General features: G+C 39.3%; 4 protein-coding genes and 1 long non-coding RNA gene across 8 annotated transcripts in view; 2 read left to right on the forward strand and 3 right to left on the reverse strand.

Moving 5' to 3' along the window:
- The first annotated feature begins 2,614 nt into the window (after positions 1-2,614).
- On the forward strand, positions 2,615-9,164 carry LOC139138167 (uncharacterized). Its single transcript, XM_070706417.1, has 4 exons — positions 2,615-2,981; positions 6,885-7,141; positions 7,741-7,908; positions 8,198-9,164. The coding sequence occupies exons 1-4, from the start codon at positions 2,960-2,962 to the stop codon at positions 8,336-8,338; spliced, it is 588 nt and encodes a 195-aa protein (XP_070562518.1). The 5' UTR covers positions 2,615-2,959; the 3' UTR covers positions 8,339-9,164.
- Positions 9,165-15,349: 6,185 nt separating this feature from the next.
- Positions 15,350-41,909, reverse strand: LOC139138168 (15-hydroxyprostaglandin dehydrogenase [NAD(+)]-like). Of its 2 annotated transcripts, XM_070706418.1 has the most exons (7): positions 41,706-41,909; positions 31,114-31,240; positions 26,587-26,693; positions 26,284-26,380; positions 24,311-24,387; positions 19,965-20,110; positions 15,350-19,591 (listed from the first exon to the last, which is right to left on the reverse strand). In XM_070706418.1, exons 1-7 carry the CDS (start codon positions 41,889-41,891, stop codon positions 19,465-19,467), a joined length of 867 nt encoding a protein of 288 aa, XP_070562519.1. In that variant the 5' UTR covers positions 41,892-41,909; the 3' UTR covers positions 15,350-19,464. The 2 variants fall into 2 exon arrangements, 1 of the variants encoding a protein (XP_070562519.1); XR_011553544.1 differs by lacking the exon at positions 15,350-19,591 and having other exon boundaries at positions 20,024-20,110; positions 21,315-24,387.
- Positions 41,910-49,729: 7,820 nt separating this feature from the next.
- On the reverse strand, positions 49,730-55,633 carry LOC139138169 (uncharacterized). Of its 2 annotated transcripts, XR_011553545.1 has the most exons (5): positions 55,162-55,633; positions 53,795-53,862; positions 53,080-53,240; positions 52,244-52,372; positions 49,730-51,556 (listed from the first exon to the last, which is right to left on the reverse strand). It is a non-coding gene; the product is annotated as an uncharacterized lncRNA (long non-coding RNA). The 2 variants fall into 2 exon arrangements; XR_011553546.1 differs by lacking the exon at positions 52,244-52,372.
- Positions 55,634-57,370: 1,737 nt separating this feature from the next.
- Positions 57,371-64,767, forward strand: LOC139138171 (uncharacterized). Of its 2 annotated transcripts, none has more exons than XM_070706422.1 (5): positions 57,371-57,471; positions 57,897-58,109; positions 60,704-60,954; positions 62,802-62,973; positions 63,405-64,767. In XM_070706422.1, the coding sequence occupies exons 2-4, from the start codon at positions 58,094-58,096 to the stop codon at positions 62,880-62,882; spliced, it is 348 nt and encodes a 115-aa protein (XP_070562523.1). In that variant the 5' UTR covers positions 57,371-57,471; positions 57,897-58,093; the 3' UTR covers positions 62,883-62,973; positions 63,405-64,767. The 2 variants fall into 2 exon arrangements, with proteins under 2 accessions (XP_070562523.1, XP_070562522.1); XM_070706421.1 differs by lacking the exon at positions 57,371-57,471 and adding an exon at positions 57,516-57,664.
- Positions 64,768-65,458: 691 nt separating this feature from the next.
- LOC139138170 (neuropilin and tolloid-like protein 2) overlaps positions 65,459-72,089 on the reverse strand; it is a 17,287-nt gene continuing 10,656 nt past the window's right edge. The window contains exons 2-5 of the mRNA XM_070706420.1: positions 71,861-72,015; positions 70,297-70,519; positions 69,034-69,174; positions 65,459-67,869 (exon numbers count right to left, since the gene is read on the reverse strand). Coding sequence (XP_070562521.1) covers positions 67,313-67,869; positions 69,034-69,174; positions 70,297-70,519; positions 71,861-72,015 — 1,076 coding nt within the window. The 3' untranslated portion in view covers positions 65,459-67,312. The remainder of the gene's footprint in view (positions 67,870-69,033; positions 69,175-70,296; positions 70,520-71,860; positions 72,016-72,089) is intronic.

The following is a 72,089-nucleotide window of genomic DNA, read 5'->3' on the forward strand; positions in this document are numbered from 1 at the left end:
CGAAAGGATTAAAATGCTTGCTCGGAATTGACATTTCCTAATTGCAAGGAATTAATATCCTTTTTTTGTCGGAGAAAAGAGAGTAGACAAACGCTTGAAATTAGAGAAACGTTTGGTTACTGTTAAAGCAGGTTGACGGTTCTACTATGGTGCATATGTTGAACTTCAAGACTTGCTTGAGATATGAGAGAAAACATTGCTGCCTTTTGTGTTCAAAGCCAAACACCCTATGACAGCTAAGGTGTCGTCAATGTTAAAGTATTACTTATGCATCTTTCCTCAAGAAATTATTCCTGAATATGTTGTCAAAGATGTGTAACTTTATTAAGGTAACAGAGCAGGTACTTAAATCGTGTGTTTCCGGAATCATTTCTCTGAAAATTGGTGTAGGTAGGTCAGAGAAACCTTTATTTTATTTTATTTTTGTCGGCAGAGGCCCATAACATCCGTCAAAATTTAGCAAATTTACTCAAAATTTTCTTGTCTTGGATTTTTTTTTTATTGGGAAATGCATATTTTTTAATTTGACTTTATATCACGTGTTGTCATCAACATAATTGTAGCGCTATTATTGATTTCTGTCACATAATGATTTGATATCTGATTTTTTCGTTTTAATGACATGCTTAATTATGAATTAGAATACGCAAACCACCTTAGAGAGGGAGAGGCGACTATATTCATACTCTTTAATATGTTATCAGAAAAACACTGTATATCTGCAACGTTATTGACATATTTTATGCGTTTTTTTCATTTACATAACATTGTAATTCCGTATAAGATAAATTTCCTTCCTTTTCTATCCTACTACTATGAGGTCACGTGACTTTTATAAATTATGAACTTGAAATTATATATCAATAATCAAAAGGGGTCAAAAAGCACGAAGAGGGTTGGCGTGAAGTCTGACGATGTCGTTCAACTTGTACTATTTGTTAAGGTAGCATGCGCTGCAAATCTAAAGACATACTGCACTCGCCAAACTTCAGTTCCGCGAGGAAACTTTTAATCTCTTTTAAAATCATTGATAAAAATGAAAGAGTCACCGAGCAGATTTTACTGTTAGAGAAACAAAATTGATAATCAATATGTTTAATATTCAAAGTGGTCGCTATCATTATGTAAACGCCGTGGCAAATTCAGGTAGCAACATCACAAAATCAAGGCGGTGAAAACGTATTTCACAAGCTTCAAAACAAGTCGATTCATTTATACGTAGGAAGCATTATCAGAAGAGAATTTTAAAAGAAAATGGGAGAATGAATATGCATGCTTTAGGATTAGATAAATTCATGGTGACTTCTTCCTATAGCGGATAAAGTTTCTTTTCTACTGGATTTGAAATCTTTCGAACATTGGCTCCCACGGACCGAGTATCAGAGTCAAGATTAATTTTAAATCAGGTGATACGAAGCGTATAAGTTGTGTAAATTGTGTCACACTGTGGCACAATTGTCTGGTCTTTATTTATTTCAGAAACATTTAATGGCACATATACTTTTCATTTATGTTTTAACTAAGCTTCTGTTCAAGTTCGAGAATCATTCAGCTTGGTATACCATCTGTTCTCTGTCCCTGCAACTATCTCAAATGTCTACCTATATGCTCTTCTGTGATCATCTCCAATACCCTTTTCGCATTTTGCGCTTTTTCTTCGCATGACAATATGCCTATACTGCCTATAACTGAATATTTTGAAGGGTGTGGAAACTATGACGTCACAAGATGGTATCAGCAATGATGATATAGCGAGGTCCACTGTGCCACCATTGAAACCATTTAAATCGGCTCCTTAACTTTGTAACTGTGGCTGCGTCAAGTGATGGTCAGTTACTCGTCACAAATATGACACTATCTGGAACGTGGAATGAAAGTCGTTTTTATTTAAATTCGTACAGTCATAGTGATACAAATTATGATTGGTCACCAGAAGACATTCTGTTACAACAAACTCGACGACTTAAATCTGATTCTTAAATCAGATCTTTAAGGAGATGTATAATGTAGACGAGAATGTTAATATCTCGACGAATACGTCTTTTATAATATACATGGTAGTATCCTATTGTTAAAGTGACATGGCGGACAACGATCTCTTGGCAAACATAACAAGCTGATATACCACCATAAGTAGATCATATCTATAATGTATGTGTACAATGAAGATCATATACAGTCGCAACTATTGAGGACTGCGATGAGAAAAACTATGAATTTTAACTGTCTCTATCATATAAAACATCTCCCAACTTTTAAAAAAGCCTATCAATTGTCGCATTTGGTAATTTTCATCCCATCCAGCTATATTGATTTTGTGGACGAGTAGGTATGTCAACATAAAGAATGCAATACCAGGAAATGGTACAAAGGTGTTTAGTTACTCTGTGTACAGCACTGATTCCATGTTTGCTTAATACCGATCGTTGACGGAAGCACGGCCCCTCCCAATGCATTATGGTATAGAAGTCCGATCGACACAATACGTCACAGAAATGACCTTCAGGCAATCAGGGGTCAAAGAACGAAATAATGAAGTCAAAATCCTACACCTGGTCAATGATTGATATACCTTCGTGACGCAATCACTGCAAAATTCATCAAAATTTAACGTATATACTGGAGTTTTTGTGATCGAAATACAAGCACAGCTGTGGATCAAATTATATATTTCAAGAGCGTACAGTTTCGATATTTGTGGACACTCAAAGTTCGATGACAGCTACATTATGAAAAAGGACATACTGGATCGATTGTTTGCACTTCTGTGTGTCATCACCTACTCATCGGGTTAATACTTAAACATTTTTCCCCGTCAGCAAGTTTTATCTATACCAGTATTTGGATATCAGTAAATTTGTCTGACATTCTTGTGCCAGATAAGAGACAGAACCATCTTCACTTGCCATTGTGCCGCGCTTCTGGTGTAAATTTATTCAAGGAATACACATTAATCCTAATGATGGCATCTGGAAATCCAGGTTAGTTTATTTACGAAACGACCGATCTTTTGACACAGTCGTCGGATAGGTTGGGTAGAAACCAGTCGACGAATATGAGAACGGTTTTCCTGCCATTACTTTATCGTTGTGTTGAATCTGACTCATGGAGCCGCACTATAACCCGCGCTTAAGATGATCGAGATCAGTTGATTTCAATGGCAACAGCAGATCCTTCTTCGCTCGGACGTCTAAACTAGCTAAATATGTTTAAAAATCTTGAAATGCTCTTCAGAATGAGATTGGGTCGTCTTTGATCTCACAATTTTTACGTCATCGTTTACTGTTTTGATATCGCAAGAGGTCATCAATGACGTACAATATTTCGGTGTTGTTGAAACTGCATAGCAGCCACCTTAACAGTCAAAGTGGAGATCATATTGAACCATTTTCATGTGACATTATGATTGAAATCTCTTAGACGTCAAGTGAAGTTGGTGCCGCCGATACTGTATTGCGTAATACGTGGTTGAATTATAGAGTACAACCTGTGTACATACACATGTATATACACAGAGATAGGTTGATATTCCAATAAGGGTCATTTGTGGATAATAATATGATCTGCCCTGAGATGGGATTCTATTCTGCTTGCTAATGAAACACTTACACTAAGTTATGTTTCTTCACGAGATATCGTTCAATCCGTACGTAACAGTACTCATCAGGCAATGAGGTAAACTGAGTCAGGTGTTCATGTATCCCAAAACAAATAAAAGTTAATCGGTTCCTCCGACCATGGAGATATGCCTTACCCACTCTAACCCATGATGACATTTCCTGATTCTTTGAGAGACTGTATTCAAATGTTCCGATCAAACCCGCGTGTCTTCTCGTGAATACAGATGGGCAATAATAAACTTGGTTTAACTCCTCTATGCAGATGTTTTGTGAAGTCAAATTACTTTTCATTGACGTTTGCAGTGAATCACAAATATCACAGTCGTAAGATTCCCGAATGCAGATTTTGTTGGACAGAGGGGTTTGATAGGGATGACGCGATTGTAATTGTCACAGCACTCCCTGCGACAAAAACAAAACACATAACTTTGCCTTGAGTCTGATTTCTATTTTTCGAGTACAAGTCTATATAAGAGGGCTTTGAACACTTCAAGATCAAAACTTTTACAAGATTTCAAGCCGCATCTAAAATACCCATCGACCCTTAAAATGTCATTAGATTGATCGCCACTCAGACCTTTTATAAATGGTATTCATTTTACCTTGTGATTTGTTTTTGTTCTAGATATCGGTTTATATGTTTTATCATAATTTATTAATGCCATCGTCTATGACGCCATAGTGACATTGACATGTTCACTTCCAATTATGAAGAAGTCGTCTGTAGCTCCTCCCGACCATTCCGAAATTACTAGATTGTCCATTCATTTGTTTTGACGACGACGACGACGACAATTATGATGATGACGATGATGACCATCATCATCATCATCATCATCATCATCCAAGAATCAACCATGATCGTTATCGTATGGTTAACTTGCTGTCATCTCCAATGTCAACCAACTCTGTTTTTGTAAAAATGACGAAGATTTTCACCGTAAAAACTTTCATTACAATTTCTGCAAGATGACATCACACAAACTCATATCTTCATTAGCAAATGGTCGAGCAACCAAATATATTCAATAAGGAAAATCCAGGAAGAGAAAACCCCACGCTTATTCAATATCTGGATATCGTTGGTCATGTCAAGATTATCCGTAAAAGGCTGCCTCAAACAAGTTATGTGCTACAAAACCGTGACTATAACATTCCATGGAATCGCACAAAACATGAAAACTGTAACTTTAAGTTTGCTTTTCCACAGCATGGGTTAGCATTTGTTTTTACTGGACGCAGGACGTGAAAGATTTGATTGGTTCTTCATCACAGCAGCGTTGTTTGGTGATCAGGTAGCATTGTTGAGGGGGGAGGGGCACAGGATTTCGGTTATCGTTTACCCAAATATCTGCCCATTTTACACCGAAAATTATTTACAAATACAGCACAAATACTGATATGTCATGCGCAGTAACAATGATAGAGACAATATTAAAGCCTTATCACTGCAAGCGTGACACTGTCCTGTTATACTGCTGAACTTCGGTCAAAACACGAATGAAAGAGTATTGCAAGTCACCGTCACGCGCATGTCATGCGCAGACAGCATGTCACAGTAGCAGTGGTACGCAGAATATTTAAGCAATAAAGCACTCCCCGCGACCGTATACCACGAGATTTGACCAGTTCATGACATATATGCACGAGCGATAGTGATTGCACATATGAAGTGAACTGGTCAAAGTCGAGTGGTATACCGTTGCTGGATGTGATTTACTGCTATTATATCATAACAGTATATTGAACCTCTGGCATGGAAGGTCAAAAAACCGGGTTTTTTCTCTAGCCGAGAGCTTGCGCATATATCAGCCGTGGTATCGCTACTTGCGCATATATCAGCCGTGGTATCGCGAATATACCATGGTTCTTTTCACGTCCCGACCAATTAAATCGCTGTATCAATATACTGGTATAATATAATACATCTTATATCAGCCAGGTATACTGCGATCTGATCGGTCGAGATGTGAAAATAACCGTGCTATATTTGCAATCTAGCTCGGTTGAAAGTGGCATGAGCTCTCATTGAACGAAAAATTCCCTTTTTGACGTTTCACGCCAGAATTTCAATCCAATATTAGATATAAGAACAATAAACCACCTCAGCGACTGGTATACCAATCGACTTTGACCAGTACACGATATATATGCACGAGTTATCGCTCGTGCACATGTATCGTGAACTGGTCAAAATTTTGTGGCATACCATCGCTGGGTGAGGTTTATTGCTCAAAGAACACGCAGCGACTGAAACACAGGTAATTTAACATTTGTAAACGTCTTTCAACACAATGCGGATATCAAACATGCTACAATATTAGACTACACATACAATGCCACGATTACGATGAGTCGGAATCACAGAACGTTAAATTGCGACATAGACTTGGTTCAAATCAGTGATTTGTAAATGTTTGAGTGGAGTAAACGCGATAATTTGTGTTCTGTTTTTCATGTAAAACGCGTGAGTGGGATGAACGCTATACGGGGGAGTTTCTCTTGGAATCACAGAAACTACCTCTCCACAGCGCAGACTCAAAGGTAACGCGTTCAGTCGCCAGGAAAACTTAGCCTAGACTGCCCAATTCCAAAATAGGTGTGTATTAAATTGGAGAGACACAAGAGAAACTATTACAAATGATTTTAATTTTCAAAAATTCACCGACTTGAACAAAGTCTAATTGCGACACACAATCTTATACTTTTGCCTGGGCACAGACAATGACTCCCATATAGATCACAACAAAGAATTCAGAGTTTACACCGCGAAATATATCTGCTATTACCTGGCTATGCCTACAGTGCTATCCAGGAAGGGTTGGGGGCTACAAAACCATGGAAAGATTTTGTGCGAAATTTAGCCATACTTTATATTTTCCTTCCTTCCGCAGTGTCTGATGATGCACCACGACCACAGCTAATAAATAGACACCCGGGCAATTTGAGACAATTATCTCAAAATGCGTATGTCGGATTGCAGGCTGTTTTGAAAGCGAGTGCAAATAAATATCTAATTCTCAATTTGCGTCTATCTATAGTAACAATTAAGTTATGCAATGTACAAATATGATAAATATGCATGTCAGATTTCTGTATAAACTAGCGAACAAACTACTGCGAATATTTTGATCTTTTGTGGAGCATTACCGGTTGGCATAATATCTGTAAATTCACATGGTATGCATTTTTATCTCCCTTTAATAACCATAATGAGATCAAGAGAAGTCTATCCAGTTAAATGTCAATAATTCTCCTCCCCAGGTTTCGAAGCGCCCTCTGTGCCACCCCCATCGTATGTACCACCCATGTTGTCGAATGAACCACCGCCGGAGTATCAAAACACCTACGACAATCAGCAGACACTTGGACAGGAAAACCAGACAATGCCGGAAAAATCCCCTCTACCAGACACCAGCCCCTATCCCATGCAGCCAGGATATCCTAATCAGCAATATACATACTACCAACCAGACCCCCAGGGATATCCCCCGTACAATCCAGCTGGGCACTATCCAGGGGTATGGACCGCTAATTATTTTGTATAGAAGCTTGATGCCGTCATGTGTGAAATGTTAGGTCGGTGTGCTAATGTACTGCAGATTTGTGCTGGATAATAGCAGTATTAGGAAAACGGTGTAATGAATATGATCTTACAGGATGTTATTTGTTTGAGGGAGGGGTCGTCAGAGCTGATCTCAAAGGTCGTATAATACCCATGTACAACCAATTTAAATAGTGTACCCAAGGTACTTGGTGATTGGTAAAACTTGAGACATGTTTGTAACAATAGACATCGTAAAAGTCCGATGTTGCAGCCATGTTGACGTAATGACATCTGGATACCATGCATGAATAACATTCTTTGTAGAAAAGAAAATCGCACATGCGCAGCTCCGACAACCACTCCCTTAAATTGGGAACGGGAGGCTTTGTATTCTTCTGATAAAAACAAAACACTTGTCCGAATAAGAGTCAAAGTCTTTGTAGTCGATGTCGTCTACCATAATGGCCATCACACTTTTCTCAGTTGTACATCCTCATATTTAAAATTACGTAACTCACGATTTTCAGTTTATTGTTTGTTTCACTCCCCCCCGGCTTTAATTTTTATCGTCAGATTCAACAGCCCTATTCACCACAGATGACCGTGATTCAGCGAGATCCAAACCAGCCTCCTCCCAAGGAGACAAGTGCCAAGGACATTGGAGCATTGGTATTTTCTATCTGCGCATGTCTCTTCTTCTTCTGGCCTCTTGGTATATTCGCCATTGTATTTTCAGGAATGGTGAGTTCAACGCTACGTAGCAAACTTAATTTTCAATTGTCTTTGTGAATAATTTCGAATCGATCGCTAGGCTCCAGTTCAGAAGTTTCCTTGTTCTTTTTGTCAAAATATACACACAGACGTAAAAGCAGTTCCCAATTTTGAGTGCAACAGCTTTGTGAAGATGAAATCAATAAATCACACTATTTATCGCCAATTTGTATTGTTATTATGGATCATGTCATTGACATACTTATTTGCATTGCTGTTGCTGTTGTTGTTGTTGATAATGATGGTGATTTCATTTCAGGCACTGTCCTATCGCGGAAGAATTGGTTCTGACGACCGCGCTGATCAGTACACAAAGTACTCGTTGATACTGTCATCTATCGCTACAGGCATTGGTATCGTTATAATCATCAGTCTTATCATAGTTGCATGCACCGCATGAAGACAGGCGTCATGAAAGAATATTTTTAAACTGAGTCCGTCATATCGTTTGACTTCTTGCATATAGGTGAAACACCTTCACCTCTCGCAACAACGGTCAGACCAGGGCCAGTATATATATATACATCAACTATTAATTTAGACCGATCAACTAGCAGAGCAGCAAAATATTGTACAGTAATTGTTATTTTCGACAAAATTATCAATGTTCGCTCACGGAAAGTTCCAGTCTCTTAGAACCATCACCACACCACTTGACTTCTAAGCACATTTTGTCGATGGAAGACAGATGAACTAAAATTTCACTTGAAGAAATGAGGCCTTTATACAGATATTTAATTCCCAACAAATTGCATGTAACACATCTAATGTAAGGAGCATTGAAGTATTGGAATAGCCAAACAGTCACAGCTTAATGCTGATAGCGACTCCCTGCTTGGCGACCTCGATAAGCGTTTGTGTTAGAGGTTGCTGTCTCCGAGAGTCTGTACGAGCAGCATTTTAGAATACCCCAGGTAGTGTTCTCATTTACTGTATGTAGCCTAATGGTTTGATTCATCCTCGTATTGTCATATTACAGTTTTACAGAAAATTGCTTCAAAATTACGTAATGATGTTACGTTATTACTTTTTGCATGTAAACTAGAAGCACACATTTGACCGAGATCACATTGTCGTACGCAGGTAAATTTTATCGCTTATCTACACACAGGCACGTTGCAGATTAGCAGCCTAACTATTCAAACAGAGAAGCCTCTTTGGAAATATACCTGTACCTTGTACTATTGCAGAAGTATATTAAAATTGACGTGTTTGTCCGAGATAAATTGGCAGTGTATTTGATATTCACCTTACCCGTCGTTCACGGTAATTACTCCCCTCGTATGAATCTACATGTACGATAATTGTAGTACAAGTTAGGGGTGGTCAATGAAGTATCTTGGTGCTGATGAGAGAATAAGACCCAAACAGGAGTCACTGTTCATTGAAGTAAAGGATTGCCCATTAGATCTTATGAAGGATTGTCAGAACACCATACTGCACCAATATTTCCACCTCCCAATATATTGAAATATTTCAAGGAGTGGCAAGAAAATAAAACATTACTTTAGAGTAATATTTCGCATCATTTTAAATTTCGAAGTCGTATGAATGATTTGAAAAGAAAAGTCCGGCAAATGTAATTCCCCACGCCGCAGCGCACTGACCATTCCTAAACTGAAGGCTGGCATGACACTGCCGAGGATTCGTCTGCCATGTTTTATGCTGTGTATCAATTGTACTGACTTTCTTGTGCAACCAGCAAGCTTCTAATCAACAAAATCTGTAAATGCAATGTGTAACAAACATTGCCATTCATCATGACTTAATTTATTTTTCCTACATATTCTTGCATCAAAATTCACAGTGCAAGAGACAATGAATGAATTTGTGTGCTATATAAACAACATCTCAATTTTGTATAAGAGGAAAATCAGACAAAGTCGTATACATGTTGGTATTCATAGTACACGCTGGTTTATCACTCTTCTGCAACGAAATAATCATAGGTTATACTTTACTTAGACATATTGCAATCCGTGAATATCCTGCATTTCAGCACATAGCGGTTTCAGATACTCTTGTCATGATCTTCCAAATCGGCGCAAAGAAAATTAATACTTCACGCTCTCGATACATTAGCGTCCATGGACGCGATAAGTCTCTCGCAAATCCTCTCGATTTGGACACTTACGATGCTGCAGCGTTTTCTTTGCGCCGATTTGGAAGATCAAGATACACTGATTGACAAAGACAGAATATAGCAAGCGACATCAACGTTTCGATGAGGATAATACGCAGGTCTACGATGGTACAGTTTGGACTGTGAAATGAGGAAGTGTTTGGTCGTCTCCATATTTGTCATTACAATCAAATTAAGTATACTTCCTGTCGTTGTGTGCTATCCGACAACAAATCTACTGCGTTTCTGATACGCAATTTGGTACCCGAGGTTGTAAGGTAGCGTGATCAAACCTCAGCGCCTCTCCGTCTTGAGGAAGAGGGCGCTATGGCGTATCAGGGTACAGTAAAGGCGGCGTTTATGTTATGGAAGATACCATAGCTTGAATAGACATTTTTACATTGTCATTTCATTGACAGACTCGTTCTGATATTCCGAATACTGCCTTCAAAGCGAAAATCATCAATATAACTAAAAATAATATCACCCAGTAAATGTTTGCCCAAGTGGATTTGCTTTAAGCTATCCGTTGCCAAAATATCAACTTCACATAGAAAGTTCAGCTGAAGTACTTTACACCACGTGCTTTGTTGATATTTTAATGTTTTCGAAAACGAAAGTATCTCTGAAATTAGACACTTTCATAAAAATACGGGAAACTAAGCAGGGCGTCAGTGAGTAATAATGAAGAATACTGCATCGAAGTCAGAGTGTTTTCTCCTGTAGCATTGGAAGATAATCCTTTTCCGTGAGAATTACTCGAAAAGACAGATAATAGGACTGGAATATACCATGGATAAAAACAGAAATGACTGGTTTAAATCTTAAGAAGTAGAAGGTACCAAAACAGATAAGGGAGGACATATTAAGACAGAATATTCTGTGCAACACTACTGAATTCTACCACAGACTCAAAGAAACAGATGTTTATATAAATATACAAATGAAGACCGATTCGATATTCTTATCATAAAAGACTATGATCTGACAAACGAAGGTGTCACAACCAAATGGGTTGACAAGAAATGGTACGAAATCAAGGGTCAATCAGGCCCAAAGGTGGATTGAAAACATTACTCCTCCCAGCAACAACACAACAATTTGATTCAACAATAATAGTGAGCATCATTGTAAATGTTTTAAATTAAGGTTAATTTTCAATCCTAGCCAATGCAAATGAAATGCTATCTTTCTTCACGCTTTAATATTTTTTACTTTACTTGTCAAATGGACAATAAATCTATGATTTCGACGATGAATTTCCAAGCCCTGTGAGACATGAAAGTAAAGGATAGGCCTTTAAGTTTCATTCGTTCAGTTATATTACAGCCCAGCGTCTCCCTTCGGGAAATAGCGATGCGAGAGGACGTCGAGATACAGAAACAGTGTAGAGGCTCAAAGTTTTCAAAGTTAACACCGATTATTACATATACCAACTGAACATGTTACCTCCTTCCAGGTGGTGTCCCTTCTCTAGAATGCTCGTGTTCTTACCGGCATCTACTACTATACAATCTATGCAGCGGTTATTTGCATACAGTTGAAATGCATACTCGTTATGAGTGTCTCTCCCTGATAATGACGTATGTTGTTGCCAAGACTCATATCAACGGCCAAGACCATAAACACCTGAACAAATATCTTGTTAGATTTCTCACATTCTGTATCGCTATCGTACATCGTTCACAATTCTGAACCTTATCATTGACCTTTATGCAGAATTGATGTCAAAGTGTATAACCCTTGTAAAGCCTGCCGCACACGAGAGAAATTATCTGAGCAGAATTTAATTCGAGGCTGTTTGCTCAGCTAGTTTACTCACATGTGCGGGCGATTTTTCGTGAGTTTTTTCTGCGCCAGCCGATGAGCAAAATGATCAACATGTTTGATATTTTTTGCCTCGCGAGGCAAATTCCTCACCGTGTGCGTCGGAAAAAGTGATTTTCCTAACGTCTTTTTGACTAAAGCGCGTGTGTGGAGATCACATGACAGTCCAAAATGACCATTCGCAGCCTGGCCCGTACCATTGAAAACGCAGTCTCTTGCGGTTCAATACACGGCGAATGTCGTCAAAATACATGGCAGACAAGGTAGATTGGCCTATCTTCAATGCCTACAGCGGCATTAGCCGTGTAAGAACCGCAGTTGGCTGAAGCTATGACGTCATTACGGATTTTTATGTTGAAATACCAACTTGAAAAGTTTGACCTTTTTTGTTGATAGCATTTTTAAATGTTGTTATTTCTTGTGGTGTGTTCTCACTCCTTTGGAAACAGCTTGTGCAAAGGGCGTATTTTCAAATACAGATTCTGCAGTGACTGCAAGGAGACCCAGACAGATAGAGTAAATACAGGATTGCCATGAAAGTGAATCTGATGCCAAGATTAGCCTAATTCTTGATTATCGAATTCAAACTTCGATTCTCAAATGGTTTCCTCGGTTTGTTTAATTCATACAGAACAGCAGCTAAAATTGATAAATGAAGTGTACACTTTAAAATTATTAAAAACCAGGCAAACTTTCATGCCGTCGAGATTTTTCAAAGTCAAATAGATACCATTTTCTGTCTTGTATGTTTTTGCAAAGATGCCACCAGTAAGAATTAGATATCAGAAACGTTTTATTAATTATATCTCAAAGAGGAAAAAATAACAAATCTTTCGATTTAACCATCATTCTTCAAATTTAACTATCAATGAGCGCGGTCCGTTGGGTTTACTAGTATAGTGTACACACCATTTTAAGCACTATATATTTCACTTCTGCTATTTTCTGGTATTTATCTGTGAGATGAGATTGTTTTCTTCAATTGAAAACGGTTATTTTTGATTTATTAGGAAATTGAAAAGCTTATAGTCCCCGGCAACCAATCAGCAACCAGTTAAAAATTAACTTCTATATGCCCTATTCTCAAGTTCGATGAACTTGTGATGGATGTTTTCAGGGTACTCGCCGAAGCACCCATACTGTTTGATTTATAGTTTAAGATCGAAACCGAGCTTGTATGTTCAATTTCTATCATACAAATGTCATCATTTGATTATTCAAGCATCGACATTAAGTCAATGTTTACGTCTTTCTGTCAGTGTGTACGTGATTGGGAATGACCTCTGCTTCCCCTTACTTTATTCTACAGTTACAGGTGTCTATTTATGTCCCCATGTTTTTTCGTGATGACGTCTTAATTTATCAGATTGTGAGAATCCTACTTGGATGTGGTATCTGTATATAAATGCGTAGACTGGATCCCTTGTTCATTACGTGTCCGGGTCTCCCACACAGATCAGATAAAAACACGCGCTTCCAATCATAAGTGTTGTATACAGTTTAGTTAAATGTTAATTATCTACATATCGTTAACCACAACGTTACGTACGATCATTGTTCGATGTTGAAGTACCGAACGCATAAGGTCTGATACACTATCCGCCATTTTAACCGCCTGATAACACGGTAACCATGGATACTGATAACCAAGGTGAGTTTTTTATTAATGTTTCTACAGACCTGCATTTTATGGAACAGAATGTATCGCTGAACCAAAAATCTAAGTGTTCCATGAGTGTTCAAAGTGCGCTGTTGCACGGTGCACCAAAGTATTTTACCAAGCATTAAAATTAAAGTTAAACATGGCTAAATGAATTTACTTCACTCTAGCTCCGATAAATAAATTATTTTACTTTTTTGTTGTGTGTTTGGTAAGCCACGGCCTTGAGTCGAACTTCTCTGACAAAATCGTTATGTACAACGTATATATATGAGAAAAAGGCCAAGCATATTTTGTTATGTGCTGATAATGTTTACGATTAAAATCCTTTGTCGTATAAACGCAATAAGACGACAGGTACACAACTTGACGACTAATCCATACAGTTACCCGTTGATTAGCGCTATGTATACGAAAAAGAGTTGCTTGTTCTATTGAAAGGCCTTTTCTGGTCGTCTGCTATCCATGTTTTTTCTCATTTTACGTTCATCGTGAAGTATTTTCACGAGTCGTTATCAACTGTCGGTCCAAGTCTGAGATACTGTTAATTGAGTTCAAAATAAGTTTGCTGTGTCGATTTTATCCACATAAACCTAAAAGAGAAAACTCTCAATGAGGTTTAAGCAGAGAACTCAGTACATAGAAATTACAGGAAAAGAAATGATTACGCAAGAACTAATTTGATTATGTGCGATTAAGTGCTACTCATCAACCATAAAGTAAATACTATTTGTTTTAAATTCCTATCTTCCATGTTTTCTATATCTTCCGATCGCATGTCTGTCGTTTGACTGTTTTTCGAAAAAAAAAGATAAATTATTCAAACAGAGAGGCAAAAACCCAAATCAACATAACTGTGTATGTGGCGAGCGGAAGGACAAAATTGCAAAGCAACTTGTCTGAAATCATTAGTCATTTAAGTAGAAAGAGGAGACAGAAAAAATTCAATAAAATCAAATCAAAATATGAACTCAATGCGTTCAGAAAGGCATCCTTCTCCCTCAAGTCTTACAAGGATTGAAAACTTCGTGATATTATCATTTTAAAAATAATTAGTTTTGTTCATGGTCTTATAGGTGAAATATTAAGTATTTGTCCATGAAGAAAGATAGCATTTTAATTACGTAATATAGGTTTGGAGGTTGTTACAGCATCTTGTGCAAAGAAGGTTAGGAAATGTTTCGACCGGTCTTATGGTTATTAGAGGATTCGTCTGGCTCTTCGCTTATTGGTCAGAAACCATTCGTCTGGCTCTTCGCTTATTGGTCAGAAACAATCATAGAAAGACAGGATGTACATGTATATGTATAAACGCAGTAAACGGTAGGATTCAATCAGAAATAATTTAAACTTGCAACTCTTATTTCTCCCCAGACTTTCCGTCTACTTCTGTAGCCAACAACGAACCAGCAATATCCACAGCGACTCAACCGCCTGATTACCAGTGTGATGGCAACTATGATCCCAGTGCAGTAGGTGGTCAATACGTGTCAGAAAACGGCCACCGATACCAGTGGAAATCCCTCTTGGTACTGCAGATCCGGCCGTCCTAGATGTCAACTGTCATCAATAATATGCATATTATTTGATCGACAAATTGAGTATTCTGGGTCCGCTTCTCAGCAACTAACTTTGGAGCAAACCATTACGAGAATCCGACATTATCAAATGATAACTTTTGATCAATTCGTCAGCATTTCCCCTGGCCTCTTTTGACCAATATATCATGGTGCTGATTCAGTGAACTTCATTGTTATCGTTATAGGATATACATAGATAAAAACTCAAGCATTCATACAGTCAACTTTTTAAAGCCAGTATTAATTTTATTTTTGCAAAAAAAAATATCTTTTTATCTACAATGTTATCTACAAAACGTGTGTGCGACGTTCAAAAAAGTAAACGTAATTTGTATGAGACTGTCCAGCCATCCTGTTTTTTGCTGTAGTTTCCACATAGAAAAAAATTAATTAAAGACTACAAAGATGGTTTCTTATTTCCTTACTTTTACAGATTTTTTGTAATTTGGGCACGCATATGACCGCATGTCAAAAAACTCAGCAGCTGAACAGCGCCACCAACTGCCGAGTACTCGACTGCTTGCCTGTGAGGGACAGCATTTCCTGACACTAACTCCTCACCTCTGTTTAAACATGAGTAGGAGTATAAAACAGTGTTATTATGCATTTGTAACAACTTGATTTAAGGTTAAACAAGCATGGCAGCATATCAGAAAACTCAAACTCAGGAACACAACTTTCCTTGCGGACTATCTTCATGGGATAATCGAGCACTCCACGTGAGAGTGAACTCATTTCTACAATTTTTTCATAAACACTAAAAAGAAATTTAGACGGGGAAAAAAAAACAAAACAAAACAATAAAAAGTGCTGTCTACACTTTGGATTGACATGAGATCAATGAAGTCATTGACCTTTCAATTTCAAAGGAGTAAAGAGCTTTACGCACGCTATATAGAGTACCGTCGGTTGTATGAAAACATTGCAGGTACCCTTTACTTGTTTTTCAAGTATAAAGTACCGTAGTGTTTAATCAACTGCGTTTCACTATTCATGTTTTTATCTCAAGTACAAAACTTTGCATGGTGACACCCAATTTTTATTTTTGATTTTGAAAGAGTGTGGTTGAAATATTCCTTGAGCAAAGCTTGCGCGAATGTTTAAGCCTTTCATTGAGGTGCATACTACCTTAACGTTTACCTACCACTAGAGCAGCACTTTGAATTGAAAATTGAAAAGAACAGTAAATCTTGGGTAATTTGTAATTTTTTTAGTACAAAAAATTGCACTGTGACCCCCAATTTTATTCTTGATTTTGACAGATAATGGTTGAAATATTCCTTGAGGGAAACGAGCAAAAGTTGAAGTCTTTCATTGAGGCGCATACTACCTTAAAGTTTACCTATCTCTGGAGGCTTTTTACCCAATAATTGACTTGCTGGGTAGTTGTGTGTTGAGAAAAGGTCAATTGCATGCTTGAGTTATAGCTTCAACTGACTTTAAAAACAAGGTAAACAAGCAAAAGGAACCAAACATTCAAAACAACCACAAACAAACAATTTTCTGCACTTGGAATTGATATGGGGTTACTTAAGGTCAATGACCCGACAAGTTCACTGGAGTGAAAGAGTTGATCGCAGCCCATGCTTTGCTGGTTTTGGTCCCCATCATCGGCGAAAAATATTGAGCCGATGTCCGACAGTTTTGCAACTAAATGTCTTGTAGAAATCATGTAGCCCTCAGTTTTTAGATTGCATTAAGGTTTAATTTATAAATTGAAAATGTCGCTAAATCTTGGGTAATTTGTAATTTTCTCTAGTACAATAATTTTCACTTTGAACCCAAATTTTTAACCTTGATTTTGATAGAGTATGGTTAAAAACATTCCTTGAGGAAAGCTAAAGCAGTAGTTGAAGTCTTTCATTAAGGCGCATACTACCTTAAAGTTCACCTACCTCTGGAGGTTTTTTTTACCCAATGACTGTCCTGCTGGGCAGCCGATGTTGAGAAAAGGTCAATTGCATGCTTGAATTGCAGCTTGACCTTCAAAGCAAGTTTATTTATTTGAATTTCAAGAGAAAAAAATGGGAAAATTCGGCCGATTTTGGCAACTTTGACCGCTCTGATGGACCGTTGTCTGATGGACCGTTTTTTTGGCCGGGGTGACCCAAAACGTCCCATCCAGTCAGAAAACTAAGAGTGTTAGCTTTCGTTGCTTTGTTTTTTGTTTCTTGTCTGAACTTTTTCCAATATCGGTGGATCCTTTATGGGGTTGAGTTATTTGCCAGTCATGCGGTGGGCTTTTGTTACCGACGAAGATAATTTGTAAAGAAAGTAGTACCTGATTTTGAGTTTTCTAAGCTGAGCGATGATATGCTTACCTAAGTTGATTTTCAGATTTGAAAGGTCCAAGACAAATCGGTTTTAGCTCTACTGCATATTATTCAATGTCGATGGAAACTTTGTGGAGACTAAGCTTAGTTAGTTTAGTGTCATGCAGAATACTTTGGTTATTCATAGTTTGCAAGGAAATTACTACCCGAGTTTGATTTTTCCGACATGCAGCCAATTCTTCTTTAACTTGAGATTAACATGTGTAAGATACGTGATAAAAACCTTTCATACTTCTTTAGATTTGTACAGTGAGGTGAGGAGTTAGCGTCAGAAAATGTTGTCGCTCTCACTGAAACAGAGGCGAGTGCTTAAAATTCCACAAAATTTATGTTTAGTGTAACATTTGATGCAGATTTGTGTAAGGTTATAACAAAGTAATTATGATTATGATGCAAACACATCCGATTTTTATAAACGTTTGGGTCAGTATGGACAAGAGACATGTCGAATGCTTTAGACACGATACATGAAACCATCGCGAATGTTCATGACCATTAATTCATTTTCACCCTAGTTTCATTTAATTTGTCTAAAATCGGGGTCGAATATATGCATGGTCACCTATTCAATCAGTATCTTTCAACATGTCGAACAATATAAGTTGTATCTCGTATCAAACAAAAATCATGAAAAAATGGGCGACTTTGTCCCTTTAATCTAAAGTTCAACAAGCATGGCTGTATGTAGGAAAAATTAAACTGGGCCAAGTCAAAGAATAAATATTCAAATCAAGTGACAATGCATCAAGTCAACCAACAAAGTATCAAATAAGCGATATAGAAAGTAACTGAATATAAGTAGGTGTTGTATCTTTCGTTTTTTTCATAATCAATCAGTTACACCTTCAGATACTGTTTTCACGAATTAACCACGAATCGAATTTCATTTATTTGCAAATGCGGTAATTAGTAAGTATTCCTGCAGGATGAATTAAAGGCACAACACACATGTTAATATTTTTATCAACACATATGTCGTAATCTTCCAAATTGGCGCAAAGAAAATTAGTATTTCGCGCTCTCGATAAACAGCGTCCATGGACGCTATAAATCCCGTGCAATTCCCTTGGACTTGGAGTGTAACAATACTGGCGCCACGAAATACCAGCACGGTATCGACAACATGGTCTAACTCGTTTGCACATTTAAAATTCGCCCAGCAACTTATCTTTGTCATGGACGTATTCTGTGTACTACCGCCATGTTCTATTGTATTTCAACCAATCATAATATTTGTCGGTGTTATTATTTAATTTATTCATAGCGTGTGTTTTAAACAAAAGAATTGTAACATGCCATGCACGGGCAAGTGATAAGTTGTACTTTTGTATCTTTTCTAATGTCGGTAAAAATCAAAGTATTGTATTCTTTATGGCTTTGGTATCCGACACAGCCAAGATAATGTATAAATGGACTGACAGAGGAGACAGGACTAACTCAGGCAGAGACACTCACAGGCTGACTCATGTATCAGCGGCTGGGCAGTGACGCCTAGCCATGGTTCCGTACTCAATAAGTTCCAGTTCTACACATCATCACTCGTGGTCAGTTCCAGCTTCTTTCCAATGATACGACAATATTTTAAGTTGGGAGGACTAAGAAAAAAGTTTTCAAAATGACCGATTATGAAGTTCGTTACTTACAACGTCAGAATATCAACATGGCAATAAGTCTTTACTATGTAATTCTCATCTTATGACTAACTTGCATGTAAATCTGGACTCAATTATTGTTTTATTCTTTGAAAAACAGATTTCTTAAAATCTGTCGTCCTTGAGTAGTGGAAGTGTGAAGACATTTCTGGTTCTACAAACAGCAGACTTAGGGGCGTGACATAGCTCACAACCTAAGTAACACAATATATGGATAATTAATGCCAAATTTCACTGTTGGTGTTCCTGGACTTGATAAGATACATTTTAAAGGACACACTCGATGAATCTAAACTTACATATTCGTAATGGCAAAGTTTGAACACTATCTGTAGCTACTGTCTTGGGTAAATTATATTTTCATGAAATCAGGCGGCTGAATATTCATCATGGGAATCTCTAGAGTGTGTATATTTGCTTTTCCATTCACAGATTTGTCTTCAATCATCTGTAGGATGCCCTCACACGATTCTTGCACACTAGAATGAGGAGAGAGTGATACCACTAAGTTTTTCGGCAATACGAAACGTTTTAACTTTGCAGCAACGTACATGGACTTACTACGAGCCAACTGTATGGAGACTGCCACACAGACATAGAGAAGCAAAGAGGAACGATGAAAGATAGATAGATAGATAGATAGATAGATGATAGATAGATAGATAGATAGACATCTTAGATAACAAACAGAGAGACAGACAGAAAAACAGACAGTAGACAGACAGACAGACAGACAGACAGACAGACAGACAGACAGAGAAACACATAAGATGGCTTAGAAGAAGATTTGCAATCTTGCGGGACAGTCACTGTCATCTTTACAACTTTTAGATTCACATTTTATTTACTTACCTGATATGTCCCATGTTGGCCAAACGATCTTCAAACTCTTGACCATAGCGTGAAGACTGCTTGGCGGCCAAAATCATGTCAGTGTTGACCTTTCCAACACAATATGAGGCAATACTTATTCCATTATCCTTCATCAACTGTTCTTCCTGAAAAATTGATGTACGACATCACACACGGAGAGACACAAACACACACCCACAGACACATACACATACACACACACGTATGTGTGTCTGTGTGAGTAATTTTGATTTTGCTGAACACAAGGCATCTTGTTCAACAATGTAGTAGCTATAGAGTAAAATACATGCGAGAATGAATGCTTACCAGTTATCCTTAACACAAACAAAAGCAGATAGAATATTTCACGTGTGGATTTGCTGTTTACCAGTTATCCTAAACACTGACAAAAGAAAATAGAATATTTCACGTGTGGATTTGCCAGCACGCTGAATTCTACATAGAATCAACATAAAAACGGCATTTCATTATCGCTGATCAATATATCATAGATTTCTCCTAACATCAATTTCGCATTTGTAAGCCATGACATACTGACTCGATATAAATATGATATGCATTTCCTAATCGTTTATTTTCAAGAATCGTGTTGTTGCTATTGCAAACGTTTTTCTCACAGTCTGTACTCCATTCACTTGGTATACCGAATTTGGTAATTTTTGCAATTTGATACACAGACTACTTGATTTTAAGCTCGGTAGTTCCTGTGTTAAGAAACTGCCCGATTTAGAAACAAAGCGAACAGTTTATTCTATTTACCGCTAGATTTCGAGATAAATCTGATAATTTCTCGACATTGAAACTGACACGTTTGCTAGTGAATAGGGCAGCTCCTTCATTTTGGAAATTATCAGGTTGACTCGTACAGAGCGAACTGCGAGCATTCAACACGTTTGGCATCGGTAAACATCGCACTTACGCTAAGAACAAATATTAAGATACATACGGAGGTGTAATGAAGGGCTGATGTTCTGTGCAATCGTTTTGATAAATATTGTTTACCTGAATTTTGACATGAATTTTTGCCATAGTAGTAAATAAATATGGCTTTTGATCAAAGCCGGACTTGATTCTTTATGTGTTGGAAGATAAAGTCAACGCAGAAAGAAATATATGAGGATATAACATCTACAATATCGTTCAAGTCCTTGCTTGATTCATGAAATATCTGCAAAGCTGTACATTCAAAGCATCCCTGTAAACTCACTGTACTATCGTCTCACAATGCTTTCGACACGCTGTATGACTGGTTTGTATAGATTGGTGCAAGAAGGATTGCATTGTGATCTGACTAACCAATTGGAGGAAGCGACATTGATTTATACGCACCTGGAACTGTACCGAAACACAAGTCAATTGTTCTACTCAGGCGTGTAGGGTAGGTGATATACTGATGGTATGATTTCAGAATTCCACCATGAGCACAATGGTTGAAATCACAAAGTATGAATTTTGGAGCGTCAGGTCAGATAGATTCCAATTTCTGAATGTTACTTTCGATATGTTCAATGGCTCTTGCAGTATTAGCGGTGGGGTGGCAATTCCCTTGGCATGTAAAATGGACGCAAAGAAATCGACAAGAGTTCATGTCAGCTGTGCACAATGCTTCACGGACAATAAGTGTTTTACAAAATTGCTTATTCACATAGAAACATACACAGCCGCTGTGTAGTTTTCCTGTAGTTTGTTCATCTCTATCCAGACGAAAGGGAGTACAATAAAAAGATCTTGATCACAACTTTCAGAATTTAACCAAGTCTCAGTGAACGCAAGAAGAGAAGCTTTTCTGTATTCATGCATATACATTTTACATTAGCTTGAAGTTCGTCAGTTTTTGAGTGAAGAGATCGAACGTTTGCTAACACAACAGTTGGAAGTGGTGTTCGACAGCTTTTCCAAATATTCTGTCTACGGCCGCGTTCAAAAAAATGGTGAGGGGTGGGGGGGGTGCTGGAGGAATTCAGGGGGGGTTCGAAAATTTTTGGGGTAGTCGAGGGGGGACTTGAAAGTTTTGCTCTGCCTATAGGGGGGGGGACCTGAAAATATTTTGACTCCCAACATTTTGATGTCGTCCGATGGTTCTAATGCTAGAAATAATCGAACAAAATTAGAACCGTTTTGTCCCATTTTATGTCTTTAATCTCGAAAAAATCTAAAAATGTATGAATGCCATTAACTTTTCGTAAAACAAGTTGGCCTTGTAATAGGGTAGGAGCTACAGCTGTTGATAATTTTTCAATATTTCTATGCAATGTATCAAACACAGTTTCTTGGTGTCTCTCTACAGCATGCTGCTGAAAAACACAATATTCAGTTTGTCAACAAAGCCCGTTTGTCTAAATATTGGTGATAATTGAATGATGCATATGCATGGTACACGTAGGCTGTGTTGGCAAACTGAATACTGGACAGCTCAACATGCTGTAGGGAGTAGAACAAGAATGCAATTATATAAACTGAACAAAAATGTTGTCAAAATAAAAAGTTAATACAACTACTGCCCTGCTACTACATACTGGCAGTCACAGTGATACATGTAGCTCTGACTCTGATGTAGTTTAAGAAGAGTTTCGGTCATAGGACACTCGATTGACAGTGAAATACGATGGTATCAACCGGGACTCGAACCCACAACGCACGGCACCCAATCACCTAGCGCAGAGGACAACAGACAAACCGCTCGACTAAATCCCCAATCCTAAAAAAGATTGGTTCAATAACCGAGCTAAGGATGTTACAATTTTGACTGCGCCCTCTCCACTCGCCGTAGAGTTCGTGAAGCACTCACGCTAGCACACACGCTATCATACATCTCACACAAACTATATCGAAGCGAAGCAATGAATACAACGCTTTACACCGGGCGGAAGATAGCCTCGGGGACAATTCTGTCCACCAGCAGAGCTATCGACCTGGGAAAGAGAAATACGATGGTATCAACCGGGACTCGAACCCACAACGCACGGCACCCAATCACCTAGCGCAGAGGACAACAGACAAACTACTTGTACACAAGATCCAGCCAGAGAGCAACACATAGAAGACTGGGGGACTAACAGTTACCATGGATTTTTGAATTCTGGCATATGAGAACAATCAAATATTAGAGAAAAAAGATGGGGTCACCATACTTGATCTTATACAAATGTACGATGAAAAGTCAGTTTTTTTTAAATAATTTAAAATCAATATATAAAACCATTCATTTCAAGTTCATGCAGTGAATGAAATTTTCACATCTCATTGTACCAAGATAACACAAAAGTAAAACTTTGAATTTCTGAGATTAAAACATTAATTTCATGGAATATTTTAACCTTCCAGTATTGTCAATTTTGTAAAACATTTATAAGTGGCATCTAGTTGTATTTGTCTTGTACTTTTGAAAAACAAATTTCGGTAGGTCACTGTGCTCATTTTTTCACAATTTGGTTAAACGTAGCTAGGAATACACAATTTTCATACTCACTCATGATTGTCATTTTGTGTGCTTTTCAGCTGGTGCCATTGAACTGGCCAGAGTTTGATAAACTCAAGTCGGCTTAGACTGAGAAATCAAAAAAGTTCACTGATGCATTTAAAAATGAATCAATTTAAGAACTTGCCCTCGGTATATTGCTCTACAACCTGCTGATAAGAGGTAGTGTTGGAAATCTGCGTGCAGAACGACACATTACATGTTTTTTTTACTCTGTGTGCATTCTTATAAATGTGCGGCTATATGGTAATTTGGGGGGGGGACTTGAAAATTTTTGAGGGTATTGAGGGGGATCTGAAAAAAAATGAGATTTCAATCGCGATTCCTCCAGCCCCCCCCCCCCCCCACCATTTTTTTTTGAACGCGGCCTAACGCCACCTTTCTTACCCCTCTTCCTTTTCTGAATCCCGTTCTTCTTCCCCACAAAATTTCCATTATATGCATTTTTAGACGATGGTATAATTTCTGCTGCGAATGAATCTTTCAGGGTTAATGACAACAACTATTTAGCTGATCATGACTCGCGTATGGGAGTCTGTAGAGATTCCCTTGTGTACGTAGAAATCCACATTGCCGATATGACGTTCGACATCGCACACTGTGTAACCAAGATGAGAAAGTCCAAGCAGCAGAACCAGGAAGTACAGCAAACAACCTATAAACGTTGAAATCTAATCCATCTTAGAAGACATCTAACTTGTGTAGGCAATGTCCGGAAGTAACACACCAAAGACTGACACCAAAAAACACGCAAAATAGCTAGAGCAAGTGTCCGCCACGTCGCCACCAGTGCAGCGCCGCCAAGTGAGAGGCGTGAAAAACTATCGAGAAAACAGAATAAACTTACCGCCGCACTCCTTGAGAAACCAACGACGCCATGTTTTGTAGCCGTATATATCGGAACATACTTGTTTGGAATCAAACCTTGAATTTTGAAAATGAAAATATATATTTTATATATATATATATATATATATTTCATATGAATATTCCCCACGTAAGCCAAGATGTATACATGTGACACAGAAATGTACAGAGACAGACTGGATAACAGTGGATAAGATATGTACACAGTAGGTGCCGCCAACTAAGCTGTAGCAAAAAGCTGTTCGTGCGCAGTTTTTCAATGGGTTGGCAAATTTAAAAGCTAATCAGCCAGCGTGGAGAAAAAATCCATATTTACTGTGGACGGAGAAGAAATTTCGTTTTTTTTTCAGTGAGTGAGGAGAAAATTTTTGACAGTGAGTACCGCAAAATAAGTAGGGGGGGCGCAATGCTGTGGTTGATAGAACTCAGTTCAGGGGAGATTAAGCGTCTAACTTAGAGAGGAGCAATATTTCAAGGTATACACTGCTCGCACGGTTTTGCTTCGATCTGGCTTGCCTAGTGGCATCTAGTGAGCAGTTGGGAATTTCAGTAGTAGGAAGAGGGCAGCGGGGAGCTTAAATTGTTGTGGGAAGTGGGGAGCGGGCAGACTACAGGTGCAGCCAACGAACAATGCACTTTTAAAAAGGTCCTTACTATGATAAGATATATTGTACATGACAAATAATGTGAACTGACTCATTTTAAATCAAGAGGGTAATTAATTAGCTGTTCATAATTTGCCCTCCCACAGAAAATTTTTCGACTTACCCTCCCACACTCAAACTTCATTTTTACCCACTCCCCACTTAGTTTTGCCTGTTTCCCCTCCCCACTGTGAATTTTTGAAGCTCCCCCGCCCTGTGGCAAAAAAAAACCATGCCAATTTCCCCTGCCCTGGAAACAATTCCCCTCAAAAAGTTTTTCGCCAAGCCCTGTCGCCAGGACAATCAACCGATATCCGCCCTGTCCTACAAAAAAACCCCTAAAATTTGCTCCCCTGCCACCTAAAAACATGTCCCCTGCCCTAGCAAAATTAAAATTTACCCTGCCCTCAAAAATTGCTCCTGGAATAGTTTTTCGATGAATAGCTCCGTTGGCTGCACCTGAGACTATAGTTACGGGGGGCATTGGGCATCAAACTTTAGCGGGAGGGCATATTTCCCGCATAAGCCAGAGGAAGGCAGTTACGAACAGCTTTACTTTGTCCTCCAAATTTTCGGTAAAGGTCATAAATAAGTAAAATCTGTGTATAAGCCTTCAAAACATGTTTTGTGATGATTTTGAGAAATCGATGAAATTATCAGTTCGTGGCACATAGGTCAGTTCACAGATACACATGATAAATACGTGTGGCACAGAAATGTACACAGACAGAGTGGATAAGATGTATACGTGTGACACAGACTATTTCAGTAGGAGGTACTATTTCTTTGACTATTTGACATCATGGAATAGATTTAACAAGGTATATAAACAAAATATGCGTGTCTATAGACATGGTTAGCAGCATATGATAATGAATACATAGCGAATGACTTAACAAGTGACGTAACTGTGGCGTTAGACACATCGCTATGTGCAGTGTATCGTACTTTAGCGTCGTGTCGTATCAGGAATCCGTGAGACGGTAACGCCATTGATTTGTCTGAATATTACACATAGGGGCTAAAGGTACATTTTATTTCTGAATCTTTGACAGTTTTTTTTCGAGTCAAAAGAGGATGAAATACCTCCTAAGAATCAACCATAAAGTCCAATAACCTCAATTCATTAAGGACATTGTCAACCGCTCTTCAAGGAGGTTTTAAGTAAGACTAAGATGGATTAAATTGGAAAAAATGCCCTTAGATATCGACTTCGACATTTAATTTTAGTAAAAATGAAAATAATTGAAAGGAGCGAACTATTGCCCTAAACCCTGGAGTTGTGTCCCGTTTGTGATGATTGTCTTACCTAAAATCGACGAAACGTTGATAATGACGCCCCCATGACCGCCATGTTGGATCCCCATGTACTCTACAGCCATGTAGGTGCTTCGTATTAAACTTGTCTTTTGCAAATAACAAACAGACAAAACGTAGAGGAATATTACTGTTTTAATGGATCTTTACACGTCTACTTTTATCGCACAACAACATTCCTTTGCTTTGATTTATACAATAAAACCTAATAATACGGTTACAGTTTGAACGTTACAGATTCGTAAAGTAAGAGAGGTCGTCAAAATAAAGCATCTGAAATGAATTACGTACATACCAAGTTTACGTCAATGGTCTCGACCAATTTGAAATCATCAAAAATAGCAGCATTGTTGCAAACGATGTCAAGCCTACCAAACTTCTTCTTTGTTTGTTCATAGGCAGCTGAAACGTCAAAAGAGAGACAAATGGATCATTGGCAAGTAAGGTACGGAGATTTAGACTAATTTACAACGAAAGTTCGAAAAATCAAAATTTACTGATGATGGTGCCTTAATCCTCAAAGCTGACAAACACAATATATAATATTTTACGCTCTCGATACATTAGCGTCCTTGGGCGGCGGGAATTCCACTTGATTCGGCCTGGCGCCACGAAATACTAGCATGGAATCAACTACATGGCTTAACTCGTTTACATATTTCAAAAATTCGCCCAGTAACTATCATGGTACTCTGCGTACTACCTCCATGTTCTATTGTATTTCAAGCACCTGTAATATTGAGGTGCTATTATCGTTTTGATTATTATGCTGTTTGTTTGAAAGAATAGCATTATATCTTGCCACACATGGGCAAGTGATTTTTTGTACTTTTACATCTTTTCTGGTGTCGGTAGAAATCAAATTGTATGTCATCTTATTGTGTTCTTTGTGGCGTCAGTATTCGAAATAGTCATAATACTGTATAAATCGACACGTGAGGCAGATTAACTCACAGGTAGATTGACGGACCCACTCACTCATTGATGGATAGTATAATTAATGAGCGGCTAGGCCGGCCGTGAGGCATGGCCATGGTTCCGTAAGTAATAAACAAGTTCAAGTTCCACAACATCTCGAGTAATTTCCTGCGTCTTCCGTATATTTCCCATCGAATTAGGACACAGGACGAATTCGCATACAGCAACTTTGTCTTGTCAACATGCATCCATGTGTGCATCATGCAATAATGCATTCAAAGATTAATTATTTTATGAGTTCCAGACGAGACTCTCGTTAATTTTCTTTATGGACTCTATAATCCAACGGATGTAAGCCTTTGCACAGGACAAGGTACCCATTTCCCCCTTTTGTAAAAGATGAGGTAGGCCTACCCATCATCCACTACACCTTGCACATGATGAGGCACCAAGCATCCACTACATTGCACAGGATGAGGTACGCAGCATCCACTACATTGCACAGGATGAGGTACGCAGCATCCACTACATTGCACAGGATGAGGTACGCAGCATCCACTACATTGCACAGGATGAGGCACCAAGCATCCACTACATTGCACAGGATGAGGTACGTAGCATCCACTACATTGCACAGGATGAGGCACCAAGCATCAACTACATTGCACAGGATGAGGTACGCAGCATCCACTACATTGCACAGGATGAGGCACCAAGCATCAGCTACATTGCACAGGATGAGGTACGCAGCATCCTCTACATTGCACATGATGAGGCACCAAGCGTCCACTACATTGCACAGGATGAGGTACGCAGCATCCACTACATTGCACAGGATGAGGTACGCAGCATCAACTACATTGCACAGGATGATGTACCCAGCATCCTCTACATTGCACAGGATGAGGTACGCAGCATCCATTACATTGCACAGGATGAGGTACGCAGCATCCACTACATTGCACAGGGTGATGTACCCAGCATCCACTACATTGCACAGGATTAGGTACGCAGCATCCTCTACATTGCACAGGATGAGGTACGCAGCATCCACTACATTGCACAGGATGAGGTACGCAGCATCCACTACATTGCACAGGATGAGGCACCAAGCATCCACTACATTGCACAGGATGAGGTACGCAGCATCCACTACATTGCACAGGATGAGGCACCAAGCATCAACTACATTGCACAGGATGAGGTACGCAGCATCCACTACATTGCACAGGATGAGGCACCAAGCATCAACTACATTGCACAGGATGAGGTACGCAGCATCCTCTACATTGCACAGGATGAGGTACGCAGCATCAACTACATTGCACAGGATGATGTACCCAGCATCCTCTACATTGCACAGGATGAGGTACGCAGCATCCATTACATTGCACAGGATGAGGTACGCAGCATCCACTACATTGCACAGGGTGATGTACCCAGCATCCACTACATTGCACAGGATTAGGTACGCAGCATCCTCTACATTGCACAGGATTAGGTCCTCAACATCCACTACTTAGCACATGACGAGGTACCAATAATCCATCATGTTGCAGAGGATGAGCTCCCTATCAATAAACTACATTGCACAGAATGAGGTACTCAGCATCCGCTACTTCCACAGCATGAGTTACCCATCATGCACTACGTTGCTCAGAATGAGGTAACCCATCATCCACATCGTTGCACAGGATGAGCTACCAAGCATCCTCTACTTCTTTGATATGGTGATGTTCCCATCTTCTTCTATTTTATAAAGCAATGAGGAAAGAGGCTTTTTACAAGGGAACAACGCCATGTACAGGTCTCATAGCGAGTACGTTTCACCACAGAGAAACATGGACAGAGTGGCAACGCTTGCATGCCTTTTGTTCCATGGTCGTTTCGGTAGACTATTGGCTTTTCATATTAAAATGAGCTTCAAAGGTGTTAAACTTTTTGGAGGCTTTGTTTGTGGTTGATAATTACACGAGATTATGCGAAAAATACGATGAGATGGCATCGTACTGCCAGTCGCGTAGCAACCATAGTTTCTTTGAGAGCTCTCAGGCCAGAAACACTGCTTCACGCCAATCAAAACATAACACGCCAGCAGTTTCATAAACATGTCCTTCCTTGACGCACGTGTAAAAGACAGTATGACTGACCGTAAACCATTGAGTAAAACCAGACAGTATCGATAAAAGACTTTCAAATTTGGTTCAAACACAATCATTATATATTCATAAAAATATCAGAGGAATTTTTCAAACGGTAAAACTCACTTTCCTGAAGCTCAAAACACTCCCGTTTTCGCCAGCACGTCAATTCCGCTGAGCACCACACGACAACAACAGCATAAACTTTGCCGAACATACTTTCGCTTAACAATTGGCGAAAATCCGAAAATTACCGAAGGATGCATGGTCGGCACTCTTCGGAAAAAAGAGGCGAGAGCAACCTGAGGCGAGGCGAACATGGATGGATTACGTAACCGCTTCACGCCTTAAACAATACCCGTTTCCACTCTGTCTATGTTCCTCTGTGGTTTCACTTCCTATACACGGACCTCAACTCACCATCTTTAGATTGAAGTCTTATACTAAGTACCATTTTGGTGTGACACGAGTATTTTTTACCTGAGCAAATTAACAGTGACAATATCAAAAGACAGGGAGACAGAAAGGTAAATGAGGGAGATAGGGAAAGCGAGCATGTCAGTCGTGTTGAAACAATCCTTATTTTGTTCTGTTCTCCTTCGGTTTTTCTTGCAACGTTTAGGGGCCAAAGCCAATCGGCTGGACCGCTATTGGTTTCGTATGGGTTTTTAGGGGACCAAGGCTATCGTCTTGGGCCCCTATTGGTTTCATTGGGGGATTCTAGGGGCCTAAATCTATCGACTGGTTCCCTATTGGTTTCGTGAGGGTTTTCTTCCGCTTCTTCGTCTCCCATCAATTCTTTGCCAGCCTAGATCTTGAAAACTACAGCATGTACCCTTCCCAAACTTGGCCATCACATTTGATTGCTAAAAATATCCAATCTAATCTTTCAAAATCTTAAATTAAAGAACAAACAGACAATTTGAACTGAAATTTTACTCATGTCATCACTAGTGTGAGTACCATCACGTTTGCGAAAGGCATATGGATTGGTCACGTGGTTTGTCGGTAATATGGGTTTGTTGTGAAAACCGTATGAACTATGGAATAATGTTCAAAATACTTCTTCTCCGAAGTTGGTCACCATTTGAACTGAAACTTTACTCATAGCATCACTGGTGTGTGAACAGATAGGTGTGCAAAGCATTGGATCAGTCATGTTGTACTCATACCATCACTGGTGTGTGAACAGATAGGTGTGCAAAGCATGGGATCAGTCATGTTGTACTCATACAATCACTGGTGTGTGAACAGATAGGTGTGCAAAGCATTGGATCAGTCACGTTGTTTAGCGGGCATATTGACTTTTTGCAATAATGTTCAAAAATGTTTTTCTCCAAAACCAATGCACCATTTGACCTAATTTTTACTCATATCATCATTAGTGTTCGTACTTTCATATTTACACAAGGCGCTTGGATCAGTCATGTGGTTTGGCGGTCATACTGCATTTACCAAAAACCTATGATAAACAGGGAATAATGTTTTAAAATATTTTTACCAAAAACCAATGCACTTTTTGAAATTTTGCTCATATCATCATTAGTGTGTGTACTTTAGTATACTTTAATTACTACTTAACTGCTTGGGCACCGGTAATGCTGCTTGCAACTTTAATTTTGACGTTGCTCTTTCTGCAAATACTTCTATTGAATTAAATGTCACACGTTACAAAGCTCGCTTCATTGCCATTGTCATACAACTTACGTGCTATAAATAAATAAATAAATAAATAAATAAATAAATAAATACTACGTACATACCTCTCAGATTATTTTCGTCTCTGACGTCACACTCTACGAACAAGACCCTGTCATCACCGTATAACTTTTTCAATTCTGCTGTGGTTTCAAGTCCAGCCTCTTTGTCAATGTCAATGATGCTCACTCCCTGCAAGGCAGAGACAGTGACCTTGTGGTGAGGTATCAAAATATCGCTACCAGTCTGCTGTTGTTGGGTTCTACTATGCAACACTACCGGTTCAGATGACTCAAAAAGAATATTCGCAAGATCGTGTCCATTCCAAAGAATGCAAAGTAAAGTAGGTAAACTGTAATCTGAGTAATTTCACATACAATAACTTTTAACAGGACAAATCTCCTAAACATTACCATATATAATAATTCGAATAAAACTTTCATCATTTTTGGCCTGTCAAAATGAGACTGACGTCTAGGTAATTTTAGTTAATCTTCAAACACTATGACAGAGCAAAAACAATAGTACAAAACATTAACAGCTTTGGCAACTCATGTTTGAGTCGTTATGGAAACGTTATGGGGAGAGAGAGAGAGAGAGAGAGAGAGAGAGAGAGAGAGAGAGAGAGATGTACTCAACATCTGTTTGATAATTTGACTCTGTAAGTCTATTCGGGATAACACACTATTTTCTGTGATGTTTCACGAGCATGTACAAGCTGAGTTCTTTATTTCATGATTCTTACCATTCTTACCATGTTACTACACAAAAATTAACTCATCAGCTGTATGTCAGCATCAAAACATTGCAAGGAACAGTAGCGTGGTAGTGAACTCGGACATGTACGCATAGATGACTGTTTTTGGTTGATATGAAACCAAGAATCAACAGTGAAAATGATAGTTTGAATACTGTCTGTGGTGCATATCAAAAAGAAGGGCAAACGGGAGGCCTGACTGTAGTACTTCAAACACGTTTTTTTTACAAATATGGCAGTAAATGGTACCAATACATTATTATCAAACATAGATCAGGTTATTTTAGTAACAACATGGATGCCCAGCACAAATACACAGATGAAGACATCATTAACATGCTTAATTTCTTAATCGACAACATATTTTTTTAAGTTTGGTGGTATGACATTTCAACAATCTATCAGTATACCAATGGGTACGATTTGTGCACCCCTTCTTGCTGACTTATTTCTGTATTCATATGAAGTAGAGTTCCTACAATCTCTCTACAAAGAACGATCTAAAAAAACGTGCAAGGCGTTTTATAAACACTCATTAGATATATTGATGATCTGATTAGTCTAGAAAATCCACGCACATCAAATTAATTGCATCATATTCATCCTGATGAGTTGAAAATTAAAGAAACAACCGTGGGTAAAAACTCTGCTTCATATCTTGATCTTTTCCTACAAGTGGGTACTAATGGGCTACACACTAAGCTGTATGACCAAAGGGATGATTTCGATTTTGAAATCATAAATTATCCCCACTTGTCAAGTAATATTCCGTCAGCACCTGCTTATGGTGTGTACGTGTCTCAACTTCTCAGATATTGTAGGGCTTGTGATTCCTACGCTGATTTTCAACTGAGACACAGCTCTATGGCATCAAAACTAGTGAGACAGGGATACACATAAAAAAGACTCGTGGGGACTTTTAAAAGTTCTACGGTCGATATGTTGACATTTTGGTAAAACATGACACCTCTGTCACTCAAATGATTAGCGAAAGCATTCCCGGCTTTGACTTATAACAGTGATTCATATACTGTATCACTTCATACAATATTTAGACAATTTTGGAACCGATCCTGACGGGTGTAACATGCTAGCAGGGTATGCTTACCCATTCCGGACACCTGGTACCACCACTAACTATCAGTGGTTCAGGTTGGTCCAACTTAAATTTGTAAATCGCAAATGTACCATGGACCTGGTAATGTATTACCTTGAATAGAAATGATTATTAGACCAGTTTAATGTCATATTATAAATATCATGGCTAACTAAAACTAAAAAAAATCATTCAAGTATTGGTTAAGTGTCTAATTTACATTGAGAGATGAGTGATCACCAACAAACGTTATTCTCTAGACCTTGCTTTGATTTCAAAGCGTATAGGTAAAGACAATTTTTTCGATAATTTTCTTTACCCAGTTATTCAAAATGAAACAGAACGTTCCAAACACTTTCTCAAAATAAAGCAGAAGCACTAAAAATGATATTTACTGCAATAGGAAAACTCTACTCCTTACTTCACAACATTAAAAAGCGATCGCTGATATCGCAGTCATTGTGGTCTCTATCTATTGTGATTTACACATACGAAAATCATACACTGCTCTCACACAATATGTCAAATGACATCGCCGTCTTCTTAGTCTCAGTCTATTGTGACAAACAAGAACTAAACTGATACTTAGGTCGCATACAATATATCAAATGGATTTGCATCTTTTTTGTCTCCATTTTTGTAGTCGATGACGAACGAGTAGAGTAAAATCGTTAATCAGATATTGAACAGGGCCTCTTGCCTTCCAATATCTAAAGGATTGCACGCCACGAGTGCGTTTCCAGGCTTACAACACGTCAACAACACCTAGCAATGAGTTTTGACCAAACAAGAAAAGAGAAACTGAAGAAGACACGACGTGTGTTAAAAGTTACGCCGGCGTTGGCCACTGATTGCTAAAAATACATTGCCTATGTCCAACTCTGACGTATCTTCCCCCTCGCGTTTCAACATGAAAAGTGACAAAGAGATGGAAAAAATGGGAAGAGGATTCCTAAAAACGCCTTTAATAGAAACACTCAGGCCATGAATCAGTTGCTGATGAATACGTTTAGTTTTTGGAAAAAGAGGAAATAATTTGGTCTAAGACCCTTCGTTTAATATTAGCGTAACACATTCGACAAAATGACGAAAGACGAATTAAAGTTTGCATTGTCACGCTTTGTTTCTGAAATAAAGAAACAAAATGGACGTGACTATCCATGAAAAACTTTGTGTGAATTAGTGATGAGTTTGCAAAACCATTTGTAAGTAGTGGGTAAGGGCTATCAGTTTCTGAACGACCCAACCTTACAACAACTAAGATACTTTGGATGACATCATGAAAACGAGAAATGCAAGGACATAGAAATTTATACCCTGGCCAAATTTGTAAAATATATCGCGAGTCTGTTGGTAAATATTATCTGGAGTATACGAAAGACACATCAAAAACGAACGACTGAGACTTGGCATCCAGGAAAATGCAGCGTAAAGTTACCACCGCGTTGCAAAATACAGATTTACCGCACTGGTGGGAAATATCGACTGCACACGATGCAATATTCAGAACAAGCATGCAGGTGCTGTCTCACAGGGAATAACACAACAGAACAGACGGACTGACCATGGGTTAGTGTTGTAATGTGACTTACACGTGTGTATGGCGACTATCTGATAAAACGTTCTTATCAGATAAAACTTTTTGCCAAGAGCCTAGGGAGTCACTTGGTCGGCGCACTTCTCCGCCGTGATTAAATGTATCACTGCAATATTAGTACATGGAGTATGCCGATACGTTAAAGGTATACCGTCACCTGTTCCAATTTTGCCACAGTTACCATGGAAAGAGAAAATCTAACCAATCACAGACTTTAAGCGGGTGGCCGCTTTTTAAAAACAGCGCCCTCAAATGGAAATTTTGAATACCAAGGAACGCCCCTTTGACCATATATGGGCATATTTAGATACAGGTGACTGTATACCTTTAATACGAAGTAATTGTATCTCTGTGACGTAGGGAACCAGAGACGTGTATATATATTGATATGGCATAAGTTTTACTATGTCGCGCAGGCGTCAACATTCACCACCGCCAATTTTGCCATTTGAGTACATTAACTATACTCAAACATGCAAGTTTATGGTACGGAAAGCACCTGGTGTCTCAACTACAGTGAGCGAGCCTGGTGGCCGATGCAAGAACAACCACAGTAAAAAATGTTAACCAAGGAAGGTGATGCAAAACAAAACATTAAGTACTCTGTTCGCCATGTGGTGGTTGATACTCCCTCCACCGCAGACAAATTAATCATGTGACCTCTGGGCGCCCTCCTTTACCCCTTACGACGGCCATTAAGTGTTAATCGTTGATACACAGTGATTAATTGAGGGGCTTGGTGATTTTACGCGATCCATGCTATTTACCGCATTTTTATGTATGGCCATTTTCTGATGTTTGTAATTTTGGACGGCTTCAATTACGATTTCATTTGTGAATTTTGGCAGGCGAAGTATTGTGTGGCGATTACTTTCTACAAATGAGTAGAGTTACAAAGCATTAATTAGTTTTGTCTGATAATTACACCCAACACTTATACACAACCACAAAGTACAAGACAACTGTCTGGCGGTAAATAAGGAAGTACTTTATTAAGACTCCACCAAAACAAGAAAAACAGCAGTGACAAACCACAGTGCAAGCCACTACTGAGAGAACGATGAAATTCCATACAAGTAAATAAGTGAAGCTGCTGCTCAAAGGTCACGTGATTACATGCGTTACAACTAGTCAAAATAAAAGGGAGTGGTGGGTGGGAGCAAAACAGGATGCACACAAAACGAGTTCCCCGCAGAACGGAAACAGGCAGAATGGCAAACTAGAACACTTAAGGTGTCACTAGAGGGCTCCCTATCGTGGGATGTAATTAACCAAAATGACACATTTTTATGCAAATTACACCCAACACTTATACACAACCACAAAGTACAAGACAACTGTCTGGCGGTAAATAAGGAAGTACTTTATTAAGACTCCACCAAGGAAAAGATACCGCCAGAGAGTTGAAAATATAAATAAATAAATAAATAAATAAAAGGAAAGGAAAGAAAGAAAGAAGTAAAAAAAAAAATAAAGTGACGTGGTATTGTAACGGAAGGAATATCAGTGAGCAGTCCAAATACAAGGTGAAATAAAACACTTGACAAGTACAAAACAACTGGCCAAAACATGCCGTTGTTAAACAGACAAGTAAAAATGCAACTCTTAAAACATTGTAACAATAAAATTACATCAAGCCTTCAAATAGGCAAGGCAAGAACTTTAACAAAGAAAATAATCCACTGAGTTTGTTCAATACTGTGGACGGACAAACTGCTTAAATATAGAATGCAGAAAAAGTCATAACACTACTGGCATGAGAAACAAAAGCCAGCAAAAGGCAGCCTAAACGAGGCAGTTGGAAAACTAATACAGGTGATATGAAAACGCAGTAAATTGAAAAACTGCTTAACTATAAACAATGTGGCAGGCGAAAGCTGTGCCACTGATGTATTTGACTGGTGTAAGAACCAGGTAATTGCAAGAAGCTAATGGAATGTATAATTACGCAAGGAGCCAGTCCAATTTAACAAGATTAAGACTGGCCCTAGGACTATATTAATCCAAATAGCCAGTGAAGTGCGTGCCTATGTGATTGGAGACTCTTGCTAAGTAAGGTAATTACTGCTGACTAGCCAGGTTAACCATACGCTGTGACACTGACAAACGTGTGGCTAAAGGTATCTTGATATACCTCTCAAAAGAGTCTGAACGCCAATCGCCATGCAACTTGATTAGATCTGTGGGAACTCCAGCAGCATGAGCTAGGGTAGCTCCACCTCTACGTAAACTGTGAACTGAATAGACATGCTTGTCTTTTCCCATGCCCTCTACTAGCTTATTGAGAGCGGCTGAAAGTGAAAACTGTGTTAACGAAATGTATTTCCCGTTCTTGGGATAGATAAACGCTGGCATACTCCCTGTAGCAGGAATGAGAGAGAGCATGCGTTTAAATGCCGACACTGGGCAAAGTGGGCTACCGGGCATGGCCGCAAGAGGAATAATTAATGTGCGCTCGTGACACTGCATTGTCTTGGACCAACGCACCGCAATCATGACAAATTCATCTCTGACCACAATGTCTCGCCTGCAAAGTTGACGGTTGTGGTCGAAAGAGTGACGAGAGGAGGGAACTAAATTAGACTTCCTGAGAAACGTGAAGAAGCCTGTCAAAATGGCACACCAAACAACCAACTGAAATGTGTTGGAAAAGTCAATGAGCAATGACATGTCCTTAAGTAAAGGTATGGTGAAAGGTAACTTCTGCACAGGAGTGTGAACACTCTCCTTTTTTAAGCCTGCTAATGTTAATTTTAAGCCAGGCTCTGGAATGCTTCCACTGAGTAGCCGGTAAGAGTGTGGAGTGTTTTGACTCCGGAAATATAATTGGCGATAGAAGCAGGACTGCGGAAAGATCTGCTAAGAAACTGTGCATACAAAGACAGTACTGCTGATGTGGCAGGAAGCGCCTGTAATGCATAATGTGTAGTAAAACAAAAATAGGCGTGAAATTGGGACTGTAAATTCCGACGTGTTCCTGGACGGAATGCAGCCAAACGGGATTTCCTGACCTCTTGACGTAGTAAATCCAGGTCATGCTGTGTATCTGCGATTACAATTAAAAAAGATTGTCAATAATGAACATATTAGTGGGCACTTCAACATTGGTTAGGTGTCTGCCCTCTGTTAAACTTGCGAATGTTTCACTGTATGTGTTGGCCAAATGCCAGCGTGATAAACAATCTGCTAATTGGTTACTAGAACCAGGTAGGTGCTCCGCCTTTAATTCAAACTCGTGCACTGCTGCAATTAACCAAAGCTCACGTGCAGCAGACATAAGAAAAGCATCTCTACCTCTACCAGAGTTCAACACTTGGACTGTGCTAATATTGTCACTGTAAAGTAATATGCGCTGGCCCTGCCAGCTGTGACCCCAGAGACGCGCTGCGACAACTACTGAAAGCATCTCAAGGCAGTGTATGGGATGCTGTTGCCTCAAGATAAAGTCTGGGAAGGGAGCGTGAAAATACTGTGCTCCAGCAATTCCACCACATCCTGAAATACACGCGTCGGTGCAGAAGATACTGTTAGGGGTGGACCAGCCACTATCAGGTATTATTGACACACCGTTATATTGCCTAATAAAGGTAACCACCAGTGTACGTCCTTGTGAAATTGAGCAGACAAGTAAACATGATGATGCAATGCTTTCACAGTGCGGAGGGTGTCCAGCATACGACTAATAAATAAACGACCTGTTCTAACACAGCTGGAAACAAAAGACAATTTGCCAATAAGCACCTGCAGTTCACGCTTAGTGGCCTTTTTCTTATGCAACCATGTTTTCAATAAACCTAACAGTTCCGTCAATCTATCCTCTGTCACCTCTAGTGTCATGGTAACAGTGTTAACTTGAATACCTATGAAGGAAAGACATGTAGTAGGTAAAACCGCCTTAGCTATGGCTTCCTCCACTCCTAATTCACTGAGAAGAGAACGCAAGGCAAGAAATGCTGTATGTGAGAGTGATGGTTTTTCCGCCCCACAAAAGTCATCTAAAAAATTGACTGCTCGAAAACCAAGCTCACTGTACATCAAATGATCGCGCTAGTGGTAGCTTGGCATGCAAGTGCGGCTGAGCGAAGCCCAAAGGAAGTCTTAGATCAATAAACAGAGATCCACGCCAGGTATAGCACAATAAATGAAAGTCGTGTGGATCCACTGGTAGCTGCCTATAAGCCCGACGCAGGTCAAGCTTAAACAGATGACACCCGGGACCCAATTCTTTGATCAAAGAACATAATGCATCGATATTTGGATAACTGAGATGAAAATGCTGATCTAAAAATGTAGCTGCTGGAATACCTGAATTAACAGAGGTAAGTGCCGGAAAACTTAGGTCCATAACTATGCGACGCGCAGCAGAGTCTTTCTTAGGTACGGAGGAAATTGGTGAAGTCGCAATGGGCACTGCCAGCGGATTGTCTGCAAATGGTCCTGCTGTTGCGCCAAAGCCCACTTCAGAACATATAAATGCATCTACATGCTGAGCAAAACGCAGTGCTGAAATATGGTTGCGCTTACTAGAAACTGGAAAAACGCTATGCGTATAGCCAACAGGCCATCCAAACTCAAGAAAATCTACTATAACACTACAATCAAGGTTCTGTAGCCGAGCCCGCCACGCTGGTATGTTGAGAGACGAAGGTACTGGAATGCGCAAACCAGCAAAATTAGGCATCCCTGAATTAAAAACTGCTAAGTGAGTATTGACCAACCACTCCTGTGAAACAGAAGGAGTAGGCGGCCATGAAGAAATGCATGGTGCTCATCCATCAGGTATATGCGGAAACCGTACCGACAAACTTATTCCTGGTGGCTGTAGAAAGGTACCATAAGTGAAAGCGTATGCGCCATTCAAAGCTTGTAGCAGTGTGAGGAAAGAGAAATGTGAACTGAAGTTACTTGCGCGCTCGGAAACGCTGCGTACCTTTAACAATGGCTGACTACACGCAACTGAATTAGAAAGCGCATGACTGATATTAGTACCATGACTAGCTGGCTGCTGATAGGCCAACTGCTGTACAAAATTACAAGGTGTACCTGACACCTCTGAAATACAAAGTTGAACAGATGACTGAAATACATCTGTATTCTCACTATCGAAGTTAACTGAATAAAAAGAGAGATCGGGAAACCCTGACTTAGAAACGGGTACAAAGTCTGAGAAAACAGAAGGCAAATGCTGTGGGCAATCGGCCCCGGTAACTTGGTCAGAAGGGGATCCGTGTGGTGAATGAAACTCAAAAAGTGGCCCTTCTGATTGGGGAAAACCACCAGGACCCCCTGAAACGGACTGTCACTCTTTGATAGTGGCTTTAGTTTGCTTCTGCTCCCTGTACTCTTTGTCATTGTACGGACAATCAGTGGCGGCATGCCGCTTGTCCTGGTGCCTATATTTCAAACAAGCAGAACACACATGTTTTTCCAAGGCGCCATCAACCATATGGTCTTCAGCCTGATTACATTTGTGACTTTGAAAAGCTAAGCAATATCTAGGACGACGCGATCTCCTGAGTTTACCACTAGGTTGAGTTACACTGGGTGGGGGTGGATTACGAATGATCTGGTATGAACATTGTCAAAACTATCTCCCCACTCCAACAAACCCTGCTCTAAATATTGTAAAACAATCGAATGATATTTGCGGACTCTATCCCATGGATACAACTGCGCATCGGTCACTATATTCTGCAAATGACTCAGTCTATGACCGGCAGGTTCAGAGTCAAGTTTCATGCTCAAAATGATTTCCAGCTCGCCAGAAACCAACTGTGCTAGAGTCATATCGTCATACTTCAAAGCATCTGGCTTGTTAGGGTTTGGATCCCTGATGAACTCGTGAGGCCAAGGCACATATTTCTTTACTCTATCGGTAGGCTTTCTTTTTGCGCCACTCTTGATCCGTTTACCTTTAGAGATGGTCACAGAAGACACGTTGTCTGCCATGCTAGTGCTACCACGATGTCCGACCGTTTTCTTTGCCGACCGGTGAATGTCGATGTCTCTATCCTCACTGTCTGAACTATCACTGGTATTTTCGGTGTCGTCCGTCGAAGAACTAGTTGAATCAACCGTCAAAAGCCGCTCCACTGACTCCTGTAAATGTCTGTCACGTCTAAGATCGGTTAACGTTTTCCCTCGTCCTCGTCTGTTATCAGGTTTCGCGCCATATTTCTTTCATGGCGGACTGTGACGTCACCACTCTTCTCTTGTACCATCCTCATCACATTCGCAATTGAGTGGAAATGTCGCTAACCTGATTAGTAACTGCTTCTAACTGTTTCTGAACTCTACTGCTTGCCCACGGGCGTGAGGTCGACTTCTTATTTTCGGATGCCACCTTGAAAACTGTCCTTGGTCTTGCACCGAGTGCAAGCGGCTCGCCAGTTCCTTGCCCTTGATTGCTGGTGGCGGGAACAGGGTCGACCTCGTGTTGTGTCGTGTGCTTTACTTCAGGTACTTCTGAACCTCATGAACGTCGGATGTTGCTTCTGCCATGTTGATATGGAAAGGAACTACCGATCGGAATATTGGCAACGAAGAAGACTCAGACTTAGGACTGTCAGTATGAAAGGAAAAGACAGCAAAACAGGATGCACACAAAACGAGTTCCCGCAGAACGGAAACAGGCAGAATGGCAAACTAGAACACTTAAGGTGTCACTAGAGGGCTCCCTATCGTGGGATGTAATTAACCAAAATGACACATTTTATGATAATGACGATTTGTCACATAGTCACCGTACACACACATAACTAAATTTAGGTCTCGCATTGTATATCTGACTATATAACCGCTCACAAAAGAAGGGATTGCTTTCAAGTTCAATCACGGATAAACCACACATGGCTAGAGCGCAACACTGAACGACGTGGAGTGCCGTTGCCCAGAGTGTATTAAGACTGTCTTTTTTGTCGAACCCAAATATTAGCCATATTCTGCCATGTTCCAGATGACGGCGGTGGTGTGATTGGAAAACTGAATGTTCGGTTGTCGGATCGGGAGCTTTGCAACCTCGAGATTAGAGATACGAGTATCAATCCTTTGCAAAGTAGGTCAGCAGCAATCATATTTGTCTGGTCAGTCTGTTTAGTGCACATGGGTTATGACCTGGGTCAGTTTACAATGATAGTTGCTACACGTCTGTGGCATATTGTGGACATCAAATGATTAAAACAATAAGTTAATAACGACTTTGCCTTACTAGTGCATCTCTTTGGAGTAACATTTCTGATAGACCACGTCCAATTCCACGAGCAGCACCGGTAATCAAGGATACGCTGTGTTGGACGACTGTCATCTTGTTATCGAAGGGTCGGCAGTTTGACATCAAGAACACTCTGGAAATGGGGGTTACCCACAATGCTGCTTGATTTGTGCACTCGGGCATTATTGGCTAAAGGCTAAGTCAATTGTATTCAATTCTTACAATTTTCAAAATTATTTGATAAAGTTATGCTCCAAAATTATTAACCAATTCTAAGATTGAAGTTTATTATTGAATTATAAGCCATTTTTGCAGGTGCTGCGAATTTCACACTTTTTGTCGTGAATTACATTATTGATTTATATTTTATTGCAATGTGTTATTATTATTGTTTACATTGTTATTCAGTCATTTCCTGTTCAAACCAGTTGTGTTCTAGTATTACACGCGTTCCTGTGGGAAACTGACACAAACTTTATGGACCAGGCCATTCTAGCCAATCACAACGCAGCCCGCTAAAATTGTTTTGTCCTACCGAGCCTATAGCATATAAGCACGCATGCCATGTATTTTTGGGCACTGTGAGCGTGAGCGAGAGAGCACATGTAAGTCATGTCACAGTACTGTAGTCAATAAACGTGCGTTCCCAGTTACAGTTCAGCCAAGTGTCATTGTCTTGTATCGTCACCCACTCATTGCTGTGAAACGAACCCCCTTCCATTGTGGCTCACCCACACTTTTCAAAGAAAATTATCAGCATCTGAGATGGTCTCATCATACCTCCCGTCAGGCATGTAAATGTACATTAAAATCAATACCCTTTCTTTACTGACACAGATGCAACTTATTTCGTTATTTGCCCACGTGTGAACACGTGGGCATATGTCGCAGCGATGTCTGTCTGTCTGTGTGTCTGTCTGTCTGTTGGTCCATTTTCTCAAAAACGGCTGAACGTATTTCAGTCAAATTTGGTAGACATCTTCAGAATTCAAATGGCTAGAACTGAAAAGGTTTTGGTGGGCGTGGCTTGGATATTAATGAAGTTATGAAAGTTTTAATTTTTCTGTTACGCCGCGTATGACAAGTGAAAACAATCGACTGTTTGAGGGCGCTGTGAAATGTGCTTGTCCAGGTTGGCTACAGCTGCAGCTGGATAGCTCTGGTTTCAACCACGGTCCCTCCGTGTTTCAACCTCGTATTGAACATTAAAAATATGATATTTTATTACTCATTCAACTCACTATTCAAGATAAAATATCGTTTAGCAAATTAGCTTTATCCTTGGTAATTGATTGTTTCCCTCGCTGCTCGATCGCCAGAAATGAGTACATACGTTCTTAGCCCTGCGTACGATGCTGTGTGTTCCGCTACAGCTAATAGCCCCGCTCACCACAGCCCTGCAAAGGCCCGTACGTAGAGTTGGTGACTTCAAATCCATTTTTGGACTTGACGTAAAAAGCCAAATTACTGCCGAAATTCAGCGTTCTTGGGCCCAAGTCATATCCCTGCCTACCTCAGCTACTCGATCGCTTCCAAAAATGCCAGTCTTTTATTCTTTTTTCTAAATAACCGTCGATGTCGGCAACTCTCTCGCTAGCCCTGCGTACGTACGCAGTGTACGCTGTGCATTCCCTGTGTGCGTTCCTAACACACAGCGTACACTGCGTACGTACGCAGGGCTAGCGAGAGAGTTGCCGACATCGACGGTTATTTACGAAAAAAGAATAAAAGACTGGCATTTTGGAAGCGATCGAGTAGCTGAGGTAGGCAGGGATACGACTTGGGCCCAAGAACGCTGAATTTCGGCAGTAATTTGGCTTTTTACGTCAAGTCCAAAAATGGATTTGAAGTCACCAACTCTACGTACGGGTCTTTGCAGGGCTGTGGTGAGCGGGGCTATTATTAGCTGTAGCGGAACACACAGCATCGTACGCAGGGCTAATACGTTCTCTACCTAGCCTCATGGCATGGAAGTGCTGATGAATAATATTACTTTGGGTCAAAGGTATTGAAGTGTCCAATCAGGTTCGTGCACAGAGTCCAAGGCCATGACCTACTTCATGTACTTCTGCACTGTTTTGATTTTGCTTCGCCAAGAAACGTATTCGTCATTGTCCATAGAAGTATGTTTGCTCTCCTTTGAGGTTGTTTGTGAAACAAATTCCGGGATAGGCCTTGGAATGCATACGATCGGCATCGCGGCAGTGCATGTAGCTAGCCCTACGAGTTGGCGAGAGTGTCCGCTTTGGCTACGCCGCCCTCCACCCTCCGGCAGGCGGCGTAGCCCCCGGCGTAGCCAAAGCCGGACACTGTCGCCATACTCATAGGGCTACGCATGTAGCGTACCATGCTTGTGTAACTGCCGAGCTCAACGTGCATTCACGGTTGATACTCGTGTACAATCATGATGTGTTCAATTCTTATGAAGATTCATAAGTCTTACTTTTGCAGTCTTTTTTCCGTACGATAATCCCGACAATACGTGTTACTGTTAGACGAGGTGGCCATTTTATGATTCAATACTGCACAGCTACATAGCGTATCGTGTGATCGAGGTACAGCATTGTTGAACGGGATACAGAAACTCTGCAGAGGGAGAAACGATCGTTGACATGAACAGTCAATGTACTTCAGCACGTAGTCCGCAGATAGCGGATCGAGAAAATAAACGTGTCCCAGTAATAACGGAATATTTATGTACATTAACTCGATATTAATCAAATTTCCAGCTCATCGCAAAAAAATGTATTGCAAAGATTAATTTGTCACTGACAAATACTGCACTGTATGGAAAAAACAGTCTGTAGAATAGTTCAACCTCAAGTGGTATTACCCGAGACAAACACTTGTGTTGTCAATTTTGATTTCATTTCATAAACTTCATACTTCATCGAGTATCGTGTATTTCAGCCTTTGTGAAGCCATTTTATTGATATTTTCAATTTTTGTCTTGGCTTTGTTGTGGAATATGTTGAATCGTCTCCGTGGACATGTAGGCAAAAGTGTGACGGGGTCGAAGTGACTTGGGTACCTGGGGCCGACCAAAACCAGTGTGAATTACTGGGGTCAAAGCGGACAGCGGCCGGGATGACGTGTTCCCCAAGCGAGCTACCTTCAGAAGTCTGTTTCATCGCAAAAACGTCAACTTTTAAAACCCGTCATTTATTTACTGATGTTATTCTCAGCATCACAACATATACGCCTCTGCTATGTATCACAGCAAATAGTTATATTTGAGCGCCCCGTAAATGGGATCCTCGTTTTTTGCGAACCCGGAAGTGTGTCTTGCTCAATGCATTTCCTACCCATAGCGAGGGAAACTGCCCGCGTTCCCATGCTCCCATGCACCCTTTTTCAATGCCAGTGCAACGCCATCTGTGCAAAATTTGTTGTGGTATGCTCCCGTGTGATGGAAAACCTCTCTTATTCTAACAATGACGTAGTTGACTTTGGACTTCGATTTCGTAAATGTGATGTCCATGCAGTGAGTTTGGGTTGGCGCGCTTATAATGCAATCTTCGCCCGCCTGCGGTCCGATATCCCGCATTTATTAGCGATATTTATCTGTTTTGACTTGACCAAAGTTGGCAAAACTTGCTATGTATCATTAAAGATACTATGATACAAGATTATTGAAAGTCATTTGACATTTTTTTCAGCCAATTCCCAATATGCATATTTAATGAACCTTCCAAATTAGGGATATATACTGGCATTTACTTGATAAAATTTGGCGAAACATGCTGTGTACATTGATCATTATACCAGGTTATAACAGTATTGAAAGTCATTTTGCATTTTCATGTCAGCTAATTCATAATTTGCATAAATAGCTAACAAGCTTTCACGGTTTGGCATATAGAGCTTGAAGGACTTGACCAAAGGTAATTACACATGCTATATTGTGATACAATGACAGTACTCAAAGAAATTAATTATTTTTATTTCAGCTAATTACATATTTGAATACTTAATGACCTTTAGATTTGATCTGTGGTGAAATTCATTGTGTTGATCATAACTCTTTAAATGTAGCAAAGCATGTAGCAAAGGTTCAAACTTGCACATAAATGCAATATATAATGAAACACGTGAGCATTTTCAGTTCATATCTGGTTTACTTTAGCCAATACCTTATTTGCAAATTTAATGAACTTTCCTAATTAAGGATATTTACCTGTCTTGACCAGACCAAAGCTGACAAATTGTTTTGTACATTAAAGATACTATGATACGAGATTATTAAAAGTCATTTAACATTTTTACTTCAGCCTATTCCTAATTTGCATATTTAATGAGAACATTTCAATCAATTCCTTATTTGCATATTTTAATGAACTTTCCTGATTGGGGATATATATTTGGATTTAGAATTAATCTGTGGTGAATATTATTCGTTATGTTGATCATAACACTTTCAATGAAGTTGCAGAAATGTGGCAAGGGTTCAGTTTGCATATAACTGCAATATATAATGAAACACGTGGGCATTTTCAGTTCATATCTGGTTTTTATGGAAAGCCATGACTGACTTAAGTAAACTAACATCATCTTGTTTTGAGTATTATCATTTTGTTCTGTGCAGTCAGCATACTATTTTGGCGCTTTGCTTTTTAGTCCCCACGGACACCGTCCGGGGGGACTTATAGGTTTGGTCGTGTGCGTGCGTGTGTGCGTCCGTGCGTGCGTGCGTCCGTGCGTCCGTCCGTCCGTCCGTTCACGCAGATATCTCAGAGATGCAAGGTTAAGGAGCGATTTCATTCAAACTTGGTACAATAATTACTTCATATGTCATACAGATGCACGTCGATTTGTTTTGTGATACGATCCAATATGGCCGCCAGGCGGCCATTTTCTAACGATTTTTTCATGTACAGAGCCATAACTCAGACATGTTTCAACAGATTTTATTCAAAGTTGGTACAAGGACATTGACCAATGTCATAGATATGCACGTCAATTTGTTTTGTGATACGATCCAATATGGCCGCCAGGCGGCCATTTTATTACGATTTTTTCATGTACAGAGCCATAACTCAGACACGTTTCAACTGATTTTATTCAAAAATGGTACAAGGACATTGACCAATGTCATAGATATGCACGTCAATTTGTTTTGTGATACGATCCAATATGGCCGCCAGGCGGCCATTTTCTAACGATTTTTTCATGTACAGAGCCATAACTCAGACATGTTTCAACAGATTTTATTCAAAGTTGGTACAAGGACATTGACCAATGTCATAGATATGCACGTCAATTTGTTTTGTGATACAATCCAATATGGCCGCCAGGCGGCCATTTTCTAACGATTTTTTCATGTACAGAGCCATAACTCACACATGTTTCAACCGATTTTATTCAAAGTTGGTACAAGGACATTGACCAATGTCATAGATATGCACGTCAATTTGTTTTGTGATACAATCCAATATGGCCGCCAGGCGGCCATTTTCTAACGATTTTTTCATGTACAGAGCCATAACTCACACATGTTTCAACCAATTTTATTCAAAGTTGGTACAAGGACATTGACCAATGTCATAGATATGCACGTCAATTTGTTTTGTGATACAATCCAATATGGCCGCCAGGCGGCCATTTTCTAACGATTTTTTCATGTACAGAGCCATAACTCACACATGTTTCAACCGATTTTATTCAAAGTTGGTACAAGGACATTGACCTATTTCATACATATGCTCGTCAATTTGTTTCACGTCATGTAGCAGTAACATGTCAATTATTGAAGTTTCGTAAATAGGCTGATATGTCAAGAAATACTGCATCAAATTCATGAAACTTTGTACAGATGTTAAGCTCACATTGCTTTAATATTGGAAAAGACATTTATCAGTGTCATTTTAATTAATTTGTAATTGCATAAGTAATGAACTTTCCTAATTAGGGTGATATAGCCACAAATTAATACAACGTCAAATGTGATGAAACTTGATACAGATGTTGATCTCATTGTGTTGTAAATACTGCATCAAACTTTATGAAATATGGTACCAGTGATAATCTGTTAAGTGTTAGGATTGTATGCAAAAATGTTTTGCAACATCCTGTTGATTAATTCCTAGTTGACTCATTTTATGAACTTTAGGATGATGGCCTTCTTTGGTTTTATGTTTTCATCACCATGGAACTCATTCTTGCCCATTGAGCCCCATCTGTATCAAAGTATTTTTATCACAGACCTAATTAATGAAGAGGACTCTATCCTCTCTGAGGACATGTAATCAAAGTACCCATTAACAAGTGGGGACTGTGTCATCAACGATGACTTGTTTTCTGTAGAATTCAGTGAGTTGTCCTACGCATTGACAATGTTGTTCTAGGAATTTTTATGGCAAATTTGTGTTGGCAAAATTACAAATTTGTGTTGGCAAAATTACAAGAATGCCATCTCCTCCGTGAAAAAGGAATTGGTCTTGACATAATTCAAAGTAGGAAATCAGAAGACAGATTATGAAATCAGTGCTGTCAGAATTTTGAAATACGGACCAAGCTGATTATCAGGTATAGGGTACCGAAATAAAGGGAAAATTCGGCGATTTTCGTAGCTTTGACTGCTCCGGTGGGCTTTATTTTATTTTATTTTTTTTTGAAAAAGATAAATTTATTTCAACATAGTCACAAATAAAACAAATCTACATAACTGTGAATGCGTTAAAATTACAATGCGTCTTGTGTGAAAAAAACAAATAATTAGCTGTTTGATTACAAAGATCATCATATGAATGCATTCAGGATGGGCTTTATTTTTGGCCGGGGTGCCCGAAAACGCCCCCACACGGCCGAGTACTCGACTCTGCTTACTTGAGGGGACGGCATTTTCTGAAGCTATATATCTCTCTTCACATGAATTTACACATCCGTAGGAGTAAAAAAAAACTCTTTTTATCACGTACCTTTCACATATGTCTCAACACTCGAATGTATTGTGTTTGTCTTCACGTAAATTACCCTCAACAAGAATGTCTTGTCAAATAGAATCAAGTCATCTTGCTAAAGTTGCACAGAACGTTGGATTGTTTGTATGCGAAGGCAACATTGCGGATTGGCCATGGCAGCGTTTGCGATCTTTCATGTGTGACACTGCTGAAATCTGTGCATGAACAAAAACGAAGGCGGTGCAACAAGTTTACGTGGTCTTAGGGAGCCGTCATTATTTACGGGCTTGGGGGGGGGGGGGAGGGTTCACTCAAAAAAACTAAAAGCTACAATGGGGCTGCTCAAGATTTGGAGGAAAGAAGGGGTATACAATTTTGGGTTCAAAATGATTTGAGACACCTATCAGATTGCACCATTTCAAATATAAATTTCTCAAAAGTTTCGATGCCTCCCACTTGGGGTGTTCTAACTGTTTTAGTAAAAACACAAATTGAAAAACCCTATCAGTTTTCTCCAAACTGCACAATTGCACACATCAATTTCTCAAAATTTGCCATGCAAGAGAAGGGACAACCGCCTCTGGCACTCCCCCTCAGTCTCCAGCCTCCCCCCAGTACTATCAAATTCTGCGCTGCCAAGATATCTTAGTGAAAACCCTGTCATGATACCAATCCAAAGTAAACGATACTATTCCAGTGTTTTCTCTGCATGTTCACTGAAAGGGACAATTTCTGCCCCATTCATCAAAATTAGGAGGAATATTTCAACAAATTCACAAGTTACTACAATATGAGCTTGGATCACCATCATATGGGCGTATACGTGTTTTGTGCGCGATTTTCGCACTGTAATTTTTGAAGGGCAGAAAATGGCCCGAAATGCGCAATTTGAGAATTGCGCAGTCGAGAGAAAAACCCTGCTATTATGGTGGATACTGGTTATAGCGCGAACTCATATATCTACATTTTGTTGCGACTTTGAATTTCATTTGTTGTTTTCACCTTTTTCAGCCGTAATGAGATAACCGATGCAAATCTAGAATTTGAAAACTCTTTACTGTATTTTTGTAAATTTCACAAATACGTACGGATATTTAACTTTCTTAAGTGGGAGGATGTCAGTTGTTACGTGCAGAGAAAACGAACAAAAGGGTGAACTCAGCAGTTAACGTTTAAACAAAATTTATTACAAAAATAAAACTAATTGCTAAGTCAGGGATAGAGTACAAGCTTTAAAAGTGTACAGACTACTTATCTCAGCTGGGACGGCAAAGCTCCAGTCTCAGAGTTGTAACAGTCTGTCGGATGAATGAACAGTCCTTTGGCTTGCAGGCTTGAAGTTGCACAAAGTCCACAGAGTAAATCCAGCGTTGGCAGTGAAGGTCTTGAGAAGTCTTGCAAATTACTACGGCTGGATTTTTGAAACACTTGTAGTAACACCCAAGAGACACGATCCCAAAAGTCTGACTGGAAGCTGTGCACGTCCCTTTTATACCCATGTGCTTACATAAAGGCATATAAGAACAATCTAGAACTTTTATTGACATGCTAATTACTGTTCTAAAATTATCTCTCTTACACAACTAATAAAATTTCCAGAACATTCTGAACATGACTAATTAAATTCAAGGTTGTGAGGTCATTAAGGGCAGTGACCTTGAGAATGTTCTAGACTACTTGAACTCAGGTCATGATGAGTGTGGGGGAAAATGACCTACATAACACAGTCAAAATGTTTGTGTTGGAAAGGTGTTACTCAAATTCCAAGATCTATATCAACTTAATAGCAGTTTTTTTCCTCAAGAGAACCTACGCTATGACATTAAAAGTTTTAAAACCATCCGTCTGTCTGTCTGGCTCGTTTGGTCGATGTCCCGGGCCTTTCTGTCTCCACATATGTGCGTATGTATGTGATTATGATTTTCCCTGTCTTTCATCGGTTTTTGAGTTTTTTTTCTGTTTTCGCAAAACACTAAAATGTAATAACGCATACGACTAGTAATTTATGTGTGAATACTTATTTACAGTCATGTATGCAATTATATTATGATGCATAAATCCATTATATTCTGATGTTGCTGGCATATTCGCTCCATTTTATTTAGAACATTGGGCAAAAATACATGTTCAGTACAGTTTACATGTTCAGCAAAATACATTATCAGTATAGTTTGCGATCGCTATACAAATTGAGTTCCTTTTCCATTTTTGCCAAGGTCATAGTCATTTGCCAAGGTTCCTGCATTTAGCTGATAGTTGATACTCAACTTAAGCGATCTGTGCTACCTGTAACATTACAAGCTGTAAACTTATTATACTGAAACTTTTGCATGACAAGTTTTCTCCTTATTTCCCTAGTTGAAATATTTACATACAGACCTAATCGTGCCATAATTACTTCAATTTTACGCCATTCATTTGACAACCTGAGTCAAATATTTTTCCCTGGACGGACGGACTTACGATGTGCTGATAATTGTGTGCGTAGTAATCGTGTTGCAATTCAACTTTGTCGTAAATGACTCAAAAAGAAAATGAAAGAAGAGGTTGAAGCATAGTTGTGGCACTAAATAAAAACGGAATACAATGACGAGGCATAATGCTAAAAAGAAAGAGTTTCGAAAGGGACAGTAAAAGATCACGAGTTCATTCATTAAAAAAGATAAATCACTCGGTTCAAGATGAAATGATCAGTAAAATATTGACAGCGAAAAGAAAAACAAACAAAAAATATAAACACACACACACACGTACACACAAAAGCAAAACCCCGGACGGTTGCCGATGTTATGCGAACAAGCTAATACCACCCTAGGCTGCCAAGATTATGATAAGCGTTATGAGCAGTACGATGCCGATGACGGTGGCCGTGACCGATAGTATCAAGGAGTAGTTGGTGAATTTATCCGCTGCGTCGTTCAAACCAGGTTTTCCACGGTTGTGCAGGGCCTGCAGGATTGAATGATACATTTGATCATTGTAACGGAAGGGGGAAAAATCAAATCTCAAGGCAATCGACAAAAACAATTTCAAGATAATGCAACTTCTCCAAAGTGTATTATCAAACTTTTTCGTTTAGTTAGGTCAAGACAATATTGTCTTAAATGTGTTTTCTTAATCGGCTAAAAAGAATATCATAGTTTGGAACCATCGCCATCAAAACAAACGCCAATAGCAATGTCAATTAAAGACAGACATTTCCCTCATAAAATGTTATTTAAAAATCTACAAACTTTTTGGTCGCCAAATGCACGTCCGTCTCGTGGGATTAAGGTAGTATGCGCCTCGAAAGATAAAGACTTAAACTTTTGCTCAAAGTTTCCTCGAGGAATCTTTCAACCGTTCTAGTTACAAATCAAGAATAAAAATCGGGGGTCTCCGTGCAAATTTGGTACTAGAGAAACAAATTACCCAAGATTTACCGATATTTGGGATTCAAAATGGCCGCCATGCCTATGTTAACTTATTGAAGAAAAATAAAATTTTCGATTATCAAAACACTAAGACGGTCAGTCTTTCTTACACCAAGAGCTTTAAAATGAATTCCCGCAAGTGGTAGACTATAGAAAAGAGTAGTAATAGACATCAAATCAGGTCCAATAATCGTTATCATTCAAGGTAAACTGTGAAATTTACCAGGTCCAAGGAACATATAGATGATGACAAAGGCGATGGGGCCATCTTGAACCACGAAATAGTGGTGGTACCAGGTGTCCGGAATGGGTAAGCGTACCCTGCCAGCTAGCCGCACCCGTCAAGATTGACCTAAAGCGACAAATTCATTGTTATTTGGTGAATTCACCAAATTACTTTTGTGAGTCAAAATTTGGTATGCTGTCACTCATCATTTGAGAAACAGACAGGTCATATTTTGATACAACATCTCCGTATCTACCGTAGAACTTCTTAAATGATTTCACTAATCTACTTTCTGAGAATCCTTGCCTCACTAACTTTTGAGCTAATAGGCTGTGTCTAACTCGAAAGTCTTCATATGAATGGCATGCTCTACTGTATCTGAGGAGTTGTGAAATATACACACCATAAGCTGGAGATGATGGTATATTGCTCGACAAAAAGGGAAAGTTTATGATTTCAAAATTGAAATCGTCTCTTTCGTCATACAGCTTAGTATATAGTGTATTATGTCTAATTTCAAACAATACATCTAGGTATGATGCCGAGTCCACACTTTCAGTTGTTTCTTTTATTTCTAAATCATCTGGGTAGATGTGGTGTAGATAATTGGATATACCAGGATTGTTTAAACTGATGAGATCATCAATATATCTGTGGGTGTTGTTAAATCGCTTGGCAATCCTTTTACACCCAGATTTCTGAAGTGATTGCATGAACTCTGCTTCATACGAATTCAAAAATAAGTCTGCAAGAAGTGGGGCGCAGTGAAAAAAGTGAGAGAGTCTGAATTTCTGTCGCCGAGGTGCATTCTACCATAACGGCATTCTACCTACCATTCCGGAATAGACTATGGCGGCGATGCCCACGGGCCAGAAACAGAGCAGGCATGCGGCTATGGCGTAAACCAAAGCCCCGATGTCCTTTGAAGTGGTCGGATTAGCAGGGCTCTGGTCAGTACCCCGCACAATGACGACATGCTGTGGACTGGGCTGCTCTATTGACAGAAGGCAAAAAACTTTATAACGAAACAGTGCATATCGATTTGACATCAATAATTAACACAAAGACAACATCGCACATGGAAAACATCGTGGTGATTAATTTGATTCGTCACGTTAGGAACATCACCTGTGATAGATTGATCGATTGCTTCACATTCCGTGAGGAGTCGTGGCCATATCGCATATGCAATATGATAATAATGGACTACAAGAGAGATTAAAGTTCAGAAAAGTAAAATATGGATGAAACACATTTGTTCATTTAGGTATAGTTTCCATAAGAATGACATTTCTCTCGTTGTCTTTGATAAAGTAGTCACTGTCTACGGTGACTTATTTTCGTTTTGTCTCACGAAGACAATCAATACTAGTAGCCTTTTGAAAAATAATCAATTAAATTTATGAAGGATAGAAAATATCAAGACATTGCCTTCCATATTTTGTGTGTCTAATACACCGAGAAGTATTGTACCAATTGTGATTTCCTGTTTTCATGAGAAAAAATAGAAGACCTTTATCAGTTGCAAGCGAAGTATACGGGACTTACTGATTGACCTACAGGAGGAGCTGCTCCAGGAACATTGTATTCGCCAGCGTCTTGCTGTGACGGGCTCACTGTATATCGAAAACACAAAGTAGGATGACATTAATGTACTTCTGTCGGTCATCACGATAAGTCAATGATAGGCATTGTTACTTTCTTTTCGAGTTCCGTCCTTTTTCACCGGCTAGTAAATGAAATGAAATGTAATGGTAAACAAACAAAATATGCTAATAGAGAATTGATAATTTCAAGTAGTTTTGGACATGGTCATTACCATGGCAACAGAAGATTACATATTATGCCATTGAGCGACAACATCGTTTTCTTTCCCAAGAAGTAAAAGAGGGGGAAGATGATTTCCTTTGTGTTTGCTGCCCTAAACCACGTTGTACAGGCTACAGCACAAAAAAAAAATTGAATTCAAGGATATCATCGATTTTTTTTCAGCAGTGGAAATGTTGTTGACGGGTGAGAAAATTGAACTGCTTACTGCATGTAATGTGCCACATATTTGTATCAAACACTGGTACAAGGCATCTCTTTTGAAAAATTAAACAACAAACACGCAGGGTTACCGCCAGATCAAATGTCCTTAAAGCTTTATCTGGTAGGGTCACGTTTGAGATGCCGCCAGGCCATTGTTAGAAAATCTCCATAGCAACTATATTACGGTATTTCTATTTTCATTTTTGTTTCATTTGGTCTCTCGCTTTCCCTATTTACTTGATTTAGCGGAAATTTGACGATACGAAAGATATTCTAGAAAACACACTTGAAATTTGGCATTACAGGACAAAATTGAGATTTCGCTGCATGAGAAAAGTATCACTTTACAAATATTTGAATTTCTGTCAACACGAACTGCAGGCTGCTTAAAGTGAAAGATGATAATCAAGGATGATAAAACGATCAATGTCTGTATGATTTAAAAGGAATTATTATCTGATTAAAGCAGGTGTTATTATACAAAGCTGTTGCCCCTTCTATCGTGAAATTTCACTAAATTGTTTTATTGTAATATTTTTTTCTAACAATCTTACTCTTGTCGCGAACAGTCAATCCAGCGTCTCAGGGAACAACTACCGCGCCATCGTACACAACAAAATTTGAAATTACTGTCCTCAATTCCAGTAAAGCTATCGAATTGTCGCTGTGTTGAATTGCTAGGGTGAAACACTCTTTAAAGATCCTTCTGCTATGGGCATCGATTAGCTTTCGTTGGTCGAAGATAGTGCAATCGAAGATTTCAATGTATGATACCGCAATCCTTGTAATGTACAAATATGTCATATTATGGAGTCTTCTAACATAATTGATATTGGTTATACAATCATTATTGATTAGTGCTAAATTTCGTAACTTCAACTCACCCTTGTTTGTGTCCATGTTGAAATAAGTACGAGACAGACGACAAACTTCTTGATCCAACCACTGTTTGATCGACACTGACGATTATAAAGTGTACTCCCTCTATTCATCTAAACTTTGTTAAAAATTAGCCAGGCCGGTGAGGATTCTTCGCAAATTTGATGGCAAAGCACAAGAGAGCCTTGGGCATTCTCCAGTGGCATCGTCAGGAGACGCTCCTCGGATGATGTCGTGTCAGTGACCAAAACATCCTGACCCCTGCTTTTCAAGAAAAATTACGACCGATGTAAACAGAACGCGGCACATCTCTTCACTATTTCCCGTCAATGAAGACGGAGATGCGTTAAGTCCATTGTCTGTTAAAATGTAGAGTTTGGCTGATGATACACATAGGGAATAACACATACTGTGTTAAACCTGATGGCATTCCTCTTTCACATTGATCAACAAAGTGGAATATTGGTACTTGTCTGCCGGGGTTGGGGCAAGATAATTGTGATTTTATCGTTATTGTGGAGTGAAATGGATATCTGATAAATCCCCCTGCCCGCCCTCCTGATCCCCTTGCTACTGTTCCTCTTAATCGTCGTCGTCGTCATCGTCGTCGTCATTATAGCCATAATGTACATCATCATTATTATCGTCAGTATACAAAGGTATAGCTTGTACGTTGTGCATTGTACTCCCTCGTTCAGCTAAGTGATAGTCGCTTGGTTTCGGAGGTTTTGTCCGTGTTAGCATCTTTCGTTTTATAGAATGTATTTCAGCTCGTTTCACAGTATCAAACTTCGTAAAGTGTTTACCGAAATCAGTAAAGAGGTAGTTTGAATTAACTGTCAATTAATCTTAAAATATCAAATCAAATAGTTAAAACTCGGCTTGTCAATGATCGAAGTCTGGTGACATGATATGATGATATCATTATGCTTTGTTACCATGATGGGGGATTTCGCGAAATTATGGTATCAAGTTATGTGATTTATGAACAAAGCTATGACATTTTGAAAATGTATCATAACAGTATAAGCAGTGTCAATTAAAACTCACATCAAGTGTACAAAAAGCATTACCTACCATGTGATTTGCGTTTACTTTTTCGTGTTTCAGACGTTTTACAGCCAATCAGACGAAGACAATGTTAACGCCTTACAATAAATTAAGCACATGATAGCACAAGAAATTGCGGTTGGTCACGTATTTACTGAAGCATGGCTCTGTCTCTTCGGTTCACCATGGTGATACCTGCCTGTTGTTTTCTGAGAGAAGTATGGGGCTGATGAATTCAGCTATTTCAAATAAAAATGCACCTTGTCAATCATTAGATTTTCATTATAAATAAATTATGCACAGAATGGTGACTTACTCGGAATTCTGCTTATTACAACTTACGGTTAGACATGTGCCAACCACCAGTTGAGCCAGGGTTAGGGGTATGGCCAGGGTAAAGTGTCCCGTTTGGTAGATGTCCAAAGGCCCTAGAACCCCTCAAAGTCTTTAGTTTAGCTTGTTTATGCGTGTAACAGTTGCCTGGAAACGCTGAGTCTGATATGAAGTGTTTAAACGTAACAGAGCTTTTCCGTTGTCTGTCTACATTTATGAAAAAAAGAAAATTATCGATTTTGGTATAAAACAAAGACGCTGAAGGGTTACACACCAAGAGCTTTAAAATGAACCTCCATAAATAGTAAATAAGAAAAGCAGGCATAGGTTATCTGCAATTCTTTAAATACAGCGGTATTCAATACCTGAAAACAACGTATAGGGTACCTCCATTCTTTAAATAATTCGCTAGTCAATACCTGATAACCAAGTATATGGTACCTCCATTTTTTTGGTTACCCGCGAAGATAGTCCGTAAGGAAAGTATTACCCGAGTTTAATTTTTCCTACGTGCAGCCATACTTGTTGAACAGGTGTTTTCACTGAAACGTTTTGACCTGTCAGACTGCACATTTTTGTGTATTATGAATTGTCACCGTATTGTCGAAATTTTCGAAATTTTCTGCAATTTGCCTTGATTGTTTATATAATCATGCATTTGGTATTTTGTGAGTATGCCAGAATGGTCATGTCTCCGCCTCTTACAATCCATAACTGGTGAGTAATAATAACGAACCATGTCGGATCATGTGACCGTGAGTTACACCGTCAGCTTTGACGCGACGCATGATGCAATTTAGTCGATTACTTCTGATCATGATTCAAGCCGATATCCGGTCAAAATCACAACTCATGGACAAGTTCATGTTTAATCAATCGCATTGGTATTCAGAATCGTGACAGGCATCACGACCCGTGTTCGCCACGTCTAGGTAATATTTCAACCAACATCACATACGCACGAACAAAGGTCGTGTGCTTTATCATCCCGTCTGTCGCAGGGGTCGTAATTAGGTTAGTTCCTGTGTTCACCAATGTCAGCCATATGGGACAACGCACTTTTAAATTCAAATCTCCTTTTTCCTGCAAAATAGCAGCCTTCGATCAGTTGCATTCGGACGGCAGGTAGGTCTAAAGTATTGTGCGAAAAATATTTCAAATGCATTTCGCACATGAGATAATCAAATCACTAATGAAATATCACTTGGGCGATGCCATGTTCTGCCAAAGTGTCCAAATATTAACTATAGGTAAACAAGACAAAAATCAAGAAAAATTAGGTACCAGGGACGCCTGGTGTATGTGCTATTTTTGGTGATGGTCCTTTTGAAAAACAGAAGACTTTGTTTACAAACAGGCCTTCAAATGAAGAAGACTTGATGACGTCATCAAGTGACGATTGTGACAACGGCGCATCCCCTGACGTAATTAGAGAATCATCCTGGTTAAACATCAACTGACCGGACAGATGAATAGAACAGCGACAGAACCCTAGCTTCAGATCTGCTGGCAAAACACAAGATTCTGACGTCGGATATCCATAGGTTGAACACCATGGCTGGAATTACAGGTTAGTACCCACCACTTTAGAGTACGCATAGAATAGATGTGACGCCGTAGTGTCTAAAATTGTGGGTTAACGTGCATCGGTCTACCATAGAATGCGTTATCATCTGCCGAATGATAGGTGATTTATGTATTTTTACATTTACACACAAAACATAGCTTTAGCATTTCAATCTCAACTATGATTGTATTACCAATATAATGTATGCACGTTTATTATTAATCCGAATTTAAGGTTTATTTTAGTGAGATGGGTTTATTTAACCCGGACAATCAACACGCCTGATTCAGAGCCTTCAATTTCCAGTAGTTCGATGTCAATCTGTCATTTTTGTGTTTTGAGGCAGTGCCAATTTGGTAGGTCGCCAATAGTACAAATATTTTCCGTGTCTATGCCCGGTCATCAAAGCAAGAAGTAATTTTATCTTGTCTACGAATCTCTCCAGTTCTCTGCCTATATTCTGAAATATCGGTCATTTTGGCCGTCCCTGCTGGTTGATTAACGTCGGTACCCACATACCGGTGGGAAATGATCGACAATTAGTCCCATCATCGGTGACAAAACTTGAAATTTCGGGACATTCCCTTTTGGTCGATTTCGTCAGAGCACACTCTCGGGGACCATAATTTGGCTGGTACATCTGATATCAAACATGAACAATCACTGATACGCTGAACCGTGATCGTAACCTATTTGCACGTAAAAAGTTCAGCGAACCAAATGAACCTTTGTCCAAAATTTTATCATTAGAAGTTTTCACAGTGTTTTATTCCACCTCTTTACCAGTGCTATGTTTACTGTGACCAGCTTCCTTCGACAGAATACAACTTGAAACCCTTGCCGTTCAAAATTAGGTAATTGAAGTTTTGAAGATATTGTGTTTACACACGGTTTTGACAGACTTGCACAACCGTCAGGTAAATTTTCTGACAGTTTCTGATACCCTCAGCGTTGAGATTCTTTTGCAAAGTTCAAAATTTTCACCTGTGAAAGTTATATAGGTACCACGAAATGTCAGCACTAGGAAATTGAACAAGGCCATTGTACTTCCGGAGTAGATATTTTTGTTGCAAGGAAGTATCCTTGTAGCAAGTAGCAAGTATGACTCATTCATTTCCACACAAGCGCTAAAAGTAAACAGGTAAATATTGTCCAATCCTGGTGTTTTGAGAGTTCACCAGACCACAGTCCGTCGATTAGTTTATTGCGTGATTGAGATGAGTGAGTGAGGGAGCGTGTGACAAGTAAGTGAGTCTGTGACAGGTATGGGAGCGTGTGATAAGTAAGTGAGTCTGTGACAGGTATGGGAGCGTGTGATAAGTAAGTGAGTCTGTGACAGGTATGGGAGCGTGTGATAAGTAAGTGAGTCTGTGACAGGTATGGGAGCGTGTGATAAGTAAGTGAGTCTGTGACAGGTATGGGAGTTGTGATAAGTAAGTGAGTCTGTGACAGGTATGGGAGCGTGTGACAAGTAAGTGAGTCTGTGACAGGAATGGGAGCGTGTGATAAGTAAGTGAGTCTGTGACAGGTATGGGAGCGTGATAAGTAAGTGAGTCTGTGACAGGTATGGGAGCGTGTGATAAGTAAGTGAGTCTGTGACAGGTATGGGAGCTTGTGATAAGTAAGTGAGTCTGTGACAGGTATGGGAGCTTGTGATAAGGAAGTGAGTAGGTAGGGGGCTTAGGGCGAATTCATGCATTCGTTTATTTATTCACTTATTTATTTATTTTTATGTCTGTATATTTACTTGTTTACTGATTTATTTGTGCAAGATGTTTATACATAAATACACACACACATATACACATACACACACTTATATATTATTATAACTTCCGAAAGTTGCCAGCCTTTACAACAGGATCCTTGAGAACAACATAAAACCACTAGACAGCTATGTCAAGATATCCTCAACTTTTTGAAAAATTCAATACAACAGCTAAAGACATCATTCATAATATCAGACTCCAAATAACTTAAGGTGTGGTGGTACCTGATCAGTACTGCGGGGGGAGCCCAGGCAGTTGACTGTATTATTTTCAAATCCCCGAAACAGTCGCCTCGGTAAATAACTTATGGAGATTTTGATGTTGTTCATTCTTTGCTACATGATAATTTTTATAAACCAATCCTGCTGATGTCATATCTTCATCATTCATCTGACGTTTGACACCATCTTAGAGAATACATAATGATCCACTCTTTGCATTTTGCATGACGTTACTATACACCATTGCTGTACTTATTTCCGTCCAAGTGAATTGCAACTGTATGACTACTTTTGAATATATATAGTTGTCTAGCAACTAATCGGGTTCACTCCCGAGTACCTGGTTGTTTGATAAATTCACAGTATGGATTGACTGTAATGACTGGAATTACATACAATATGCAAATTAGCCTTTAAATCAGTAACTTTTGAGACGTAGGCCTACAGCTCTCAGAAGACAAAAAAGCAGATGTATATGACACACACACACACACACACACACACACACACACACACACATATATATATATATATATATATATATATATATATATATATATATATGTGTGTGTGTGTGTGTGTTAATATTTATTTATCTACTTTACAGAAAAAGATATAGTTGTCGAGCCGTCTGACACTGTAGACCCTCCATCTTATGAAGAAGTTACGGCTGCATCAGCCCCAAACGGCGCTTCGGCTGGGGTAAAAAGTAGTGAGCATGCGCAGGCTGCATCTTGGATGACGCCCTCCACGGCGACGGTTACACAGTATCCTCAACAACACTACCACTCTCGTAACAGTATTGAGGGTCAAGGTCAATTATACTATGGGCAATACACACCGTACAACCAACAAGGCGTAAGTGTTACAACCTTTTTAGGATTTCTCAATTTTGATTGAAGAAAATCTGTTCGTCCAGTCAGAGGGCATAGTGTCGTGTCATTTTCTATGGAAATCCGGTCACGACATGCGACATGCGACCTGCGACTTCAAAACTGCGACCTGCGTCCTGCGAGTTTGAAACATGCGACCTGCGACTTCGGGCATTTAGACCTAGGCGTAACCTGCGACTTCACAACAGCGACCTGCGTCCTGCGTGTTTGTCAAACTGCGACCTGCAACTTCACAACTGCGGGTTTAACAACGGGGAATCAGAATTTTTTTTAATTTGTCTCCATTTTATGCCACAACTTATCGTATAAAACCAAGATGCAATCAGTCATCGAATTGGTACTACAATCAACCACACTCAAAAGATTGCTGAGCAATACAGAAAACATCATCTGGCAAAGAAAATCAAAAACTGAGAGAGCTGCCATACAAGTAATCAAAGTTGGCGGCATGAATTAAATAAACAAATACTCTCCTCAAACCAAACCAATTTCAAAGGCCGTTTACAGCAAATATTGTTAACGAAACCATGAAACCTGGGAATGGCTAAACATAGAGAAATAAGGTGTATTTCTTGAAACAGCCTTTCACAACGTGCTTTTCAAACACCGGAAAGCAGGCATTAATATCGACCCGAAATCTATTACAAAGTCCATGAAAAAGGACACAAAACCAAAAGTTCGGATAATTGATTTCAATGTCCAAAACAAACTTATCGTTGTCAGATTAGTACAACATTTACAGTTAACATAACGAGCACTAGCAACGCTCAAAATATGCAGTAAAACAAAACTCCTTATAAGCGTCCAGAAACTCCGGTCGATGCTGGGTCATGTTGACACCACACACCGGATCGCTCACTATAGAGTCAGTCAATAGTGACTAACGCTCTCAATAACGAATCTGGTTTCTCCTCTTCGAGGACAAAGATGACTTCATCACACAACCAAGCGGAGGGGATACAAAACAAGAGAGCGACTGATGAAGGAACCCCATTTTTGGTTCCGAAACACCGTTAAGACGAATCACTCAATCAACAAACCGGTTGACCGGGGACACAGATCACATGACTAGGGTCAAAGCACTATCGATTCACCGGTGTCTCGCCGTGTATTCCACACAAAATAAATGCAATGATCCTTTTATTCACCATTTCGTAATATTAAACATATTGGTAGAGCCGATGTGTGGAGTTGCCCTCATTATGCCCTCATAAAGATATTTATAATGTCTAGGGCTGGGGGTGCATGGTCACCGAATCGAAGTACAACAACCACAGAATACTTCTTTAGGCCTAAACTAGATCATTTCGATCTGTGAAATAGCCACCACTTTAGATAACAACGTATATAACAACATGCTTGTCCCTTTGAAACCGGACTTTGAAAGCAACCGAACAACAAGTAGGCCAACACAGCTGTATCATCGAACCTCATCTCTTTCCTAAATGACACCACCTATCACTGATATTACTTGTGACTGCTTTTCATACTCTCAATAAACACCAAATACCTAAAATCGTGGATCAGGTCGTGATCTCGCAGATCGCAGTTTCAAACTCGCAGGTGGCAGCTAGGCCAGAGAACCCGGAAGTCACAGGTTGCAGTTTGACAAACACGCAGGACGCAGGTCGCAGTTTTGAAGTCGCAGGTAGCATGTCGCATGTCGTGACCGGATTTCCATAATTTCCCCCAAGTGACATAAATACGTCATTTTCATCAACGAAAACAGTTTTTTCTCAACAGTCACTGCTTCCATGAAGCTACATGTACATCCTCCTATCTTACTAGTAATCGTTTTGTTTTCTACAACAGGTGGCTTTACCCTGGTATTCAACACATAACGATAGTCGAGAGGACGTACGATCATTCAGTCGGTGTGACTGGGTCATTTAAAAAAGATGCTCTTGTCCTTACCTATTCCATAATCTCTGCCTTGTTTTGCTGTCTCCTGCTTGGGATAGTTGCAATCATATATTCAATAAGCGTAAGTTGTCAAGAGAGGCCGGGCGAAGACGAGAACTTTGAACTTTAGCTATGTCATCACTTGGTGTGACACTTTCGTCGACCACTTATCAAACTGCGTTCACACTTAGTCTCAGTCAAAAGTTCTTGGCAGCGGACATTCATAAAACAATCTCTGGCGTAGCGTCCGTTCCATACTTTGGATTGCCATACATAATTATCAGTGTTCACTTTGCTCGAACTAACAAATCGCGCTGGAAAACTTGGTTTACAGCTTTTTACCAAGTCTATAGTTTTGTACAACACTTCCGAAGCTTTGTTCACCATTCACTCTATTAAGGGCCAGCTTAACACCTGGCCGTCAGGAAAACGATATCTTATGCAAAGAATTATTTCGCTAATATCTATTGCACGGTATAAATCATTTTTTTCCTTTTTCCCCTTTACTTTCAGGCATTTTGCATTCGAGATGTGGACGCCAGGAAAGCTGACAAACACACCAATATCGCCTTGAAGGTATCGCATGCTGGAGTTGTCTGTGGCCTTATCGTTTACAGCATTGTCGTTGTTGCTATTTTAGTAATGGTGACATAGGTCATAGGCCAAAGGTTAAACGCGTTTTTTTTTACATACATTTACACTCTCCTCTGAGAGAAATGGAAATTCCACAGTAGCACGCATAGGAAACATCTAACCACGTGACAGAACGTCACGTCAGAGTGACACAAACTTTGTTCATCATGGGATGTTCATCTGGTGGACTTTCCTATGGAAAGAATAACGATATATTTACCGTAAACATATTTCATACAGTACTCATTATTTCTACTTTGGTGCTCTATTGAATTGAGCTACGTGAATTTGAACTTCACGATAATCTATGTCTGACCTAAACATAAACGGATTATGTACACATAGCAGTGTTTCCAGTTACATCTGAGATTGATTTTCAATCTAGGTAAGCCGGTTAGCCTGGGTAAGAGCTTTTACAGCGAAATACAGTTTGATGACGTCATCCTGTGCTCATTGTTATAATCATGAAACTGTTTTTTTTCTGAGTCAAGAGAAAATGCTGTTAATTCAGTATATAGTCAGTATTGCATTCCTAAATGGGTGGTTATTTGAAATGACCCAAAATATAAAGGGACAAGATATGAACTCCGTATACTTTTTAAAATATTCCGAAGAAAAATAGTGTTTTTGTTTGTCTTTTCGTTCCTAAACAACCACAATACACTTATTTTGATCTAACTAATCGATGTTGATTCCCCATTGAACACTCATGAAATTTAACTGTATGAACACTTACATCCCTTTCTTCATATAGGATAAGCCCTAATGGGTGAAAATTTTCGATCAATGTATCTTATCCTATTAGGGATGACCTTATTCTGAGACCAACAAAAATTGTAAATGGGGTCAATATTACCAGACGTAGCCTTGAACTCGTCATATTTGTTCTAATGCCTTATTGTTTAATTTTTCTGGCTGTACAAAGACACTTTTGCATATTTACTATGTCCAGCAACAGTGCATTGGAATCTCTGAACACGTTCATTGTGCATCTCTTCAGAATGTTCGTTTACCAAGTCTGGTTGTGGGAGTATATGAAGATTTCAGAGGGAAGTATTTTCATAATTTGAATGGCGCGAAACGAGGAAATAAACTTTGACGTGATAATTATTGCATAAAAAGGCAAAGACTTGTACTTATCTGTAGAAATTCTGTACATTTATTTGTAATTAATATCATATATTTATATGAAAATTATACTTTAGTGATATCGAAATAAAAGTGAAACCTTTGAATAACAAAACTTGCATTCATTTGAGTGCTTGCTTGTGCTTCGTACAATTTATCTGTAGCTGTGCACCCATATTTGTATGTTGATTTTTGTTTGTTCAGTGTACAAATGTAGTATATTCGTATCGTTTTTCCATCGACCATCCGGGCATGTTGTAGGTATGTTTTATACACTTACACAGAGAGAGAAGGTGAGAGCATGGCACAACATGACGAAGTACACGTCGCTTCAGCCTTTACACTGCGTCCAGAAATTCGACCGTTGTTATATCACAATGATTGTGCATCATGCGGTCAGGTGAAGAAATGTCACAATCCTTTCATCTTTGATATTATTTCTTGTTTCGATTTTTAGTTCTTTACCCGTTCATATAATCATGGACACTACAGTCTATGGTATCATTATTTGCCTCTTCTCTGACGTCACACTCTTTGCGACTCAAGCGCTTCAGCACAGAGTGTTAACGATTATAACAGTGAAGACAGTTATTCTACCTTATAATCCCACCTTGTCATACCTCTACAAGTCATTGACTCTAATAAATCTCTTTCTCGAGTCGATATAAGTGAAACTTCGACAAAGTTAGTATGAAGTATAATAAAATGTTGAAGAAAAAGCTTTATGTCCAGTCCAAAGACACAGAGACAGGTTTACTGACACAAAATCAGGACGTGTATGTTGACACAACAATTAAGACTTCTCATTATTTATCCAATTCCTTTATTTTCTGTCATGTGATTCGACAATCAAAAACGTACTTTCATATTAAATTGTTTAAACATGAAACCTTGTCTAGAGATGTGACTGGCTAGCGGTATTGTAATGAATGTAGTTTGGTATCCACAAAAAAGATCATCGCGTAAAAAATGATGTCATGTTGTAAGGTATTGCAAATTGCTCTTTTACTAAAAATAATTCAATGCGTAAATATCTTTTCATATACCGGAATTATTTTATACCAAAAAGAAATAAAATCTGTAATTTTATCGTCTTTATAAATACGTCATTTACGTAATCCTTTTTGTGACATTACGTAGGCCGTACGTGAAATCTTCACATTTTCAAAAACAATACTTACATTGAAGCCCATTTCTTGGCAAAGTCAACATAATTTACACTTGTAAATGATACATTAAGCCATAGACAAGGAGAATTTTCTCCTTGTCTGTGATTAAGCATGGTGACCGGCCGGCCAAAATATGTATAAAATCGCATGCATTCGGCTGACCTTGAGTTAGCTTGGCGATCGATTAGGTGAGCTTATAACCGATTGACAAGTGGATACCAGTCAAATAACTATGGATTAGCATGCCGACAAAACGAGACCTCTAACTTTTCCGTTTATTTTCACACGAACGACAGAAGATAAAAATAGAAGTATTTAATTATATAAAGTTTGAGGGCGTTGGAATATTAAGCTGGCTTTGATATCACCATTCCAGTGTATTTGCATAGTTAGAAATATCACAGGAGATTATGAATTTCATAGAGTTTGCACTTATACATTTGTCTAATTATATTCCACTTAATAACAGTTGTGACAATGGGTTAATGGATTTTCTCACAAACCATTTTTTCACTTCCGTATAAACCTATTGACGATATTGCTCAAATTTGCTGAACACCGGTGCTGAAACAAGTCCAAGCTTTCCCCTCGTCCAAATCTTTCACGTGTTTTGGCATCTAAAAGGACTTAAAAGAGTGAATTGTACTGTCAAAAGTGTCTCTCAGAGTGTTGTTAATTCTGTTTACCACATCATATATCACGTAACTTGCAAAGCAAGAGTCAATTTGTATACACAAAAGCTAGATGATAATAAATTTTGTATTGTGTACAAAGTTTACAAAATATGGTATCTCTGCTATCACACCAAACGGCCTACAAATGGTAGACGGTCTGTGCATTTTATAGGAACGCTTAATTTAAGTTCCAAAGGTTGGTGAATACCCGTCACTAAAATAGTGTGTTAACAATAACTTTGGAACAAAGTTCGATCTTTGGTTTTGCTGGTTTCCATGACGTAGGAAGTACTGTGGCGGAGGAACGCCAATCATCGTACGCATAGACCTCATAGCGTCGAAATACTAACCAAATAACCAAATCTTCAGCGCAGCAGTGGAAACTACGCTATGGACACTATAATGGTCACGTGATATCGATGTATTTTGCGGCACACGCTTTGTGAGTAAATCTCGTGATATAAAAAAAATGAAGTACATCAAATTAATGATTTTTAGGACGAAATGTTCAACCACGTAATATCAGGTACAAACGATACTGTAATTTTAAAGCGGACGGCGCGAAGTTGTTTATGTAAAAAACAGACTGCTATTAAAGCTTGTCACAAATTTCTCATCATTTCATACTTTTCGACAAAATGGAACTTTAGTGTCACATCTAGATTATGCACTCCGATTATGGTTTGATCTGTATGTAGTTGATGTAGGCAACGGTTGGTCCCTTTAGGAGTTGTGGTGACCTTATAAAGAAATACACACGTCTCTCTGAGTTGTAAGAGTCTATTCTAGTGTTCATGTACAAGTTCACAGTGTGACCTCATGATATTCTCGGCGGATAGGCAGGGTCGTCCTGGAAACCGTGATTTGCTGCTCCAGGAGCGTAGGCTGGAGGTTGCTGTCCAATGCTGCCTGTAGGAGGCGCACTTGGTGTAGGATGTGTCGGGTGGGGAACAGAAGGCTGCGTCGCGAGATTCTCCTGTGGATTTCCGTCGTTTGTGTATAACGTGTCTGAAGTGGGTTGGTATGGAGGTTGTTGTTGTGGTGGGTAGGGTGGCTGTTGAGGATTTGGCGGTGGTGGCGGTTGTCCATAATAGCCAGGAGCTGGCATGACAGAGGCATTGTAGCTGGGAGGGGAGTAAGGAGGTGGTGCGTAAGGAGGTGGTCCTGGAGCCGGGGGAGGGTAATGCATCATTGGTGGCGGTGGCTGGGCTTGCCTGATTGAACGTGACGTCATGTCGTGGCTGGAAGCGACGGCTCGGTTTGGCTTCTGCTTTTTGTTGCACACGACACACACAATGATGATGACAATGATAATTGCGATCAGGACGGCAACAACTATACCAATTATAGCGCCCGTCGACATACCACCCTCACCTGTAGACACAGAAAGTGGCAATTGTGAAAAACATGGAATTCTTTTGTAAAGAAAAATATGTCTATACAGTAGAAAAGTAACTTAGTTCTTTGAGTATCAATGTATGTCTGGTTCATTGTGTTGCTTACAGATATGAAGTCAAAATTTATTCTGAAGAAGGTCATTTGAAGATTCGGGTGTTCGTGTTCCTTACATACAAATTCCATCAGAGTAAATTTGATGCGGAAACGATCCGTCTTTGCTGCTGCTGTTATTTTGTTAGTTAAATTGCCAGATACCTTAAAAAAGGGAGAGCCCCTTAGTGCATTGCAACACGTTCTGAATATCGATGCCTAAAACTATTAATTAAAGGGACGTTTGCGAGATATCAAAATTTCAACGTTTCGGCCGTGTGCTTTCATCACCCTTACTCGACGAACAACTGTAACTCACGATCGTACAGTCTGTGAACAATATTGCGAATTATTGTCGAACGTTCAAAACATTTCATGGATTGTAGCGAAATAGATTGGCTCCTGTTTCTAAACACTCTTTATGAAAGAAAACAGGGAGAAATATGTTCATTTCATCCCCCATAAACTATTGCCTGGCCTCATTGTGTCTTCCGACCAGTGAATCCGGGGCCCGGGGTTGATGCCTTCTAAACACTGTCACACGGTTTCTACTCAACCGTAGTTGCGCACCAAGGATGGTAATACTGATAGCAAATAACTAAATAAAATATTTGCCGATAGCAAGCAAGAAACGATTGCAAATATTTAGCGATGTACAACAGACGACCTTATTCAATTCAGAAATCCGATAACTCGATGTTCTTATGGGGCTGGCAATGGCATTGATAGCCTGCACACTTGGCGGTAACGTCGGGACCGATGACGACAGTAAAACGTTCGCAAAGGTACAGCTGGCAGCTGCAGGAAAGATAGTCCTACATGTGTGTCAGGCGTGTTCGGCTGTCGGCAACGCGTACGGAGTAAAGAGGCGGCAGAATAGAGGGGCACTCAGATTCAACGAGGGCTACACAAAAATAACATAATAAGCTGCACGTCACTCACTGAATACTAGTCTAGACATACACCTGTTTGTCAGGTAAACTACTCATACATAAATCATATACTGCAGTGTCTACACAAAAAAGAAGGAACTTGTTTCGGTAAGCTTACCATAAACGACGTCGGCCTTGCAAGTTGAACAGCTGAGCTCGTCCGTATTGTCGCCACAGTTGTCTTTGCAGTCACATTCAATTGACGTGTCTATGCAACGGCCTGTACTGCAGTGAAACTCGTCATCATCGACGCAAGGACCTGCGAAGGTCAAGTATGAAACCAGTAAATATCGATAGCATTTGAACGGCAAAGATACTACAATTCTACACATACTGCATATTTATTTTGAAGTCAGTGATAAATCGGGCAGAAATAAATAATAGGTTTGTTTCTCCTCCTGGGTCTCTTACAAAAATGGAGCTGTGAAGCAATTTTTGTGAATTTTTCGATTATTTTAATTTATTTTGTTTGTTTTTCTTGTTAAGCTTACAAGATCCAACTACCGACATGAAAATAACAACAAAACGGGAATAATTCTGACACACAGCAAGATAACGACGATGCATATTAGTTCACTGTCAATCAGTACAGGGCTAATGTGATTTAATTCAGTAGTAGAGATGGCACAGGCAACCAGCAGGTAACGACGAGGAAAGAACGAGCAAAGGTGGAACCGTGGCCTTCTTTACGTGTGATTTTCTTCAGATTATGTATAGAGCTTATACATGTGATCTTACCACGGTCCCTCCCGCTGTTAGATTGGTTGAAGTCGGTGAATTTTTAAAAAATAAAAACATTTATAATAGTTTCTCTTGTGTCTCTCCTATTTCGTACAAACCTATTCGGAATTTGGTAGCCCAAGCCATGTTTTCCCAGCGATTGAATGCGTTACCTTTGAGTCTGCGCAGTATAGTGAGTTAGTTTCTGCCGGATTCGGGTGAAACTCCCTTGTATAGCGTTCACCCGACTCATCGCCTCCACTCCACTCACGCGCACGTTTCACATGAAAGCAAAGTACAAATCATTGCGTTCACTCAAACATTAACAAATCACATACTTGAACCAAGTCTATCCCGCTGTCAACTTTCAGGATTTTCTGCGAGCGAACGTGGAAAAAAGCGCTGACGTGCGGCTGGTCCAGATCGACAAACGCAAGGTTATAAGACCTATTCTTTTTGTTGCCATTTTTACGCGTAGACTACGCGCTGAGTAGCAGGGCTATTCAGTTGACAGTTGACCAGTTTGTAAAAATTATTAATGGCAATGAGATATAAATTAAAAGATCAAGCGATTAAAGTATATCAAGATTGCGGTTGGGTTGATGTTTGTAAAAAGAGGGGGGTGTTCCACCGGATAACGGTTACCAAGGTAACAACTCACCGTTGTGATAAGCCGTGAAAATGAGTGAAAAACCGCTATATCTATATGTACCGTCAGTCTTCATTCGAAGAGTCAGCGATTCCTGCGTCGAGATGATGTTGTAAGGTGTGGCCGAACCACACGCCCTCAACACCAATGTACTGTACGTGCCGGAGCCATCGTAAACTTCAAGGAAATCGTAGCACGATGAACTCGTGGCCGACTCCATCTGCATCGATTCAAACTGTGTGAAGAGATTGGAATCTTGTTGAGAGCATTGTCACGTGGTGTCCGTGATCGAAGTAGTAAAGACGACTTTTGCGACACGAATGGGAGATTACATAAAGGGTTGACTAACTTCAATAAGACGATGAAAAACTTGAAATAAAGTGATATTTACTGACTTTTCAGTATGCGTACATACACAGAGGGACCAATAAAATGACAGGAATGAGGAAAGCGTTAAAGTAGAATGCGCCTCGGGGACAGATATTCGGACTCTCAAACTTATACAATATTCTTTTGGCCGAACACTTATTGGAGCTTATTTAGAAGATTATAGAGTAAACAAAGTTTTCATTAGCTTAATATCGTGAAACTCTGGAATTTTATTTTCCCCGTAGAGATAACACATGGATGTCAGCCATTTTGAATTTCAATTATCGGTCAATGTTTGGTGATTTATTTCTCTAGTATCAAAATTTGCAAGGTGACCCCTGATTTTATTCTTGATTTAGTAAGAGAATGGTTGAAAGTTTTCCTTGAGGAAAGTTTGAGCAAAAGTATAAGTATTCCATTTTCGAGGCACGAACTGCCTTATTGGTGATCGACACACCGTTTTTGCATTTTTCTCTGACTCAAAGCTTCACATCTGACATGAAGCAATTCATACGAAATTACAACGTCGTAATTAATGTTTTGTCTTGAAGATTTTGCCCAGTACATCTCCCCGCTGAATACAAGGATTTAAGGATCAAATTTCTGCAGTCTTAACGCTAAAATCTTTTTAAATAACTTTCACATTACAATAAGCAGCATCGTTCTGTGAAACACTTTCCATGAACAATAATTACAAATTATTTTTTCTGTAAACAGGTATATTTACTTATTATTCTCCCTAAAATACAGTGAAATACAAAGAAGTAGCCTTGAAAACGTAATGCATTTAACACAATGTGCAATGTTACATGAGTTCTAGTCAGCACTAACATTCCGTTGTCAGCAATAGGGTGGACATAGAACATATTCATGCTGTATTGATATGCTAAACTATTTGTATTTCAACGTGATTATAGCGTAAGAATACAAAGAAGTTTTGCAAATAAAGTAAAGATTTTGAAAAATAATTCGAAAGTTAAAGGTATTGTATTTTTAAAAGTTTAAATTATATTAATATTGAAACGTGACGCTAAAGAGTGGATGCGAGCGTTCTTATGAGTAATTTGTCGGCTGTACTAATGGTGTGCATCAATATATTCGACGGTACAGTCCCCAGCCCAGCGAAAGCAACTATATCAGTATATATAGTGTGTAAGGCAGAACAATCTATTGAAAAAAACATTATAATTATATTAATTATACTCACATCCAATACTAATTTTGTGGAATACGATGACCCGCTGCTTGGTGCTTGTAACGTTATTGTACAATCCTGGTTTGACTTGTAGGTAGAGCCTTTTTGTGACTTCAATCGGTCGCCGGCTAACGTGATTGTTTTGCCGCAATTATCCTCCATGTAAACTGCAAAAGTGAACACAGGGATTTACCACCTTTTATCATGGATACATCTAATCAATGGTACTAACAATTAGCCG

Source organism: Ptychodera flava, chromosome 8, assembly GCF_041260155.1.
Source record: "Ptychodera flava strain L36383 chromosome 8, AS_Pfla_20210202, whole genome shotgun sequence".
Lineage (NCBI taxonomy): Eukaryota > Metazoa > Hemichordata > Enteropneusta > Ptychoderidae > Ptychodera > Ptychodera flava.

What these genes read in the sequence shown, in the direction of transcription:
- LOC139138167 (XM_070706417.1), top strand. Translation starts at nt 2,960, where the DNA reads ATGATGGCATCTGGAAATCCAG. An exon ending in GATGGCATCTGGAAATCCAG is followed by an intron (nt 2,982 to 6,884) that starts GTTAGTTTATTT and finishes TCTCCTCCCCAG; the next exon opens with GTTTCGAAGCGCCCTCTGTG. An exon ending in CCATTGTATTTTCAGGAATG is followed by an intron (nt 7,909 to 8,197) that starts GTGAGTTCAACG and finishes ATTTCATTTCAG; the next exon opens with GCACTGTCCTATCGCGGAAG.
- LOC139138168 (XM_070706418.1), bottom strand. Translation starts at nt 41,891, where the DNA reads ATGCCCGAGTGCACAAATCAAGCAGCATTGTGGGTAACCCCCATTTCC. An exon ending in AGACGAAAATAATCTGAGAG is followed by an intron (nt 26,694 to 31,113) that starts GTATGTACGTAG and finishes TTGACGTTTCAG; the next exon opens with CTGCCTATGAACAAACAAAG. An exon ending in CAACGTTTCGTCGATTTTAG is followed by an intron (nt 24,388 to 26,283) that starts GTAAGACAATCA and finishes TCAAAATTCAAG; the next exon opens with GTTTGATTCCAAACAAGTAT.
- LOC139138171 (XM_070706422.1), top strand. An exon ending in CACCGTACAACCAACAAGGC is followed by an intron (nt 60,955 to 62,801) that starts GTAAGTGTTACA and finishes TTTCTACAACAG; the next exon opens with GTGGCTTTACCCTGGTATTC.